Raw genomic sequence first — 71582 nt, forward strand, 5'->3', positions numbered from 1 at the left:
ATAGCATATTTTTTAGTGGGACATGATTTATCCAAATTCTCAAGAATCAGTGACATGCAGATCAGTCTGTATTTCCTGTGGAATAAACGGAATTAACGGCTTTAAAAACGTGCTGTCTGACGTATAGAACTGGCTAACTTTTGTTTTTACCGCCTGGTGAGATTTTTTTTTTTTTTCATCACCTCAAAGAAAATGATCACTGCTTTACTTTTTAATTTTATTTCTAACTCAAGAGTGAGAAATGCAGCTTGAAAATGGCGTCAGACAAAAGTGGCGACTCACAGCAGAAGCGGAAGTTTCTCTCATTCTTTCTTTCTTTCTTTCATTCTTTCTTCTTGGACTTGAATGCAGAGATCAAACAGAAATCCTCGCCTGATGTCCGAACATGTGCGGCTCTTCTAGATCATGACAGTGAGACAGAAGTCCAACATTAATGAGGATGAGCCTCGTGTTCGCGGCTCGTTCAAACCTTTAACCAAAGTTTCACTTTCACTTGTGCTGCGTTCACGTCCTCATCGGAGTCATGGGAGAATTCAGCAGCTCCCACCTGCGGCGCCCCTCCAGCAGATGGCGCCCTAGGCTACCGACTACACCGCCTATGCCCACTCCACTGATTACCAGCGACTGTGAAACACTTTAAAACAGATTATTTCTGAGTTTGTGAGCTGTTTGATCGTGCTCTTTGATTTTCAGAGTTAAAGTCTGTGGTTGTTTACTTTACGGTGTGTGTTTGCTGAACAGCTGAGCTCATCTCCATCTGAACAAACCAACACGAACAAATACATGTTTTAACAAATGACTGGTGATCAATTAAAGCCCTTCTTTCAACTCTTATTGTGTCTTCTCATTCGCTTTGCACTGATTTATAATTCAACTTTCTTATAATAAAATATTAAAAGTTAGCCGAGCATCAAGAGCCGAGCATCAAACGTCTGTGCAGATTATCAGGAGGATAATGAGATTTGATTAATCCGGTTTTATGATGAGAGACGTGACGCAGAGAATCAAAGAGACATTTTTTTTATTATTATTATTCTTTCTCTCTTTGACAAAATGCAACAAATTCTTTACAGCTCTGCATTTTTCACAAAGTGTTATTTAATTAAGTTTTGACTTTTGGCTTTTTGTTTTCAGTTTCATCTCAATTAGTTTAGTTTAGTTATTTTGCCAAAATGTTTTCGTTCAGTTTTCAATAGTTTCAGTGTTAGTTTTAGTCTTTTTTGTAATGTGGGGTATTTGTCAGGGGCAAGATTCTAAAAAAAAAAAATGTCAGAAAAAGGTTTTATTGTGGAATAAAATCTCAACAAAACATCAAACCATTAAAAAACGAACAACCAAATAAACTGACAGATGAAAAGACATTTTCCCTGTAAACTTGATTTATCTGAGTTCATTTTGTAAACACACAACACAGTCTCAGTTCATTTTTTTCTGTAAAGCCTCGTTTTCGTTTTTATTTCAGTTGACAAACATGTTTTTTCATGTCAGGTTTTCGTTAATGATAATAATTGAAGCAAAACAGTCAGAGCACGGCAGCAGAAGGTTCAGGACTTTCTTCCATGGCTGTTTTTTATTTTTATTTTTATTTTATTTTATTTTTTTTTTTTTTTTTCAAACTTAAGGGAGCGAGATTCTGCTGCTGTAATTGAATTAAAATAAATAAAATAATAAAATAAGAGAGCTTGCATGCACCAGTTAGTCCACATTAAAAGAATACTACAATGGTTTGGGCAAAATCCCTTTTTTTGCATTTATTCAGCCTGAGACCAGATGTTGGATACCATGTTCTCCTCTGTATGTCCACTGATTCACTTCCTGTGTGTAGCATTTCCTGTTAGCTTAGCTTAATGACTTGAAGTCTATGGACACAAGACAACAGGCTAACAAGCTAACCATCAGTGTCAGCTCGTGAGCACAACCTTAAAAATAGTTAAACATATAAATCGACAGAACATATTACAGTTTTTTTCATTCGCTTTCTCCAGTCTAATGAAACTGGGATCCACTTTGTCGTCATCTTCACCTCCAAACCACAGCAGAAGTTTTCTTTTGCAAATGTGTTCATGCCTTTTCATTGGATTCACACATTTTTCACGCTCTTTTGCACAACACTTCTCACATGTGTCATTTACATGGCCCTGAGTCCACTGACTTCACTGTGGTAGTCAAAAGCAAAACCTCTGTTCACAGCTGATGGAAATGACCTGCATCACTGTGAAATCACTAGAGCACCTGCATCACTGCCCTTTCCACCAATCACCATTCACCAATCAATCAGTATGCACCTACAAAAAAGGGGACTATAAATTGTATTCTGTATTATTTTTTTTTTCAACTCCTTTGAGTGCAATACTGTATGTGACTTACCGTATTTCAGTTTTTCCATCAATACAGTAAGATTTCACTTCAAAGTCTTTCTGAGTTTGGATGCAGTTCTTTACTGTAAGTTTACATTTGAATGTGTAGCTCACAGGAGAACCTTGTTCAAACTGACAGCTGTATTTTGTATTCTGCTGTCAGCTGTGTTACAGGACAGTAGAGCTGCCTGAAGGAATCTACTCATTTGGGCAGAAGTTGAGTTGTTTGAGGGAAATATTGGCTTTTGCTACTTGCTTTACAATATGTAACGATGTAAATTGTCAAAAATATGACTGCAATACACACAGGAAAAAAGTAAGGTTGAACCTGCTCAGACTGAAAAGGGTGTGTTGCATTTTGGTGTTGAGTATGAAGTGAGTGAGTGAGTGGATTAGTTGTATTGGGCGGTGACAAAATGTGCTTTTGCTGCATGTCTGAAATGTTTTGTCATGGTAAGAGCCTTTTGCAAAAAAAAAAAAATGTGTTGTTTTGGGAAGAGCGCCTCTCATTAGGCCTCTGGATTAACTGTTTTGATACCAGCGTTTCTGAGTTGACAGAGGAGGTAAAGCGATTGAAAAAAACTAACATATATAAACATATAAATAGAGCTATACACAGCTAAAGCTATAAATCGTTTGTGTTAGGTAGCATCGACTAACATGAGCCATTTATAGCCGATAGCTTTTTCAACTCAAGCTATTTACTGGTATTTATAGCTGTCTACAGTTATAGATACTGTGACACACCGCGCTAACCGTTAGCATCATGCTAAAGGCTAACACAGGCTAACCGTTAGCGCTGCTTCTTCTGCGAGACGAAGTGAAAAGTTTGTGACGATAATCCAGACGGCCGGCAATAATTTTCTAGATTTTATGAATTGGAATGAATTATTGGATTGAAAATATGTGACCAACTTGATATTTTTGTTTGTTTGTTTGTTTGTTTGCTTGTTTGTAGCGATAAAAGAACAGCAGGGGCATCATGCGCTTGTTTTGTTGTTGCATAATTTCGTAACAGTTTAATTTCATCAACTCATTTCTTAACGCACAAGTCGATGCAAATAAAATCACACCGATAACACAGAATCTGGATTCTATTTTTAATCCAGTTTTTGGAGCTTTAACTTTAACAAGGCAGTCATTTTTTTATCCATTTTGGGCACCAAAATAACCCAACTTGGATTATTTTAAACCCTGCAGTTTTACGAGTGTTGGACTCTGAAGTCGTTGCTCCTTAAATAAGAGACAAATAACAAAGACAAAATGTTTAGACACATGACAAAAAAGAAAAAGAAAATAATCATTGCACAACACAGTTTTTTAAAGACACTGCACACACAATGTTGTGTTTCTCTCCAAGTGGGGGCGCCACAACTCTGTCCTGCATGCTTCAGGCCTAGTTCAGCCCCTGGATGAGCAGCAAAGAAGAATTTAAATGAAAATATTATAATATATGTGTTTCTGTCGCTGGGTGAACTGGTTTAAGAGGAAGAAGTCACTGGTTGAAGTCTAGGAAACTGGCAAGAGGTGACTCGAGGAACCATCAAAATTTACCATGAATGACAATTAAAGGACCCATTTACAGATCCAATTTATGGACCCATAATTTAAAGACCCATTTTTTCAACAGTTCTCTGTGGACCCAGCTGGTTCAGTAAATGGTTCTTTAGTAATTTTTCAGAATAAAAAGTTGTCTGGGCATTTTATATCAGATGACTGTGGGCAGGTTGAAGACCAACAGAATGTGTTGCTGGCTGTTTCTCGATGTTGGTGTAATTTGTGGTGTAATTTTACCACCACAAAATTACACCAAAAAAAAAAAAAAAAAAAAAATCACTCCCCAAAAAAGAAATAAATGAATAAAACAAAACAAAACAAATGAAATGAAATGAAATGAAATGAATTTTACAAATACAAATAAATAAAGCTAAATTTATTAACAGGGTTAAATAAAGCCCTTTAAAAAATAAAAGCCTGACTGCCCACAGATTTACCTGCTTCACCTCCTCACCTGTCAGCCAATCAGCAACCCTCCAGAATAAGAGCCCCAGGTCACCTTCCGCTTTCCACCAGATTGTTCAGTCAGCTTATTTATTTACTTATGGATTATTTGATAGAAATTGATTGGGAAAATGAAATTCTATCCCACTGAGCATTTTAAATCAGATGATTGTGTGCAGGTTGAAAACCAACATGAACATGTTGGCCGGTTCTCCACGTTCCTTGTTCCTTCACTGGGTTCCAGAGAAGGTATTAAAAATGTTTTTTGATGGTTTATAGATCAAGACATTAATCCATTCACTGAGAAAATAATCTGCACTTTAATCCACAATGAAAAGAATTGTTAGCTGCAGTCCTAAATACATAACTCCAATAAAAATGAAGAACCACATGAAGTGACTGAAGAACCCTATCCCCGAAGTAATGTGGTTCTCCAGCTGGTGAAGAGCCGTTTGAGAACCGTTATGTTTCTGAGAGAACCTCCCTTGCTGCAGAACCAAGACGGCTTTTTTTTTTAACAAACAGAGGTGGTTTGTCCTCCCGTCCCCCTGCTTGGAGTCAGTTAACTGCTTTAATTGTGAAAATCTAAAATAACACACCAAGTGTTGTGCAGCAGATCTAATCCAGTTAAACCTGCACATCCAACAGGGGCCCGTTTGATAATCCTAATCAGATGACGAGTTTCACGGAGACGCCCCTTTCTTCGAAGTTCCAGCCAAGGATTCTGGTTTCTCTATCTAATTTAAGAAATACTCACATTTTTGGGAAATTAAAACTAAATGAAAAATAAAAAATTAAGGGACATTTCAGTTCATTGAGTCAAAATGTAGACACTGTGTCTCTTTGTCCTTCGTTTAGATCTCGTTAGCGGAGTCCTGCTCGTCTCCAGGTCGCGGCGTTTCCTGTGTCAGTGGTGTGTTTCAGATGGGACGAGTGTTTTCCTGCTGCGTTACATCTGATTGGCGCAGTGGTTCTTGGAAAGACTTGAAGGTAATGAACTCAGGGAAACGAGAAGGGATTAACCCGCATGAACTTGCTCACGGTGTGATGTGTGACTGCACTCTGCACCGTCCTGATGATCTGTTCTATGTTGTCTATGTCTATGTTCTATAATTACCCCATGTATATCTCAAATCCACATGATCCACTGTGGAAATCAAACAGCTTCAGAGTTACTGTAAGGTTTATTTATTCACTTTAACAGAGCCAGGCTAATGATTCCCATAGACTCCAAGTCTTTATGCTAAGCTAACAGGAAATGCTACCCATAGGAACTGAACCACTGGATGTACTGAGGTGGAAATGGTCTCCAACTAGTGTTACAAAATTCTGGGAATTTTAAAATTAGAAACCTTCCCATGGGAATTACTGGGAATCTACAGGAATTAATGGGAATTAACGAGAACAAACTAGAAATTTAGCCTGTAAAATGGAACTTAAATGTTGTTGAAAAAAAAATCTTGCAGCGTGATCTGGGTTGAAACAGATTTAATGTAAATCCAGTTGAATTTCTACCCCGCACTGCATTCTTCCATCACATGCACAGATCATTTCTAGATTCCTGCACACTTGACCTGAAAGCATTGAGGGAAAATGCAGAAAAATCCAGAGAGCAGAGGCTTGGTCACAGGGAACGTGTTTATTTTATTCAACATTCATGTTTTTTGTTGCTCAGTGAAAGAATCCATTAAAGTTCTACTCACAAATGAATCCAAGTCAAAACTGACTTCTTTTAAATTTGTGTTCGTTTGCACACGTCTGCTTATGACAAAACAAAATGTTTATATTTATGTTTGTATATGATACAGTTGGTATAAATTACCCCAAATTTCCAGTTAATTCCTGTAAATTCCCATTTTGTAACCCTGTATCCCTCATCTTGTCTCAGTGTGGGGAAGCTGGAAAATGGGGATTTTGATTTTTGGAGTATTCCTGTAAAAAATAAGTTCACAAGCTGCTCTGAAAGCTGCTCTGAAAGGTTTCTGTTGCATCGCTGTCACGCCGGAGTGATGAAGGGGCCAGGAAAGAAGTTTTGAGAAGCAAATAAAAAAGGAATCAAGGCAAACGACACGGCCACTGTAGCTAAAGAACCAACAACAAGCAGAAGAAAAAAGATGGTTTGCAGTTCTCCTCGGAGGAGATAATCGATGAGAAAACAAAGGGATTTAACGCGGCCTCGGGAAAACATCTACATGGCAAAGTCAACAGCTTAACGAAATTAATTAAATCAAACCGGCTAATGAGAACAAAGATGCTCTCAAAGCCGAGACGGACAGAAACTCAGAGCCAAGCTATCGCCCAGATTTGACTCAGATGACTGAGAGGACGGGACGGAGTTTGGGGGGGGGGGTGAAGAGGATGGGGCGCTGGGTGACCCGGGGCCACAGGGGGTCACGGCGGTGGAGCCCATGGACCGGAGCTGCCAACAGACCGGGACACAAACTAAAAATACCGTCAAACACGCAATCAAACACCTACATCTGGAGACAAATCTACCTCATCAAACTGCTGGCTTTTACTTTGAAGGTCAATGAATGACTGTGTTGTTCCTCTGTGATGGAGCCAAATACGGCTTATAGATTTTATTCTGATTCACAGGAGTAAAAAAAACTCGTTTTTCTGCAAAATGCTTTTTTTAAGGAATTGAGAACTTCAAGAAAAAGAAAAACATCAGCATTGCAGTTTTGTGGTTTCTGGGTGGTTCTAGTCCTACTTCCAGCTCTTTATCACATGCCTCTGCTCCTCTTCTTGTTTATCCATCGATCCGTCTGTCCATCCATCCATCCATGAGGACAGTGCCCTCCAGTCCTTGATGGTGTTGCTCATGTTTGTGGCCCAGCGCCAAATTTTCTCTGAATCGCTTTACCTTCTCAGAACAACAAACCACATGATCTGCCCCTCCCATCTGACCGCCAGGCTATTAGATTACCTTAATCTGTTTACACACTATGCGTCGGGCATGCCAGGCGGAGTGCATGGAAAACCCAAGAAGAAGAAGAAGAAGAAGAAGGAGAAGAAGGAGAAGAAGGAGATTCATGTCACGACAGAGTGCAACCCGGAGCTGAGAGAGAAGCCAAACGCTGCAATTAAAGACCAGATGGTGTGAAAAGCGTCTAAAGAAATGCCTTTATAACAAGTTCACTGTGTGTGTGTGTTTGCCCGGCACACCTGTGTGTTGCTGCTGATCCCAATACACACTTTCTTTCGGGTTCTTAGTGACGTTCTATTGAGGAACATTCAGCTCTGTCATTTCATTGTTTGAATACCCTCTGGACGTTGTTGTTTAAGTGAGAATTTGATTTATTTTCCAAATGATTTTCTTGGTTTGCTGCTCAGGACTCCTCTGGGCGTCGGCATGTAGCTCCCAGCCAATCACAGCGCAGCGTGGTGCCAGATCGAAAATCATGGACACATCATATACATTACACAATGACTTCCACAAGTGGCGATGGAATGTAACATAAAATACTCCACAGCCATCCTAGAAAACAAAAACTGCAACCAACAAATCCTCATTCTGCCTTTAAGTGTATAGTTCATAATCTATGTCCAGTTCATGCCTTTCCTGGGAAAAATCCTCTGTTGTATAGGATGTAATTTGAGTTATGTTTCCGGTTTGTTTAAATCAAAAAACAAAAAACTACAGAAACTGCATGGTACTTTACTGATCTGGAGCACAGGATTAAATGTATTTATTGTTGATTCTGCTGTTAACCCTTTGAAACTTGAGAAAATTCACTTGATGTCCTTCAGAGTCACGGGAAAAACATGAATAGCAAATCAGCAAGAAATTAGTGACTTACAAAAAACAAAAAACAAAAAAAACAAACAAAAAAAAAAAAACAGAAAATGCCCTAAAAATTATTGGGGAGAAAATTACAAAAAAAGTATCAGAAAATGTGCCAAAAAAAATTTACCAGAAAATTAGCAAAGAAATTAGTAAAATAAATAAATAAATAAATAAAACAAGAAAACTATGGTCATTTAAAGTACATATTTAAAATTAAATCAAATTACAATCAAAATTGCTTTATAATTACAACAAAATTCACCCAAAAATGCAAAAATACAAATTTTGGTGAGTGGGTGAACTGAAATCTTTCAAAATAAAAGCCTGCCACCTGCCTCTTGGATCTGACAGGGTTAAACTGGATTGGGTGTCTGCGAGGCTCAGACTGGGTGTGTCCCATCATCTTCATCATCGTCAGCTGTTACAAATGTCATCCTCTGAACTTCGCATGGGTGTTTTGTCACAGCTTATGTATTTTTAAATTTAATTTATTCGTTATCCGACATCTGATTGTGCAATGCCACTGGAACATTGGAACATTCTTGTCGTGTCTCTCTGAAAAAGAGATATGACAAGAATGCATCATTAACTACAGGCACAGAAGTCCCAAGCAAAGTATTTCCCCACATCACATAACAACACACTGCGTATTCCCACTTGTCCAGCACATATTTGAGGTACTTCATTTTGTCAGACTTTATACTTTTATTCCACTGTATTTATGCACTCTTTCAATTTTAACTCTTTCTTTCTGATGCATTTTACTGCTGATACTTTCACTTTAATGCCGTTTTCAGAGCAGAACTTTTGCTTTTGGTTGACAACTTTGTTTTCCCATTATGGTATCGCTACTTTTATTCAAGGAAAAGGGAATTTATGTGACTTTTTTCCACTGCTTGGCATGGTGAGTGTGTAAAGACCATGCTTTAACTTTTAAAACCGGGTCCAAGCCCGTGTCAGCCAACACCGAGCATACTGAAAGTGTATGGTAGCCCTATGCCTTCATAAACTCAAAACAAGTTTAGTTTTCATGACTTTATAATTCTCTTAAAAAGTGGGGACGAAATCTTATCATATTAGTTTGTAAGATTTTTGCAGCTCAGCAATGTGGATTAACGTTGTGTCTTTGTTGGGTGTCTATTTGTTGATTTATTTAGAGTGTGTGAGAGTTGTAATATCATATTGGGAGCATTTGATAGGCATTCTCACGCTCAATTATGTGTCATAAGTTGTTGCAGCAATTTTTTGATTGATACCAGTTGTTAGACAGATTTGGTGCAAAATTTAAACATTTTTTGACTACTCAAAAATTAATAAAAATGGTCAAAAATCTGTCCAACATACGTGATGTTCCTCAAGACCTTGAGGAACATCAAAGAAAACCAGACCTCCTCTGCACGGCCTCGCTCTCTAGTTTGTGTGTGTAAAGTTTGATGAGGCTGTGATTCTCCTAGAGGTCACTAGAAGTCATTTTCTACAGCGACGTCCAGTTTGACAAAAGTCTCTGCCTGCAGTGAAATGGCTGCTATGGGGGCCAATATCATCACACAGGAATCAAATGTGGCTCATTGAATCCACAAGAGTCTCAGCTTTCCAGTCAAAGCCAACTGATGCAGCTCCAAGACTGTTTAGGCCCCAGTCTGCACACACACACCATTTTACAACAGGCCACAAGAACACATGTGGACTGCAGGCTTTGTGGCCCAAACTGCATGGGATTAGCAGAAGGTGGGCGTGTCTGCAAAGGGGAGAGCCGTGGCTGCCCAGAGAACCCATTTTCATTCACACATCTGGAGGTCAGAGGTCAAGGGACCCGCTGGAAACAGCCATGTCAGTTTTTTCCTCACCAAAATTGAGCGTAACTTTGAAGCGATATTTGCTGTGACTCCTCAGGTCGTCTAGTTTCATATGATATCATCACTCCGGCTTTACAGCTTCAGCCTGTGAAAGCTATAACGTCGGCTTAACTGTCACTTGACGTGTCCTTGAGCAAGACATGGAGCCTTTTTCCCCACACCACTCAACTCCCCGAGTGCCAACTTCAAATAAAGTCACTCAGCCGGATGTGAAGGGCAAGCCTGCGCTGTCAATCAGAGCTCTGTTCTCAAGTTAAAAAAAAAAAAAAAAAAGGTGTATCTGCAAAAGGTAGTTTTCTCAGGACTGAATGAAAGAATTTCACTTTTGCCATTCATACATGCTGGAATCTTTTCTACATTTAGGCTGCAAGGGCCTGAAACTGAGCCAAATCTTTAAATTTAAGAAAAAAAAAAAAACACCATACATTGCGGTGATGTGTTTTCCTCTACCTCATGCTCTTCATCACATGCCTCCCTGCCCTGCCTGTGTACTCCCATTCATCCGCCCATAAGGACAGTGCCCTCCGGTCCTTGACGGTGCTACTCAAGTTTTTGGGTCAGCGACAAATTTTCTCTGAATTGGAGTTTACCTTCTCAGAATAACAAACCACATGATCTACCGTCCCATCAGTCTATTATGCTATTAGATTACCTTAACGTATTTACACACTATGTATGCGAGGCAGAGTGCATGCAAAACTCAAGAAGAAGAAGAAAAAGAAGTGCAACTTTATAGTAAAAACCAGGTACCAAAAGATAAGTCGAATGTTGTGATAAAAGAGCAGATGGTGTTAAAAGATTTGCTGGTCTTTCTCTTTTATGTTGGGCTCGAATGCAAAGAGACACAAGGTTTAGAGGGTTTATTGGAGGGTTGGAGGATGCTGGTGGAGGTACGGGTGGCCGACTGGTTGGAGAAGGTGCTGGTGAGGAGCGGTGGAGCCGGGCTGAGCAGACGGGGAGGCGAGCCGGCCGGCAGAAGTGTCGTGGAGCTTGATGTTAACAAACAGTTCACAAAATTCACAGTTTGGTGCGATACGACACAGAGTCGGGATGGGAAGATTAACCAGACACGTGCAGGAAAAATGCAAGTGCAGCAGCTGTGACTAGATATGACTTTGGGATGAAATCCACATGCATCAGTTTTTGCATCTTTGCATTGATAAAATCCGATCCATTTAATTATCACATGTTCTGTGTCTGCATTTGGAAACATGACCCATCCAGTAATGTGATATTATGCACTATTTCTCCTATGTTACCTTACATTACGTCGCTGAGCAGCGTGGGTTAGGGCCGTCACAACAAACTCATCACACACACCAGGCAACTGCAAACCCAAAGTTTGGAAACACCACAGATTTTACAAGAGAGACGGACAACTTGACAAATCAAATGCAGTTTTCAAAATGTGCCGTGCCGCTGTTAAGTCCACAGGCAGCACAGCGAACTTTATCACACACCTGAGACGGCGACAAGGTGTGAAGGTGGAGCGTCTGCCAGCGCCCCGCCTCCCCGCCTCATGTTCGCATTCATCTCGGCCCAAGAGTTATGAGAAAAGTATTAGACCTTTTTTTAAATTCTCCCTGGCCAAGACAATAACAGACGCTGTAGCCTCCTTTTTCTGTCATGATGTCCAGCCTTGCAGTGGTACAGAAAATGAGGGTTTCCAAAACTAATCCACACCTGGAAACAAATCCCTGCCCCCTCTGTGTGATAAAGTGAGAAGAGAGATTGATTAATCAAAACATTGAATCACACTGCATCGTGATCGGGGGGTGAATCGTATCGTATCGCAACTGTAGTTGCTGCTCATGTACCTTTAATCTATTGGAAAATTGACAGAGAAAAAACTGGCAGCAAAAAAGTATAAATACCAGAGATATTTCCTTGATTTTTTAAATTATCAAAACATGATTAAGTATGATCTTTTTTTTTTCTTAGTTTGAACAATGGTGGGACTGTACCTGACACATTCTCAGAAAAGTACTGGTTCTCAAAAGGTTCTGCAAAATGCTCTCTGGTTCTTCACCAGCTGGAGAAACAGAGTAAATAATCCGGTTGAGCAATCTGGTGGTGAGTGGAAGGTGACCTGGGGCTCTTATTATGGAGGGTTGGTGATTGGCTGGCAGGTGAGGAGGTGAAGCAGGAGTCGAAGGAGAGGTAGTCTGTGGGCAGTCAGGCTTTAATTTTGAAAGGTCTTTATTTCACGCTGCTAATAAATTTCATTTTATGTTTTCTTACTTGTAATTTTTATTTTATTTTATTTTGTATTATTTGTTTATTCATTCAGTTATTTATTGTTTTGCGGGGTGATTTTTTTTTCCCCACATTTTTGGGGTGGTGGTAATTTTCTTGTTATTAAGTTTTAGATATACCACATATTTACGTAATGTATGTAATAGTTTTTTTTTGTTTTTTTTTTTTTGGTTTTTTTAGCTAATTTTACTGAGCAATTCTTTTTGTTGTCATTTTTCAAATTCTCTGGGATTTTTTTGTTTCTTTTCCACTTTTTCCTTGTTTCTTGCTCATCTTCAGGTCTTTTTTTTTGCTGGTTTTCTTGCTGTGGACCCCCATGTCCACCACATCCCTGACTGAATCAAATTAGATGAAAATAAAGGGTTTGTTTATCTGTGTGCAAGCTGAGATGATCAGGGAGCTGGCCTCAGCCGACATCACTTCTACTAAAACTCCCTCTGGTGCTAATCTGATCGACCAGACATGAAAGCAACGTTCAAAATAAAAGTCCCGCTCAAACTATGGCATTAAAGGTGGAGTCAGTGTGATACTGGAGAGAGATAATTAATATTGAAAATGATCGAATTTGGCAAATATTTCCTCATGGTGCGCTCGCTCTGATTGTGGGAAATGAACAAAGTGGCTTGAATGGGGTCATATGACTCTCCGCCAGCCAATCAGCAACAGGCAATGTTGGTGCCCATGCACAGGATGGGGCAAAGGAGTCGGAAAGAGCGAGACGGACAGTGAAATCTGGCTGTTAATCTCTAATTAAGTTCAAAAGCTCAATTTATTACCGCACCACCAGTGAATGTAATGATAATGGAGAACATGAGAAAAGAGAATTCGGTGATTTCATTTGACTTGACAGCATTAAAAATTACTTGTTCCCACATGAAGTGTCCTTGAGCAAGACATTCACAAGGTTTATGCACCTTAGTAATCAGGTTATTTGCCTTAAAATGCCATGTAGATGAGAAAACCAGTTTCCATAATCAGGGATTAAGAGAATTTGGCGTCAGGCAGCCTGATTTCTCCTGGAGAAACCAGATCACTGCACCATGTAAAGCTTTTCACAATAAACATACACTATGCAGCACCCAGGAGAGTCCAAACTACATGCTAAATCTACAGGGTTGTTGAAGATTGCTTCATAATTTTGTGTTGTGTTAGGTCTTATGAAAATATAAAGAAAAAAATCCCCACCAGAGGTCGGTCGTGTGGTGTGGCTCGGCTGAAGCGTGGCTGTGACACTTCAGGGAATGACATTAAAAGCATGTATACGGGGGGTTTTGAGCAATCAGAGTAAGATAACTCATGCAAACTTGTTACCCAATTTCCTGCTTTAATCTAGTTACTCATAATAATCTGGTTTCTGGTGTGCATGTAAATATAGTGACTGAGGCTCTGAGCTCTTTCCCGACACACTTCCACTTCACCGGCAAGTTCCAGCTCCATAAAAAATGGCTTTGGCAGCAATCAAGGGCCTTAACTTTTAAATTCATACCTGTCCTGTGATGTAGTGTGTGTGTTGTCTGGATTGAGGTGAAAGGAGAGATTTCTATCTCTCCTTTCACTTCCACAGCAAAATAACACTTTTACCACAGAAACCAACATTGACTCAAAGGATTATGACAATATAAAACCAACAAATCCTGTTACCCATTTTTTTCATGTAATTACAATCATTTGTGAAAGTACTGTGGGGTTATTTCTTCCTGGTGCAAAGACGTTTCCTGCTGCCTGTGGGATCTAATTCAAATAGCAAAATACCAAGAATTGATTTTAGTTTCCCCCAAAATGGGTACCAGGTCCTCTTGTTATTTATATTGCATAATCTGCTTTGTTCACATTCTTTTATTAGCTAAAAACGTTATTTAGGAGCTGGTTTGCCATCGAGGTGAATGGAGAGACACAAATACAGTATACAAATACAAAAGTGGCTCATAAGTGAATTAAAGCAGTCACACAAAAGTTACTTGTCCTTGTAACTAATTACTTTAATATGCCTTAATTAGTAAAGTAATTAGTTTTGAGGTAAGTAACTAATAAGTCTGACTAACTACTATAATTAATAGTACTTACTCACCGTAAGTAACTTGCACAACACTGGAACTGAACATATGCTTTGTCATGCCATACTCAACAAGATAATGCTATTCCATCATATCTACCAAACAGTATCCAGCGCGATATTTTTAGCGGGACTAATTGGATAAACTGAGTTATGGCCGGTGCCATGTGCCTATCAGACCTTGTTGTTTTACGTTTTCTTTAATAGGAAACCAGTGGCTGTGGGCCTGACCCCGCACTATGACTAAAGTCATGTCGAGAATGAAGAGCAGAGGTGACTCGCAGACTTTTCAAACAACAAGGCTCGGGAGCTTAATGTCATCCTCCAAGGACCGTCCCAGTGATTTTTGAATGTTTGGTCCATTTACGACAATTCCCCCACATTTTACATCGCAAATACGTTGCAAATCATACGGGAGATCTCACAACATATCATCAAAACTCCTTGACTTTCAGATGTGAATTTTTGGTTTTGTGGATTAGGCATGTGTGAGCCTGCTGGAAATAAACTGAACACCATGAAACATCACAACTTATTTTGTCTCCACCTGGGAGATTTTTGCACAAAACGACTGCCTGCCAAAAACCCACAGCTGCTTCCTCTATTCCCAGCGTTGCACCTCAACACACCCACACACACACACACACACACACACACACACACACACACACACACACACACACACACACACACTTTTTGGCCCCCATATTTCTGAAAGGGTTGCGGCTGCTCTGGCTCCAGCTGTAGAGGAGCGATGATGTGTATCTATCAGTGTAATGGAGCAGTGTGCCACGGGATAGTTATAATCTGCTGGACAGAAACCAAGAAATAAGTTCTGAGCTCCTGTGTAAATGTAAAAATAGCAGCGGAGACTAAAATAGTACAGTGTGGACAGTCTTGTGTATGCATCAAAGAATTGGGCAAACAACTCTACCCTTCACATTTGCCTGAATCACACCATTGTAGAGGGGAATGTGATGAGTCAGGGTTAGCTAACAGGACCAAAATGGCTGATTAAGGAATTCAGGTCATCAAAAGGGTCTATTTCTGATTCAAAGCGAGCCTCTCACATGCTCACCACCCAGCAGGTGCTGGAGTACGTGCGACCTGAAGGACTCATTTCCATGTTCTCATCATGCCCCCAAACACAGGATGTTCCTGTGTTTTTTTATTCTTAGAGGTCCAGTACCTGTATAACCGCTTGTTCAGTTATCGGTCCCCTGCATTTCCTCTAAATGCATCGAAGTGGCACTGGAGCCATTTTCAAAAGGAAAAAGTAGCCATTTTACATTTTTGCAAACCAACAAATATGTTGAAATATCAACATTTCTGCACCAAAACTTGTTGGATATCAACATTCACACTTACAGCCAAGGTGGTGGAGCCTGCATCAACGTCTTGTGACTGTTAACATTCATACAAACACCAGCTAACGTTAACTTGTTATCTACTTTAGTCTCTTTCGTTTGCTTTGTTAGCCACCAAAACTACTTTAGGTCAGGAAAAGGTCAAGGTTAAGGTTAGAAAAAGGTTTGTCACTTCGTTTTTTGTTTTTATAAAGATTATTTTTTGGCATTTCTGCTTTATTTGACAGTGCAGTAGAACGGCAGTGGAGAGAGGGGATGACATGCCACAAAGAGCCTGGGCTCACAATCAAACCGGACTCAGCCTTGTACACGTGGTACACACTCTACCAGGTGAGCTTGACACCGCACTTAAACCCCAATCTAGAGAAACAAAGTCCTGTTGATTGCGCCCTACCTCCTAATGTGGTGTTTTTCACTCTCTTTATGTGACATCATGAAACTTGAAATAATGACATTTCAACATATCATTGGGTTGCAGAAGCGTAAAATGGCAGCATTTTCCTCTGGCGACTGGCCTGCAGAGAGTTGTTTTATCTGCACCCTCTGTCCCAGCTGGGGTTCATAATGACCTGTGGGAGGAGGGAAACTGAAGCACACCAGTCACATTCAGCCTTAGTTATGAAAACGGACTAACGTTTGTATCTTCATCGCAGTCATAAGCTCTTTAGTGCTTCTTAAAAGACCCTTTTCAACCTCATCTCTATATGTTCATCATATTACGGCATGTCTTCATACACCAATACACTTTTCAGTATCTCACAGGGAGGCTTTACCTGATGAAACTGGGGGTGGGGGGTAAAAAACCATCTATTAGTCCATTAATCTGTTTGTCACACAGCAGCATTAATCCAAACAGATGCTAAGGGTTAATAGAACAGAATAGAAGTGCCAACATTTTGTGTCCTTTGGTCAAAAGTGGGCGTGGCAGTGGGCGTGGCATACCACAAAATGTCACAGAACTTCCCAAAAGATCATTATAACGCCACAAACTGTTAAGACAAGTTTTGTCCCGGGTGACAGAACAGCATATTAACTTCTCACATCGATTGAACCACGCCCACCTCATCTTAGGCCACACCCACTTCCATGTTTTTTTTTTTTTTTTGCAGTTTCTCCAAAGGGGGTCATGTCGGGTGTCCTCTGACTCGGCACGTAGCCGTCGACAAGTTAGTCAACACACGGCCACGCCCACTTTTGGCTGTCCTCTTTATTATCCCCTGTGATCCCACCTGGTGATGTAAGCCTGGGCTGAGCGGTGTAGCAAGAAAGAGTCATTTCGGCCTGAAGTCTTCCAGTCGTCTTTACCTGATGAAAATGACATTTAGTTTGCTGGGTCTGTCTCGTCTTTAGCGCATACTATTGCAAAGTAAATCTGCTTTTTTCGCTACGCTGTCTATCTAATTTATTTAGGTACACAGAGAATAATTTGACTTATAGTGAAGGACTTATCTGTATTATACAACACAAATATTTCCTGGCACGTTGCCATCCTGCTATTATCTTAAGATTATAGTGTCCCTAGCAGAGTTCATGTCATGGTCTGATAATAACATTTGTTGGACATGCGGTGGCGGTTTTATTTTTCGCTCTTTGTATGTGAGAGGACATTACGTTAAAATCCATGATGAAAGCTGAAATGTTGTTTTGGTTCATAGATCATTTTCTTTCCACTGGTAAATGTGGCACAACACATCGACCATCCAGATGTTGTTTCTATAAATTTTCAAGTTTTATGAGCCATCGATTTGTCATTCCTGCAGTCCAGAAATGAGAGAAGAGACACCATTTAATACATTTCAGAGAAAAAAGGAATTAGAGAGGAAGCAAAGAAAAAAATAAGAAAGTAAAGAAGCAAGTCTTAACTGGATTTAACAACCTGGGAAACCAGCAACAACCAAAGATTTACCTGAATGTCTATAGCAACCTGAATGATTAAAAAAAAAAATGTTATTTAGCCATTGATGGAGTCCTATAATAGTAATAATTATTTAAATAGCACAGTTTCAAAGTGCTTCACAAAAGCAAAATTAAAGGTTGAATCCAATAAAATTAAAATAAAAGTATTAAAAGCATAAAAGTTAGGATAAAGTAAAGTCTATGATAAGATAATAAAATAATCAAATAGCAAAATAATAAAGCAATATATTATACAATATATTATATCACATATAATACAAGGACAATTCAAACAATAACACATTCATCATGACATAAAGGCTCTTTTTTAACAATCTGAGCTCCCGGTCTGCAGAGTCTGGTGCATAAAGGCTCTTTTTTAACCAATCAGAGCGCCGTCTCCCGTCCCCTTTAACAGCCAGGTGTGCCACACCTTGGTGGGCTGCTGTTCTAATGGAGGATTCTCCAGGTAAGAAGGAAGGAGACGGATCTGCTCGTGCACTGAGTGAAAGCTCACGAGCAGATCATCTACGGAGACAGCAGGACTCCATCTGAGCTCCCTGAGGTGAAGCAGCGTCCCTGTGTGTGGGACAAGCAGTGCGGACGCTCGCCGGCGCCCCCTATGGAGGCCACCATCACTGTCTTGATAATGAGCTTCAGACAGCAGAGAAACCTGCAGCTCTGAGTTGGACACAAGAGACTTTGCTGTTTCCACAACGTGAAAATGACAACTGAGTCGCTTGGAAACTGGAGAAGACACCTGTGTCACGCTTGGTGCCGCTTTGCACCAGGTGGGAGATAGGGTCCGTACGTTTTCCTGCAAAAATACAACACATGGTATTTCCCTCAGCAGGAAAAATTAAATGATCAGCAATGTGGCCAGTGTCTTACAAATATAATAACCTGAAAGAAACCGAGAATCTATGCTTTCATTTCAGGGTGTATGATAGAAATGTAACAGAACACAAAAATCTGGGATGGTATTAATTATCACACAAACCGAACCAAAGACAAACTTACCAGAAGTCTGTCTGCAAAAATAAGCGGTGTATTAATATTAAGGTGTGTTTGAGGAGGACAGTGGCGTGCTGCGGCCCACTTTAACGCCATGTCCTTGTGTTTGCATAATGTACAGTATACATACTGTACATTCCTCCGTCCACAGTAAAGTGGGACAGGAGGGAGGAGGCTGCTGTTATTTCTGATGAGCCTTACGTCGTCTAATCAGGTCAGCTTCAGCACAGCGCTGCTCCTGTCTCCGTCTTCCTCACTTTTTTTTTATGATGACCACGAATTATGATGTGACACAGTTTCCAGAGCTCATGTGTAAACCTGGATCAAATAAGATGATAGAAAATATTATTTTTATTTTCTACAAGCTGTGTGTGTTCTTTATGAAGCAGTGGGTTAATCGATGCAGCTAAAGAAAACACATTGTTTTTGAAAATGTTAACACCTTAGCTGTGTTTTTTTTTTTATTATTATTTATTATTAATAAATTATATTATTATTATAAATTATTTTTCATTTATTTTTTTATACAACTCCCATAATCTTCTTCTCAAGTGTAAATTAATTGAGTTGACATCACACAGCAGGAGAACCACCCTCTGCCTTCATCATCCATTAGGTTACATGCACTGTTGCAATAGTTTGATTTATGCAGCAGCATGCAGCTCTGTAGCTAAACAACAAGATATGTTGTTAAAATTAGTTTTTTAGAAGCCAGTATTTCCCTGAGAAGGCTGTGTTGGTTTTATGTTTTATGTTATTACTCGCAATTTTATTTTATTTTATTTTATTAATGATTTATTTTATTGTATTTTATTTTGTTAATTTATTCATTCATTCATATTTTAAATTTTAGTTATTTATTTTTATTTTTATTTTTATTTTTATTTTTATTTTATTGGCTTATTTGATAGGGAGTAATGAGTATACAAATATAAAAATACCCTCCCTGGGCAGGTAAAAAAAAAAAAAAGCACAAGTACTATAGTGACGATGATGATGATGATGATGATGATGATGATGATGATGATGATGATGATGATGATGATGACTTGTGTCTGTGTGTCTTTTATTGTGGCGGGAGGTGTCCTTATGTTTATTGCTGGTTTAATCTTTTGTTCCCTGTTCATGTTTTGGCAGCTTTCATGTTGCTCATTGAACTGCAGACACGTTTCCTGCAGGGCAATACAGGTTTTATTCATTCATAGCTGTTTCTTTCATTCATTCATTCATTCATTTATTCATTCACTCCCTTTTTTTTTTTTTTAATAAGGAGAATATGTACAGTTAGGCTGCTTGGCAAGTAGCCTAAAAAAGTCTCTGTTTTTCTTTCTGGTCTGCATATTAAAATAAATGTGGAGACTGTTTTGATAGCAGAAATATATTTAGTTAAATTGCATGACATCTCTGGACTTTTCCTGCTTAATTTGACAGAAATATACTGGTGTGTGTGTGTGTGTGTGTGTGTGTGTGTGCATACTGGTGTGTGTGTGTGTGTGTGTGTGGGGGGGGGGGAGGGAACATGAAAGAACTTGTGACTACACACTTTGCACATTTATTTTTCCATTTTTTGTGTCAGTTTGTGGTGTGTGTGTGTGTGTGTGTGTGAGAGAGAGAGAGAGAGAGAGAGAGAGAGAGAGACAGAAAAAAGACTTCTCAAACAGAGAGTGAAATACAGAAGGCAGCACAGAGAGACTGTAATTACTAATGTGTGTGTGTGTGTGTGAGAGAGAGAGACAGAGAGAGAGAGAGACAGAGAGAGAGAGTGTGTGTGTGACTGAATTATTGACCAGTTAACACACCACCAAGCCAGCTGACTGACTCTCATGAACACAAAAGAATCTGTGAATTTTCTTTGAGTGTGTGTGCAAATGTACGTGCATGTGTGTGTGTGTGTGTGTGTGTGTGTGTGTGTGTGTGTGCTCTCTGCTCGTCTCTTTAAACCCTAACCCTGCAGCAGTGTTCAAACCTCTGTGAGCTCCACCTTTTGCAGCGGGGACCTCAGCTGGTATTTGTAGGCTTCCCAAGATAAATCGACCGTCCCACCGCGGTCACACCACCCCCCCGCCCCCCTGGCCCCCCCCCTCACTCGCCCCCCTCTCACCCCCCCCCGACCCCCCCGCCCTGCATGGGTCGGATCCTGCTCTAATTTAATAAAGCAGACAGACTAAAGTGAGGCGGCCAGCTGTGATCTCAGTGTGCAGACGGGCTCCTCCACTGGTACCCAGGCAGCTCGGACAGGTAAGACGTCTCCTGCTGCTCCTGCTGCTCCTCTCTCTCTCTCTCTCTCTCTCTCTCTCTCTCTCTCTCTCTCTCTCTCTCTCTCTCTCTCTGCTTTCATCACACAGGACCAGCGTTCACTCAGGAGGTCCAGTTTTTTGTTTGTTTGCAGTAATTTGTCCTAGTTTGTCAGAGTTGTAGTGGCTGTTTGTTTTTAAGCTGTGCGGCTCTGCCTGGTCTCTAATCTGTGAAGGAAAAAAAATCCCACGGCAAATAATAATAATAATAATAATAATAATAATAATAATAATAATATATCATAATCTGCTAAGGGAGGATTTCAGATGTCATTCGCTTTTGGAGCACAATTTCTTCTTCTGCTTCTTCTTCTTCTCTCCCTCCTCCTCTTCTTCCTTACTACTACTACTACTTCTCGACATATGATTTTTCTTCTTCTTCTTATTCTTCTTTTCTTCTTCTTCTCTTCCTTCTTCTTTCTTCTTCTTCTCCTCTCTATTCTTCTCCTTCGTCTTCGTCTTCTTCTTCTTCTTCTTCTTCTTCTTCTACTTCTTCTTCTTCTTCTTGTCACACAAATTCTTCTTCATCATCATCTTCTTCTTCTTGGCATATAACTCCTTCTCTCCTTCCTCTACTGCAACTGCAACTTCATCATCATCATCTTCTTCTTCTTCTTCTTCTTTTCTTCTTCTCTTCATTTCTCTTGGCACACAACTTCTTCTTGGCACATAACATCTTCATCTGTTCTTCTTCTTCTTCTTGGCATATAATGTGTTTCTTCTTGTTCTTCTTCCTCTTCTTCTGCTTCTTCTTCTCCCCTTCCTTCTTCTTCTTCTCCATCTTCTTCTTCTTGGCATATAACATCATCATCATCATCTTCTTCTTCTTCTTCTTCTTCTTCTTCTTCCTCTGCGTTCCTCCTGTCATGACAAAATGAAACCACAGAGGAAGGTTTTGAATGCAGCTGTCATGTTCTGCTTTACCAATTCAGAAACTAATGAATTGTGAAATCTTTTATATTTTAGAAAAAAAAATTCATTCATCCCGTGTATAAAAGCCTCTCACACACTCTCTGATGTTGGAGGGTAATTAAATTACACATTATTCACTTAATACAAAATCCCCTGCAAATCGGATTTTTGTCTCCATTTCCATTTGTCTCTGGCTTGAACACAGAAATAAGTTTCGTGTTTGTTAAATGTCGGTGAATTTGCCAAGAAACCACATCAGAGGAGCGCAGAGTTAATGCTGGCCTGATTGGCTGAAACACTCGCCTGTAAACATTTTTTTTCCATCTTTTCATGTTTTTGCACGCCGGCAAATCAAAACAGCATTATCTGAGCTTCTCGCTGTGCTTTTTTTTTTTTTTTTTTTTTTTTTTTTTTTTCATTTGGTGACATCTGATGCTGAGTCGTGCTGTTGTGCAGCCTCCCTCGTCCCTTCTGATGGCGTTTTTGAACTCGCCCTCGGCACAGTGGTACATGTTTGGATTTCCAGCCATTGATACACAGCAAACTCTGAATTTTCTGGTGTCTTTATTTCCAGTAAAAAAAAAAAAAAAGGTGTGTCAGCAGCTTGCAGGTGTAATTTTATTTTATGTTGCCGTGGCTTTAATTGAATGGCTGCTGACATAATTATTATGTGTATTGTGTGACTAATCAGAGAGCTCTTTGAGTTCCACTAAACGTCTCCGCCAGGTAATCTATAGCCGTGCTAATGCGGGATTGATGATTGTTTGGAGGGCATTGGCATATGCATTAGTCACCGGCTGAAATTGAAAAACCAAATGAATCACATGGTGCAGGAGCCTCAGATTAGCCCAGGAGAGTGAACACGGATGAGTTGGGGATCCATGGGCCGCGCCTCGTTTCAGTATCCACTTATTTTAAATAGTTTGGAAGCCCTGGATGCTGTTAAAGTAGCTTGATGATATTATTAGATGATGTTATTAGTCATTATCGGCATTTTTCTACAGGAAGAATAGCAGATACTTTGGAAAATCAAAGCCAAAACTGGTTCATGATGTCGGCTTAACTGTTCACATCAGCTAATTAACACTCTTAACATAAAGTCAGCTAATTCACTGTAATTACTGAATCTGTTTGTCAACCTCCACTGGACTGAGGCGCTTTGGTCAAAGTGCAACGCCGCGACAGATTTTGTTTCCTAAAAATCATGATATCACTAAATTCCTCACGATTAGCCGAACATAATCCGGGGTTTCTGTGGAGGTTTAGGGGATTATGTGGAGCTGCTTGCTCAGGTCTTTCAAAAAGGGAGAAAGTGGATGAGAAACTCCCTGCCCTCCCCGAGGGAGTCATGCTTTGTCGGGGATTAAGAAAAAATGCTAAATTTCCCCCTGACACTCAAGGACTTTACAAAAAAATATATAGCATAGTGGGGTTTTAATAACTCACGGGTCATGAAACTCACTCAAGACAGAAGTGATTGTGTATTGACAGGTACAGCAGGCAAATAGAGGGGTATAAAGGACCAATAGAGGGGTACAAATTCTGATAGAGAGGTATAAAGGACCAATAGAGGGGTACAAGGGCTGATAGAGGGGTACAAAGGGCCAAAAAGGTGGTACAGAGGGTGGATAGAGAGCAAATAGAGGGGTACAAAATACCAATAGAGGGTACAAAGGACCAATAGAGGGGTACAAATTCTGATAGAGGGGTATAAAGGGCCAATAGAGGGGCACAAAATACCAATAGAGGGTACAAAGGGCCTGGAGAGGGCGAATAGAGAGACTGGTGCCCAAAGAGACATTTTATTTTACATTTTAATGCCATTTTTGGTTTAAAGTGACATTTTAGTGTAAAATGTCAAGGTAACACGACTAGGCAAATGGACGTGATGATGGAGATGGGGCGGGTTCTTCTCTGAGGTTTCACACTCACCTGGGAATGCAGCCAGGCGCTTTCATTTGCCCTGACGCTGTTTGTTAGAAAGCTTTTGGCCTTCAGTGCCCGGGCATTAGTTAACTCGCTAACTGGATGAAATTACAACTTACCCCTTGGTGTGTCCGGTTAGCTCTCCAAATACAGCTGCCCAAAGCTCGACGTGAATCTTTACACATGCACTTTTCAGTAAGGTGTGTCACTCAGACTCAGACTCATTCAGTGTTGGATTTCTCCAAAAAAGATCTTTATTTTGCCGCTCTTCAACAAGGACAATGGGGAAAAAAAAAAACAAAAAAAAACACTGCAGGCATTTCCCATGTCAACTTCCCATTCATTACCAATGGTGCAGCTCGAGGAGGGGCCTCTCTGTGGCATGAAAGATGTTAACAGATGTAGATTAAACTACCTGAGGAGTCAGTTTTTTCCCTTTCCTTTTGATTTTTCCCCTTTTGAAGAAGCTTCCAGTCGTCTGAACCAGCAGGAGCAGCTTCTGCAGACGTTCAGCAGGATGCTCTTCAACGCTTTTCGAAGATGATAATTAGGTCTGATCTAATGATTCAGGAAATACACACGCCATGCGTTTCAGACCAGCAGGAGTGCATTCGGTATTTGTGAGGATAAAATGTCAGAAGTTGATTGAAACTGTATTTCTGCTCGATGTTTTTTGGGGAGATGCGTGTTTTGCACGTGAAGTGACTGAGCTGGCAGCAGATCAGACAGCAGATAGATGAGATTAGGCAGACGTCTTCATTTCTTTTCTGCGGCTCGCGCTGCCGGGATTAATGTTTACGGCGTTCAGTCTTTGTTCCAGCAGACAGAGACAGACAGCACTAATCCACTGAGGCAAATCTCCTCCCCACCTTCTCTCCCTTCTTCTTCATCTCCTCCTCTCCCTCAACTTACTTAAAGTCCTCCTTTCCTCCTGTTACTCGTCAATCCCTTCCTTTAATTTCATTTTTTTATTTTCTTTTCTACTTCATTATCATCACCATCTTCTTCCTCTTTTACTTATCCCTCCTCCTGTTCTCCTTCATCGTCTTCACCACCTTCTTTCTTCCTGTCTTTCTCCGCGTCCACATTGTCGTCTTTTTCCGTTTCACCTTCTGACCTCTCCTCACGGATGGTGCCGTTGAATTTTTTGGGGGCCGATTCTGCGTGTACAGGATGTCTGAACCCTTTTAAGGCAAATAAACCAGATTTACAGTGTCACATTATGCGTATTAATAAAATGAGAGGCATTTACTCCACGATTTGGGCTATTCCGGGGGCAGTCTCCAACATACCTTTGCCTAATTAGTTGTGTATAGCTCCCAATTAGTTGAGGATGCCTCCTGCCTCTCGGGCCACAAAAGGAGTCTTAGTATCGCTAAGTACAACTTTTGTTAAGCTCAATGGCCTGGAAAACGTTAATGGAGACATGATGTGATTATTTGGCCTTGTGATCTGAAGGTGGTTGGTCACACTGTTAATGGGAAATTAGGTAAACGTTGTTCTTATGATAAACTGGTGACACGAATTGTTCATTCAGCGGCGGCATGTGGTTCACCAGGGTCACCAACAATACGACGGACTTTATCCCAAAGAGCCATATACATTTTCTCATGAGCTCTATCAGATTATATTGGTTTATGAGTGTTGAAATGAGCTTGAGAGCTAACTTGGTTAAAAGTGCACGGCAAGTATGCGCACTTGATGGGGCTGACGCAGTTTTTATCTGTGTAGTTTTAGTACACTTGTCTGTTTACCTCACACACTCATTTATTTTACTCTCATTCGTTTAATTTACCACATAACTGTCCGGAGGGTAAAAAGGGCAAAACAGTGGAGTAGTAGAAGGTAAACACCTCTTTCTCAGGTAATTTAGAGCATACCCTTCAGCCCTTTGAAAAAAAAAAGAAAAAAAAGCAATATATCCACTTTCTCCTCAGTAATCTGTAATCCTACTTAGTCCTTCTTTACAGGAATACTCCAACATTGTGAGCAAAATATGTATTTCACTGTTATACACTAATTATATGACACCTTCCCTGCATCATATTATTGTTGTTTGCCGCCTTTCGTCTTGTCTAGATGACCCTTGTATTGCTTTCTGTTATGGTGCCGTTATAAAGGCACCGCTCCATTGTCTTTTTATGTAAATGATTTAAATTAGCGTTTTTTCTCTTTTGTATCCTTGATGTTTTTCGTGCACACTTATGGTTCAGTAAGTGCACCAGTGTTTTAAAACGCATCATTATTGCTGTGATGAAGACAGTGGTGCTGGCAAAATGCTTGAATTTGGACCTTAAATAATATTTTGCATCAGCGTCACTCTTCAGTTTTGAGGCTTGAGTATTTGAACTTACTGTGACGTGTACTTTAACTGTACCTTTAAGTCACAACAAATCACTTTACTTAAAGTATACTTCAAGTACAATCAAAAGTATCAAAAGTACTATAGATTGGACTTACTGCATGTGTGCCTTTTGCAAGCACAACCAAAGTCAAACAAAATGACAGTGAGCAGACTGCAGACCTCCACTGAGGGTGCAGTTTGAAACACCCCTTTTTGGATAATCAGTGTGAAAAGATGCCATATTTGCATGATTTAGCTTTCATAACCGTGTCAGTGAAACGGGAACACCTAAAAACGTCTTTGTCTTCCCCCTGACAGGACAGTGGGGCGCGAGGGGAGACCTGAGACAAAATGTCAGAGCGCTACGAGTGCAAGGAGTGCCGGCTGTCTCTGTTCGGGCAGAAGTACATCCTGCGGGACGAGAGCCCATACTGCATCTGCTGTTACGAGAAACTCTACTCCAGCACCTGCGAAGTGTGCCACAAACGCATCGGCTGCACCAGCAAGGTATGCTCTCTTTTTTTTTTTTTTTACCTGCGTTCATCTGACTGAAGCTGACAGAGCGTGCAAACCCTTTCCAACAAACCACTGGTTCAAATGCACATGAATAAGCTGCCTAGTTTAACCACATAAGAGCACCTTAGGGTGACCAGGTGTCCACAGATTTGATGCTTTGTGCCCGACTGAGGCCAGAAATGAGTCCAGGCAGCGCTGGTATCACTAGGAGAGAGCTTGTGATTTGTAATTTCATCTCAGCACCCACGAATGAAATTCTGCTCATAAATCAGGATAAATCAATAAGCAAACCAGCCAAACATAACAGAATGAGAGAAAATGAGCAAAAACTATTTACACGAAAATGAGCAGAGAGTTGCCTTTTAACATCTTAGAAATCTATTGATCAAGTAAAAAAGAAAAAAACAATAATCAAATAAAAAAAAGAACTACCTGAAAATTAGCAATAAATAAAATAAAATAAAATAAAAGGAGAAAACTCAATTTAAAATGATTAAAGTGATGTATTTAAAGGTTAGACTTCTGATTTTCTGTGTTTGATTGTGAAACATGCATGCCCACTGTGTTATTTTTTGGCAGAAAATCACAAATATGCCTGGTTTTGCTCCCAAAAATCTGTTCACCTTAACACTTGATGTTAGATTTAGGTCATATCAGATGGGGGGGAAAGCGATATCTCCACCGGCAGCCTCCATTTCTGTCGCTCACCTCGCCACATGGCTGGTTTTATACAGTACAGTTGGGTGTGTTGCATTCACTGCCCGCGGTCGGCTGGTTGTCTGGAAGCGATTTTAACCAAACCAAACCCTGCCTCTGTTCTGCGGCTCTGCAGGATCTGTCGTACAAGGACCGCCACTGGCACGACGAATGCTTCCTGTGCTCCAGGTGCACCCGCTCCCTCGTGGATCGGCCCTTCGCCACCCGGGACGACATGCTCATGTGCGTCGAGTGCTACTCCAACGAGTACTCCGCCAAGTGCCACGAGTGCCTGAAGACCATCATGCCTGGTAGGTGGCCCCCCGACACGCCTTTTTCTATGAAACACAGAGGAAGTGACGGCTTTTATTTGCAAATCTGTCAGGTTTTAAAGGGAAATCTGACGTTATTTCACTTCCCTTCCTAACCGCCTTAATCCATTCGTTTTGCTTTTTTAACCTTTTTTAAACAAAAAAGCGCATACGGCTACCAAATATCCGTGAAAATAGTTTTGTTTATAACTGTTCCAGTCCTGTACCACTCCTCTGTTTGCTGTTGTTTTGTTTTCTTTGCTCAGCACACAAAAATAAGAACTTTCTCCACAGAAGAAGAAAGCTGGCAGGTAATGTTTTCTGGTGGCTTCTTCTTTTCCTCTGTGCCCCTCTATCCTAACCTTTCAGGCACCTGCCAGCCACCGTAGCAAATGAGGACCTGCACAGAGAGCTTATAGACCGCACAAGAAATAGTTCCCAATTAATAACTGTAGTAACTAACATTTAGCATTTGTAGCATCCAGGCAGTATCCAGCACTCAGTAGCAATGTGAGGAAGACAGCACTGCCACCATCCTGCATAACAGCCGGGGGGAAAAGGAAATAATGTCACAAATTTATCAAAATGGGTGAACTATCCCTTTAAGCTTGAGATGAAAAAATGGAGCTCCTCATTGCGTTTGTATGGCGTGGAGGAGCCTTAAAGGGAAGCATACGTCTGGCTCTTCTACAAACTGCACACACACACACACTCACACACACACACACACACACACACACACACACTCACACACACACACACACACACACTGCAGCTAGTGGTTGTTTATCCCATTTATCAAGCTAATTCAATGAGCGGAGAGGGCACTGCCACTTCTTTTCTTTTTTTTTTTTTCAGAAGTAAGGGTAGGGTCAGGTGAAAATAATTATGAGCTGTATCTATAAATGTAGTTTTGTTTTGCCACCCCGCTCCAATAAAGACGTTTCTGTCCCTAATGCGCCTGGAATGACAGAGTTACTCAACTGGGGATCAGCTGAAAAATGTCTTTTTTTTTTTCTCTCTTTTTTTTTTTTTTTTTTTTAAATTTGAGCACACTGCAGAGTCGCAGAGGTAAATCCCAGAATCCTCTCTCTAATCTGGAACACCTCTTCCTCTGTGTGTGTGTGTGTGTGTGTGTGTGTCCCAGGCTCTAGAAAGATGGAGCACCGGGGCAATAGTTGGCATGAGAACTGCTTCATCTGTCAGCGCTGCCAGCAGCCCATCGGCACCAGGAGCTTCGTCCAGAGGGAGAGCAACCAGTACTGCCTGCCCTGCTACGAGAAGCAGTTCGCCCTGCAGTGCGTCCACTGCAAGAAGGTAGACAAAACAAACGCACCACGCAATCAGCAGTCGACTGCTTGTGCACGCTGCCACCAACTTGGCCGGCTCCAAGTCATGTTTTTTTTTTTTTTTTTATGATTGACTTATGACAACATCACCTCCTGTAACCCTGCGATGTTCTTGCAAGCTTTATTTAAAGTTGTTAACGGGGTTACACATCAGGTCTCTGAGGACTGACTCGGTATGCTAATTAAGCCTCTGAACCCCAGGAGGCTTTTATTTTTTAGGTTTGATTTAACCATCTGAAAAACATTCCCTTCATTTTCTCAAAAACATTTTAGAACATAAAGTTAATATTAAAATATTAAGCATATAATAATAATCATAATAATAATCATAATCACAATCATAATGAATAAATAAATAAATAAATATCCTGGACAAGAGAAAAAAAATCAAACAAAGGTAGACACTGATGTACAAATATTAAATACATTCATAAAATTTATGAAAAATATCTAAAAAACGCGAGACTCAATGCTTTCTAACAAAGAAAAGAGATAAAAATGAAAACACATGCATCATAGGCCAAAGTAGTGTTTTTCATATATACATAGATATTGGAAAAAAAAGAGAGAGTTTTTTTTTTTTTAAATGAAACCTGTCAAAATAAAAGTGCATCCATGAGCTCATGGGTTTCAGGGGGGTTGAATCAATCTCACATGAGAAGCAGGTTAAAGTGGATCATTTGAATCTGAGGAGCGGAGACACAAACATCAGCACAGCGTGACCGCCACAGGTGAGAAATGAATAAGTCTCCCAGGTGAAGAGACACTGTCGCACGGAGACAGCAGGATATCAGGAGCGAAGGGGACACGAGACAACAGGGCAACAGGGCATCCTGGCCATAATGTGCATGAAAATGAGCTGCAGTGTGGCTGTCGTCTTCAGGAGACAGATGGTCAGGCAGGCAGGAGCTGCAGGCGTCGGAGAACAAAACGCTGGTAGGTGAGGCAGCAGTGATCCGGCACGCCCGAGGCCAAGCCGGCAACAGTCAGCAAGAACGGCCTGGCGTTTCCGTCGGGCTCTACTGTCATCACACGCCAAGATAGAAATAGAAACTCAGAGCATGTTGACATCAGAAACCATCAGCTTAGTAACCCTCTGAAACCCAAATGAAACTGCCACTATTGCGTTATTAAATTTCACTATTCTATTATTTCTTTGGGGTCTCATAGCAATTTTAAAATATTTTATATATTCTTTCATAATTTATTTTTTCTTGTCTTTGACTTCCTCTTGCTTCTGTTCTGTAGGTCATTATTATTATTATTGTTGTTGTTGTTATTAATTTATTTTATTTTTATTTTTATTTTTTTTAGATTTCAGTGTTAGGATTAGTCTTGTTTTTTATGTTTTTTTTTTTTTTTTTTTTTTTACATTATTTTCTTTTATTTATTTTTAAAGATGAGACTCTATGCTAACAGAAAAATAATTGCATCTTCACAGGCCAACGCTGCGATTTTCAATTATTTTTTAAATGAAACAAATGGCTCTTATGCACAACTGATTGACGAATGCAGGAACAATGTCAGAAATTTGCGAAAAGATGCTACGCTCCAAAACACCAACTGCACTACAACTTTTTATTCATGCAACGTCTTGATACACTGACCTTCCTCAGGCATGTTTTTAATGAAATGAAGGGAATTTTGTGCACTGGTTAATTCTGAGACAACAGTATCATGACTATAAACAAACAAAAAAATCACTGCTGAGAAGATTCTTGCAGCCTCCACATAAAATTTTTCATTGTCAACTAGTCAGATGTGGAGGGAAACCTGTTGCGTTGATTTACAGCACAGAACAGGAAGAAGAGGTTTTTACTTTACAACTAATACAACTTTATTCCTTTTCCACCACTGTACAGTAACTAAATATTTCCAGCCTCACGTTCAACTTTATTTCCCTGGCTCTTCAGAGGAAACTAAGTGATGGAACAGGGTTTAAGGGAAATGTGGTCACCTTTAACGGCATTTACAGAATTTGAATATTACTGTAGCGTTCCCCTACAGTTGCCGAAGCATCATCAGTCAGATGATGCTCCAGATTTATTTCAGCGTAATTGGGAAATATTAACCACTTTGACAAGAGGAAGGTATGGAAACAGGCAGCAATGTGATGTATTTGATTCTGGCAGACCTATAGGGAGGAGACAATGCTTTTCTGTATGATAGTGGAAATCATATGCCTGAAACATGATTCATAATCTAATAAGTGCACGATGTGGAAAGGTAATGTATAAGGGAAGTAAAGTCAGGTTGATATTATTAATAAAGCAATAAAGTTTATGTTTGCCACTAAAGGACTTACAGAACATTCAAAGGGAGCAAACTGTCATGTATCACCAGTTTTAAGATGGGCTTATCTTTGTGCGTGGGAAGAATATCGATATTCCCAAGGCTGTATATTCCCAGGCTCCTGTGTTTTCCAGTTCAATCAATACTCTGTCCACACACATTAACCCTAACCCTGCCCTTCACTGCCTTTATTTTGTTCTTGTATTTTTTTTTCTTCATAAATATGTATTTCATTGATTCATAGTCTTTTATATTGCTCTTATATTGTGACTATTACACCATAATTGTATGTCATCAGGGAGTCTTTGAAAAGGAGAGCTGGCTCTCAGTGGACCTCCCTGATTAAATAAATAAAGGTCTGAATGTAACCTAACCCTAACTTTAACCCAGCGAATACAGAGCTGGGGAACATCTTTTTCAGGCTCCCATTATGTGCTCTATAGAGGTGGGGAACATAGGACCCTGGAAACATAGTACCCTGGAAACATAGGACATTGGGATCAAAGGACCCCAGGAAAATAGGGCCCTGGGAACATAGGACATTGGGATTATGGGACCCTGGGAACATAATGTCCTAGGAACATAGGACCCTGGAAACATAGTACCCTGAAAACATAGGACATTGGGATCAAAAGACCCCAGGAAAATAGGGTCCTGGGAATATAGGACATTTAGATCATTGACTCTAGGAATATAGGGCCCTGGGAACATAGGACTTTGGGATTATAGGACCCTGGGAACATAAGATCCTAGGAACATAGGACCCTGGGATCATATGATCCTGGGAACATAAGATCCTAGGAACATAGGACCCTGGGATCATAGGATCCTGGGAACATAGGACCCTTTGATCATAGGATCCTTTGGAACATAAGACCCTTTGATAATAGGACGCTTTGATCATAGGACCCTTTGATCATGGGGCCCTGGGAACACAGGATCCTGGGAATATAGGAAAGACTCCTGTGTGTGATCTGAGTTGTTCATGTTTACCTTTGCACTAATGAGAGCCTGTCACTGATTGGTCTGTATCTTCTAGCCAATCACCAGTGGAGGAGTGACCTATCGTGACCAGCCCTGGCATAAGGAGTGCTTTGTTTGCACCGGATGCAAACAGCAGCTGTCCGGCCAGCGGTTCACCTCCCGGGACGACTTCGCCTACTGCCTCAACTGCTTCTGCAACCTGTTTGCTAAGAAGTGTGCTTACTGCACCACCCCTATCAGCGGTAAAGCTACACATCCACATGGGTCACACATGAACAGGGAAAATGCCAGTCAAATAAGAAGTACACTTGAATTTAACCGTGTTTGCTTTTGTATTGTCATGTATACAATGGTGTCAGTTTGTGGGAGGCGATTATTTCTAGTGCTACTTTTAAAAAAAAAAAAAAAAATCTGAAAACGAGTAAGCATGCAGCCTGAGGCAGTTGAAAATGTTGAGCCACACAGCCAGAGGGGTTAAGAAATAAAAGTAAATAAAAAATGAGAGAGGATGGGCTGGCAGGGGGACAGACAGCCTCCTGTAAGGCCCATTGACAGTTTCCAGCAGCAGGAAAGAAGATAAAACAAATCCTAGTTGTACAAATTTAGTGTTCACTTGCCAAAATACAGTAAGCACTCAATCAATAAAACCACTTTTGATGTCTGCTGCAGGGAAGCTCTCTGAACAAGGCCGACTCTTTGTTTCCCTCTTTGTTCTGTTTGGAAACGGTGCGGCATTACATGTTCCTGACCACGTTGAGAACTTCACATGTTCTCAAGTTCACAAGTTGGGAACAACTCCAACCAAACCGGTGCAGAGAAATGAAATGTCCCAGACTGCAAAGCTGTCCGACTTGTCTCTTCGCAATAAAAAGAGCAACAACCAGCTTCCTTTCATCAACTAAGTGATGGTTTACTGCAGTGTTTACCCAAATTACAAATACACAAATACAAATACAAGTCTTTTTCAAGCTTAAAATCTGTGTAAATCTGTGAAAAAAAATGTTAATAGCACCAGCTATAAGATGACAGTACCAAGAGAAGGTTGCTAAAATTATAAATTGTGGTGTTTTGGGCGCTATGCAGGCTGTTTAGAGGTATATCTTCACTTCAGGTTAGGTTTCAAGATCACAAGCATCTTTAGATGAGCCTAAGCTCCAAAACCTTAATATCACATCCTTGTCTTTTTACTCTGGGCATTATCAGCTGGTTGACAGGGTTTGATTTGACTGACTGATTTGATTTGTTATGTTTGACACTGTAAAATTTGGAATTTAAAAATGACGTAAAACAAGTGAATGTTAACCTCTTCCGGTCTGTTCAGTCGGTTGATCGTTACAAATGTATGTTGTGCAACTCAGCTTTGTTCAAACCCACTCAATTTTATTTTAAATTCTAGCGGAGATCCTGAGGTTTCCAAAGATCCCAGACATGTGCTGCTGGATTTCAGGGAAATGTGTCTAAAATGATGCACATGACATGCAGATCTTTTCTATTTGATGTGATGCTGCAGCCATAAAACAACAGCATCTTGTTTTTGAATATTTCCTCAGTGTGATGGAGCTTCAGTGTGACACAATATGAATGAGACACTGTCCTGCCCTATGGAAAAAATGTTTTTTCTACCTTTAAATCAACTTAAAAGGACATTTAAATCGAAATCAGAGTTCATGGGGTTAAAAAACATACAGTAACTCATGACTTGGGAAAACATAGACTCGACATAGATGGAAATATATGGACCGCAGCGTTAAATGACACCGGCATTTTCTTTTAACATAAGTGCGGTGCTTGGATCCACTCCCAGGTCATGTGCTTCCTGTTCCATCTTGTGTATTCAATCAATGTCGATTAGAGGATTATCACATTACGGCGATCAGGAGACCATCACAGACAAGCTCGCTTTGTTCCCCCTTTTGTAAACCTCTGCGGCTTTTCTCCGGTGCTTTTTGCTTTCAGGCCTGGGAGGCAGCAAGTATATCTCATTCGAGGAGCGCCAGTGGCACAACGACTGCTTCAACTGCAAAAAATGCTCCGTGTCTCTGGTGGGACGAGGATTCCTGACGGCCCGGGACGACATCCTGTGCCCTGACTGCGGCAGGGACATCTGAGCGCCGGCGAGGCGGCGTGAGAGGTCATCTGACTTGACCGCCATCCATAGAGTCGATTCAGTCAAATACACAAGCTGGCCAAGGCGAATCCCCCAGCTAACATTACTTTTGATGATTTATTATTATTGTGCATTGGTTTGTTTCAGACTAACCTGTTGTTGCTGCTTAAAGACCCCATGAAATGGACTCTTACTTTCTTGATTTGATGTATTTCCAGTTAAAACAGGAAGTTTGGGCGGGATGCGGTGCAGGGAAGGATCATTCAAAAGTGCAAACCAGCACAATATCACTTTGGGAGAGAAATGCACTTTTATTTTGAAGGGATGAAGTGGATGAGAGAGGATGATTAAAGATTTCTGAAGGTTTTTATTGGCTGAGATTTTGATTTATAGCCACTGGTGCAGGATGACGTCACTGTTTAAGATATTTGACAGGAAGTCGAGGTCATGTGAGGTCGTTTCATGGGGACTTTAAGAGATATCTGCATGCGCTGATGAGACTGTGATTTATGTGGCTATAGTTGTAAGGGTTCATTCCAAAATGTCGAATATTCATTTTGGGGGTGGAAAATGTCACTGGATGTTCTTCGCTTTCTTTTTTTTAATCTAAACGCATTTCATTACATGCTCAGAAATGCCCCCCCCCATTTTGAAAATAAAGGGTTTACTTACATGCCAGCAATCATTTTACCACAGAAAGAGTCACATTTTTCAAATGTTGGATATCTCATTTTGGAATGAAACTCTTCATAACATTAACCAATTCTGAGAGGTATTTCTAGAGCATATCAGATTATTTAAATGTATGGTAGTGGCTCTTATTCTTGACAGAGATAATATAATGCAACTAACATGTTTTATTCCTATTACATAATACATGTTTAATCTAATGAAATCCAAATCTGTAAAGTTACGTAACATTATAATAATAAAGATCTTTATTCAAGTGATTTGATTCATTCTCACTGCATGGAGGACACAGTTTTTTTTTGTGGAAAAGAGTGTGCTTGGCTTCAAATGAATGGCATTACTTATATTTTTGTGTTGAGGATGCTCATAGACAGCACATATGCCTAGTTTTCTGTCTCAAATGTCACGCAGAAGGACCACAAACAGCATTGCAAACAAATCTCTCAGTCAAAATGTTGTTTATATCTTTCTACTGCTTAAATCAGAGAAAAATACGACTTAATTTTCAATCGATCCATGCAGAAAAATGTTTCAGTAACATATTACCTTCTACGGAGAGAAACACACAGGGATCTTCTAGAAAATTCCAAAGGACTTCAGTAAACCAGAGGAGCTGGTATTCATGGCATGGAAGAGTGAGCCAAAGATAATTTCTGACACAGCTATAAATGAAAGGAGAAAAGAAAGAGCTCCCACTCTGCACCTACTTTTTGGTCCGCTCTCCATGCATAGGTGTTGGGCTGAAAGCTGGTACTGTTGCTAATATATATATATGCTGTTAAAATGTAAAAGAAAAAACATATATAGTTAATATGGTGCAAATTACATCCAATCAGAGTTGTGGTTTATTCACTTGCTGTTAATTTACATTAATTAAACATGCTAAATATGTTCTATGTTCTGTTCTGTTGTCTACATACACCCTATAGGGCTGTGTGCAGAAGCTCTTATTTTCTGTTGCATAGAATAACATTTATGCAATCTGAAATGGGCAAAATCCCAGTGCAACAGGGCTCTTGTTTTATAGATATCTACTATGTTTTTATAGGACTTAAATGCATCCACTGGCATCATCTGTGAGATTTTTTTCAGGTACATTTAATTTTTAAAAAGTGAAAATTATTGGCACTGTAATGTACTTTCAAATAATTTAAAAAAATGCTGCATTGAAAGCAAATGACAGTTAATGACACCACTTTTATTATTAGGACACCAGTTTTTTTCCTCCCAAACTACCGAGTGATGTGTTTGTCCAACATACACGATCTTTGACTGTGCCTCAGGACTCCCCCACCGGAAGTTAGCCGGACATGCTACAGGAAGTCTGTGCGTCAAGCCTACAATAAGAAGAAGCCCACGGCAGCCAACCCGTTGACCCAGCCCCCTCAAAACAACCACAGAAAGAATAACAGATAATGTAAGATACCCGACCAGTCTGCATGATTTTACTAATCGACATCTTTATTGACCCACACAGTCACGTTTGCGCAGCGCACAGCGGGGTTAGCGACGGAGAGCTAACGCGAAGCTAACGTTAGCTGCACAGGCGGCTAGCTTCATTAGCATCGCTTTGTTTTCTGGTTAAGAGTCTTTATGTCGCCGGGAAACTGGGGGAAAACGTCTTGGTTTGGCTTGTGCATGTGGTGGATGTTATTTTATGGAAGCCAAACGGGACGCACAGTGTTAAACCACAACTTTCCAGCCGTGGGTTGGTCCGCGTCCCCCGCACAGCTGCTGCTCTGTGGGCTGATTACAGGACGGGCTGCGGCTGCTCGGCCGGTGCACCTGAGAGGAATTAGTATTTTATTTAGGATTAATCGGTTTAATAACCTTTACTGACGTGAGAAAAAAAAATCAAAAAAATTATCTCCAGAAACACAGGCAAAATTATTTTTGTTGGTGATGAGCAAATTGGCGAGAAATTAAAAATATTATAAAAATGATCAGAAGATTAGCTAAAAAGGAAAGAGAATAAACAAAAATTACTTTAAAATACAATAAAATGAGCAGGAAATCAGCAAAAAAAAAAAAATCTTTAAAAGTATTTAAAGGTCTAATAATTTATACAGTAATTAATTTAATAACTTAATAATCATATATAACTCATAAGTTTTATATTTAGACTCAAGGAAGAATAGTTGCTACCTTGCTTGCAGCTAATGCAGATCCATTTGTACAATAAACAATAAATGTGTCGGACTTTACATCAGTTCAACAGTGCAGTATCCCAGTATGTATATATATATAAATGTATGGTAAGATATACTAATATACTGTTTACATATGCTCAATATTTAATGTTGTAATATTTTGTGGGATTAATGCATATATTTAGACGTAATCCTACTTTTGCATGATACATAATACTAACATAATACTTTTTTTTTTTTTTTTTTTTTTTTTTACAACTGTGATTAATGCACAAGTGGAATTATTGCACATGTTTATACATACTGTACACATTTTTTTTTTTTAAACAAATATCTAGTGCACATTTTTGGAATTTCTTATTGCCTTTTCTATGTCTTATCATTTAATTTTTCTCTTGAGAATTTTTCCCCGGTTTCCCCCTCAGGGATCAGAGAAGCATTTTTCTGATTCTGATTCTGAAATTTACAAGAAATTTTGCCAAAAACTACCAAAACTGTCTCTTTGAACATGAGTTAAGAACCATTGTTAATATTTTGGTCCTGTGGTAAGTTCTGCATACAGATTATGCACCAAAGAGCAGAGTTAAGCTGAAATGTCAGTGTCTGTAACTGGTTTTTGCTGCTCGCTGCTGCCCTCTGTGGTGGGAACAGGTAATGAGTGAGCCTGCACTGATAGTCAAAATTTTATTGATGATATTGAAGGGTGACCCTTATTGATCCAGAACAGGAAGAAAATAACTTTGTGAATCATGTATATTTTTGTAAACAAGCACATCAGTAAAAAAAACTATCAGAAATTTGAAAGGAGTTTGGTGTGTGATGAAAAGAATATCGTGATGAGGGTGTGACCCAGACAACCTGCTGCCCAAAAATGAATCTCTGTGTCATACTGAGTTCAACACACTGCTGGGTCGTAGTGTGTCGCTGGTACTGAAGCTGTTTTCTGTCTTTACACACATCAGGAATATAAAATGTAACTCAGAGCCTCAATCAGCCACAGTCAGTGAAACTGCGCTGTACAATAAATGTCCAGAAATGTGTCAGCAGAGCTCACACAGTGATTCAGGCACACACTGGCACAAATGATAACAAACACACTCATTCAGAGCAGGACAGAGGCTGTGCTGTACCTCCTGCCTGGCAGTAATAAGTGCTGCGTCACATCTGACCCCCCAGCCTGTTGACCACCAACTCAGTCATAGGTCGTTCCCGAAGAACATGGGTTCAATTTAGAAAATATTTCAGTCTCCAGACCCCCTCCGCAATCAGATTCAGAGATACTTTATTCATCCCTGAAGGCAAATTTGATAATTTTTTCTGCTTTTTGAGCGCTCTGACCATCAGCTGACCATCTTTTTGTGCCTGCAGCTCATAATTTGGCATAAATGAGGATGATAAGCCCACAGACAGCTTGCTTACTGGAAGCTAGGGCTGGGATATGATGCTCATCTCCTGATTCGATACTGTCACGATACTTAGGTGCGATTCGATGTTCTGATTTATTGTGATTTTATTTTTTTGAATCCTCCTCTAGTTTGTGGTTGTAAAGTTTGATGAGGCTGTGATTTTCCCAGAGGTCACTAGAGGTCATTTTATACAGTGACGTCACTCCAGTGAAGTGGCTGCTATGGGGCCGAACATCATCACACATGAATCAAATGTGGCTCATTGAATCCACAAGAGTCTCAGCTTTCCAGTCAAAGCCAACTGATGCAGCTCCAAGACTGTTTAGGCCCCAGTCTGCACAAACACACCATTTTACAACAGGCCACAAGAACACATGTGGACTGCAGGGTTTGTGGCCCAAACTGCATGGGATTAGCAGAAGGTGGGCACCTCCACTCTTTAATACAGTTTAAAGTTGTGTATGGTGTCCACATCTCCAAAATAAAACTGGTGAGAAGACATCCTGGCTGTGCCCTGGTTTGGAGGAGATTTAAGGATCTGTCTCCGCGACTGTGTCTCCAGTAATACAGTGTGTAATTGAACCCACCCGCTTGGCTATATCCTTTCACTTGAACGGTGTAAAACAAGCCCTCGAGCCAATTCATAGTTGTTAGAATTAAAAATGGTACTTTAGAGTATAAATGGTGGAAAAACCTCAGATTTAGGGCCTTATGAAAGCTATTCAGTGTCTTAAATATGAGATATGCCAACAGTACTTTACTTTTTATTTCAGAAATACCAAGTGTGAGCAAATTTATGGAGGGTGTTTTTTAAAATAGCAGATTTTGTCACTTTTTTTTGCAGTCAAACACAGCACAGCTCTCTCGCCTAAAGTTAAAATTGTGCGCTAATGAGTGTTTAATCAGGTTTTGCACCAAAAGATGGAGATGGATGATGTAATTAATCATAAAGCATCAAACTTTGGCTCCAAAATAAAATATCTTCAGTTGCTGTCATAAAGTTTTGTGTAACTGGTCATCTGCTCCACTGGTGATTGTGTTGCATGTCGATTTGGACGCCTTAAATCCCTCTCTGTGTTTTGGAACTGTGCACCAAACAGCTTTCAAACTCTTCCTCTTCATTTCTTCTTCTTTGGACCAGATTGTGTTGAATCTTCAGCTGAGATGAGCGCTGCCGTGCCAAACCACCGGAGGACCAAACCTGGCGGTGAGTTTCATTTTAGACCTCGTCCGCACTTTGTCCACACAAACATTTTCCTTTACGTTTTGGCCTCTCATCCACATGCAAAAGGCGTTTTAGGTCGCTCAAAGGGAGAACTTTTCCACGCCGTCTGACGCTTCTGGTCGGGAAGCGTCTGCGTCTGAGATTTGATCTCCTTGTGTCTGGAAACCTGTAATGAAAATGAAAAATAAAATAAATAAATAAAATAAAATTAAAATATAATATGAATAATAAATAAATGAACAAATAATATAATCAGCAATAAAAAAAATTATAAATAAATGCTAATATTTTATATTTAAAATCATGAGTAGTAAATAGGCAGCAGTAATTAAAAATATTAACAATGGTAAGAAACACTCACTAAAATTACTCTGCAGTTGTTCTCCAGTTGTGGTTTTTGAGATGTTTATTCCTGTACTCTTCAAAATAAAAGTTGTTTGATGAAGTTCTTGCTCAGTTTGCTCTTGTCAGAAATTGAGATGGAACAAAATCACATCGATGGAAAAACAGAAATCAGAAACCTCGCTGCCTGTTTTTGTCGGACAGAGTTTGGGTTTTAGTTATTTTTTTATTTTTAATATAATTCCCGGTGTCCCTGAAGGCATCAAGGCTGGGGCGAGGTCGAACGGCGTGGTCGGGCCGACCTCCCAGATCCCCGGTTTGTCCCCGAGCGCCGACGACAGCGCCCCGGTGGAGCGGCACAGCGGCCGCCGCGTCGGCATCTTCGAGACGGACTCAGACTACGTGAAGCTCGCCAAGCAGGGCGGACAGAAAGGTGCGCTTTTATTTTGAAACAAACGTGTGTGTGTGTGTGTGTGCGTGCGTGTGCGTGTGCGTGTGTGTATCGGCCTCTCACACCCCGAGGTCCCTGTCTGATAGAGAGTTTTAAATAAAGTTTTGTGTTCGTGGCGGGCCTACAGGAACATCCTCGGGGATTACTGCACAAGATCTGAACTGAGAAAGGCCTTCATAGATTATAATCCCTTTGGTTTAGGACATAATCTGAACTTCATCAACCACCACCACCGAAATGGGCATTAAATTCTGCTGTCTTTCTTTCTTTCTTTCTTCCTTTCTTTCTTTCTTTCTTTCTGTCTTTCTTTCTTTCTGTCTTTCTTTCATGTCTGTCTTTGTATTTCTGTCTTTGTTTCTTTGTCTTTTGTCTTATTTTTTCATCATTTTCTTTTCCTTTTCTTTCTTTTTTTGTTTCTCCCTGTCTTGATATTTTTTTCTTTCTTTCTTTCTGGCTTCATATTTGTCCTTCTTTGTCCTCGTTTCTTCTTTTGTCTCTTTTTCTTTCTTCCTTTTTCTTTGTATCTTCCTTTGTTTCAGTCTGTTTCTGTCTTTCTGTCTTCGTTTCTTTGTTTCTTTCTTTCACTGCTTGTTTCTTTTTTGTTTTTGTTTCTTTCATCCTTTTTTTGTGTGTTTGTTTTTGTTTCTTTGTATCTTTCTTTGTTTCTTTCTGTCTCTCTGTCTTGTATTTGATCACTCACTCTTGTCCTCATGCGGTCCAGTCAGACTGTAGTCTCTCTCTGTGGCGGCAGTATCGGCGGTGGCGGCGTTGTCGCGGCGGCGGCGGCTGTGTCTGTGCAGCAGCAGCGGACGCCGGCACGTTTTTTTTTTTTTTTTCTTCTTGTGAGAATGAGAAGCGGCCCGGCTGATTTGTTTGATCTCGACACGAGTGGCTCGACTCTTTGAAATGCAGATCTGGAACAAGTGGCTTATCAGCGCCCGTAATAACCCTGGACATGAAAGAGAGGGGGGCCTCGCTCCAAAACGCCGCGCGGCTCTTTTGGGGAAACTTAACGATCGCTTCCTGTGAAACGCTGCAGTTTTGTAAGTGAATGGATCAAGATGCCTGCTAAGTTCACTCATTTTCAACAGTCACTGCTGATTTCATGCCGGCAAATATTTCTCCAGACACACGAGGATTTTTTTTTTTTTTTCATCTTTGATTCCAGTTGGGGTCTTAAGACAGAAAGATTGAGCGGTACGAAGCGCCGTGCGACCAGGCGGGCTCCGGCGGCTCTTGATGTGGTTTGTTTTTGGACCCGCGTTCGGCTCCTGGCAGCAGCTCGTCGGCCGGCGAGGCTGGACCGGGATCCGGCTCCTGCGGTGGAGTTTTAGATGCTGTCGGATATTTTCTGCTGTTTAACTCCATCTGCCGTCCGCTGAGAAGCCAGCCTGCCGCCCTGTCTGCTCCTCTCTCTCTTCATTTTTGCCGCCCCAGTTTACATCCGCGCCGCCGTGAAGTTTCAGCTCGTACGGTAACATTCGGTCAAAGTATCGAACATTTACAACATTCATTAATGACTTAATTGAGTTATTTGACACAGCATTGAAATTTCAGTCATCGGTGGACCCTTTTTTCATTCATGTATGTCATAAAACTGCCAGAATTTGTTTATTTGTGTTGGTTTCTGTTCGTCAGACGAGCAAAAAAACATCTTCTCCTCTCTCATTCTCCTCAGGACGCGCTTGGAAATTGATAAAGGAATACTTGACAGTTTTTCAACCAGCTTTGTGTCGATCTGTATCGATATCGATCTAACGATGACCAACCTAATATCGCAGATAAAGAGTGAGAATATCGATCCATAACGTCATCTTAGTGCCAGTGTCAGGCAGATAAGGGCAAAAAAAGAAGTCTCCTCTCCTCTCGGGAATAAATCAGCATTGTGGAAATATGAATGAAATCACATGCCACATGCAAAGAGTGCCAGTACGAGATAAAATACTAAGGAAACATGGTGACGCTAGCTAAGATTCAAGAGGTTTATTTGTATAGCAGCAGTGAAATGGGATTGCAGCTACTCCAGAAACTGTGCAAGTAAAACAGAAAATAACTAACTTCAATATAGCACTTAAAGCAGAAGCCGTCTCATTTCAGTCTCCGGCTCCTGAATTGAATCATATGGTATTGTTGCAGACTTGTGTCATAACAGCAAATACTTAATTTATTGTCCAGGGGATTAATATAATGTTGTATCCTGCTGATTTATTCCTGAGAGGGGAGTAAATTTCCCATGCAGTTTGAAGGACAGACGCTTAGACAGAAATGACCACACGGACGTGGCATGGGAATTTCAAAATAAAGGCGTAGCGTTTCCTTAGAAATGATATGGATTGATCTTTTCACTTTGCGTCAGTGATATTGGAGATCCAGATCGATGGATTGTTACACTCCTGGTAATGACAAAACATTCATTACTGGTAAAGTTAGGACTACTTGAGTTGTAAAACTGTTTTTGCAGCATTTCAGGTTTGGGTTCTCCTTCATTTTATTATAACATCGGCATTTTATAATAAAAACCTTGGGACACAAAATGTAATAATCTGATTTTTTTCACATTTTGTGATAATTTAACACATAAAGAGGCTGTTATTGCACAAATCGAGGGTGTGCTTTTTTTTTAGTCCATTATTTCAATTATTTCAGTCCATTATATAATATTGCACTAAAATAGCCAGTTATTACATATTCATCAGAAAAAATATTATATAATTATTGGATTATATAATATATATATTCAAGGTTTTTATTACAGAATGCATGTATTGGTACAAAATGAAGGGAAAAGTTACTACATTTCAGAGAGTAATTAATTACAAAATGTGGCGTCAGCAGGAGTCAGAGAGGAAAGTGTGTGTGTGTGATGAAGGTGTGTTTGTCCTTCACCAGGTTTGTTGAGCCACGACGTCGATGTCGAGGCCAAACCGAAGACACCCTACAATCCGCCTGCGTGGTTCGGCGGCACCGAGAACAGGTACACACACACACACACACGCATCGACACACACACACACACAATAAAATCCTGCATGTTGAAGAAGCTTTGATGTGTGTTTAAATATTAAAAAAAAAAAAACTAACTGGTGTTCCTTAGGCAGCAAAATACTGGAGTAACAAGGTGGGGGAGCCACTTCCAACAGGAAAAAAAGAGCATTTATTAAAGATAAGCACCACGGAGATAAAATTGCGTACGGAGGCTGTTGGACAGGCGGCGAGCGGTGCGTTTGAATTCAGCCGGTCCCACCCCTCCCTCTTCTCTTTCTGCTCCGGAAAGTTTTCCAGGAACGGAGATAAGAAAGCCAGTTTCCTCGCTCGCGCCTGTGGGTGACAATCGGGGGGGTTGGTACCAAGTTTCACGAACCCAAGGGTCATGAAATCCATTCAGCACAGAAGTGATGCTGTGCGCTTTAAGACTAAATAGATGAGTTTTTTTCTCTGTTGCAAAAACTTTATTGTGATTTGCAAAACGATTTCCAGCTGAAAAGTTCCTTTGGAAATCAACATGAGATTATTCCAGGATTGGTTTTAGGCTGTCGTGGCGTCCAGTAGTTTTACCTCCATGAGCAAAATTGTGAAGTTTATGATTAATTATGCAAAATGTAAAGCAGAATCCAGCGCAAGTGTGAGGTTTTGCACCATCGGTAGTGATTTCCCATCATCGTGCAAACGGGAACTTCATGGCGATGCCTTGATGTGTCGGCCCGCATGCTGATGATTTGCAGAGAAAAAGAGGAGAGGAAAAATGTCAGGAAACAAAACAGCGACTGCGGCGTCTAAAAAGCTGCGAGAGACGGCACTCGTTCCTAAGTTTTTAGAGTAGGAAAACTCCCGGAGGATTTCCACGAGGCAGACTCTGAAGCGCTCCTCAGATTCTGTACAGAAACTGGTGAAGGAAACGTAAAGATCACAGTCAACAGATCTACCCGGAGAATAAAGTTTGGCAGGCGTTTCTACTCTTTGACACTCTGTAATTCGTCATTTCAAAAGGACAATTACATGATAAAACCAAAAAAATCAGGTTCCAGTAAAAATACAAAGCAAGAAAATAATTTAACATCAAAAAAATGAGAGGAAATTTGAGAAAATCCAGAATTTTACAGGACAAGAAGTGATTTATATCTTTGTTTTTTGGGCTCAATAAAATAAATCCTTACAGTCTGGTGAGCTTTCAAGCATGTGAAGCATGAGCATGTGTTTTTCTACTCTCTCTGCTTTAACACACCTGATCCTAACTTCACCTTTTCAGTGTGGAGGGCAGAAGAACAGACGATTTCTGAAAAGTTTCTCAAACAACTGAACGAGAGCTGCAGCTGTCGATTAATTCATCGCTTAGTTTGGGCCACAAAATGGTTAAAAAATGTTGATCGCCGTTTGCCGCGTCCTCAAATGTCTCGTTTTGTCCACAACCCAATGATATTTAGTTTTCCGTCATAGAAACCAGACAGTATTGACATTTGAGAAGCAGGAAACAGGGAATTTGGAAATTTCCCTTTTAAAAATGACTCAAAAACAATTAATCAGTCAAAGTCGTAGCTCTAATCTGAACTGTTTCAAGGGCATAAAAAATAATTAATGAAAATAAAACAATAAGTAACAAATTATATTAATAAGGAAAACATATACATAAAAATACATTAAAAAATAAACAAAAATATGAAAAATAAGCCCAACAGACCTAGAACAAAGCAGTTATGGTCAAGACGTTTCCCAGGTGTACGTGATGGAGAAATAAATGAGTTTTAGCAGTGAAGGAGGTTTTAAAAAAACAAACAGAAGAGGCCAGATGTCCCGTCCTGTGTTGTGGCGGTTAACCCTCCCCCTGTGTGTCACGTGGTTTTGTGCTTCCAGCGGCAGCAAGGCGATGTCTCCGGACGGCCAGCAGCGGGCGGCCCGGCAGCCGCTGGCCGCGCCGTTCGGCACCGATAACTGTTCGTCCTGGGAAAGAGAGACCGATAGTTTTTCCCAGGGCAAAGAGAAGGTGAATGGACCCGGCCGGTCACACCATGTCGATTTCCTCCATCACTTCATGATTCAGTTATCCTTTTGCCCATCAGCCTCATTCTTTTCTCTTTTTTTTTTTTTTTGCCTCATCATTATTTGAGTTTGATTCATCGTCATTTTCGTGATGGTGGCAGAAATGGGATTTCGTTTTTGTCCGTGCTTTGATTTTCAGTTCAAACGGCTGTAATTGGTTCAGGGAAACACAATATGAGGCTTTGAGAAGACCGGAAAATCATTAAAAATACATTAATCATAAAATATCCTTTTGTTCTCATATCAAAATAACTTGAAGATCAAATCATTTATATATTTATATATTTATGTTTATGTATTTTACTGAGATGCCTGATTAAGATGAAACTTCTGGCCAGGAAAGCAGATTAATGACGCAGCCCAAGAAAGTCTACAGAAGCAATAATACAGCTGTGTTTTGACATCCTTTTCAAGACTCATTAACTTCATCACATAAGTCGAATTTATGGATAAAATCCTCAAATAAAACGTACAGCTTCACGTATAAATGTAATATTTAGGGCAGGCAGTGCTTACACAAACTGTATACCAGATTAAAATCTTAATAATCTTCACAAAACGTCTGCTTTTAAATGCATTGTCGTGTTTTCGAGCTTGACCAGCAGGCATGAACTGACATTATGTGTGGAGCTGCTAGTTGGGTGAAGCTCGTTTCTTAAAACGTTTTCCATCACATGACTAACTCTCATCTGAAGTTTCACCAAATGTTTTGCTGAGACTGATCGCTGTTTCATACGGCACCAAAATACATTCACTTAGAAAAAAAAATCTTTTTTTTTTTTTTTCTGAATTAACGACATAACAATCTCAGAATTCCAAGAAAAAAAAAATCATGGAAAAAATTCAAGTCTGCTTTTTTGAATCAGTCAGATAATTTTCTCAGAATTATGACATAATTATAATTATCTTCTTATTAAAGCAGAAAAACACTGCATTTCTTTTGGGGTTTTTTTTGTTGCTTGACGTAAAGTCAACATGCTTGTGTCATTTCATTCACTGGTTTTGTTTTGTTTTCCTTCTTTGTGTTTTCATCTCAGCTAATGGAGTTTGCTGTAAGATGTCGAGATGTCACGTTCAAAACTTTTTCAAAACAGTGGCTTGAGACGTTTCAAATGTCCTGCCTCAACGCTGCTGAAAGAAGCTGCCAATTTTCTGTTTAACAGTAAAGTGGACAGTGGATATTTATAGTCATCACCTAGAGAAGTCACCTTGACTTTTTTAAATTTTATGCATTTGAATGAATAATAATTCATAAGTTTTAAATGGAAATGTGTGTCAGAAAAGAAAAAAATAAAAGCTTCCCACATTCAAATTCCCTTATTGAACGCATGCTTGGACAGGAACCACCTGCAGTACCATCACGGACCACCACGGGGCTGTGCACCACAGATTTAAGACAAACTCGCTCCAGAACAGGAGGCGATGCCTCGTGTCGAAACAGTTTGATCCTCGTTTTGAACTTGACATCTCCAGCAAAATGTATTCATGCACGACTTAGAAGCATGGTTCAAAAATGGTGAATTTTCAAAGTTTGAAACTTTCCATTGGAATTAACGGGAAATTTGCAAAATTGCAGGTTAGTGTGTAAAAGGAAACTTAAATGTAGTTGGAAAAAAATACACATTTTGCAGCATAATCTGGATTAAAACGACCAGATTTAATTTCCACCCGGCACTGTGCAGTCCTCCATCATGTTTCTTGAAAGGAAATGCTTTCGTTTTTTAGGAAATATTTTTATTTTATTCACAATTATTTTTTTGTCCAATAAAAGAATTCAAGTTCTACTCATAAAAAATCCAAGTCAAAAGTTAAAATTTGTATTACCTTGCGTTCATGTCTGCTTATGACAAAACAAAATGTTTATATTTATGTTTTTATGTGATACAATTTGTAGAAATTAACCCAAATTTCTTGTTATTTTATGCAAATTCATGTAATTCCCGTGGAAAGTTATATATAAATATATTGGACATTTTCCATCCCCTTGCAACCCCAGAAGTAACAGATTAGCCATGATTTGCAGTAACAGCTGCACTTTAACTTGGCCTGTAGGAGATCCTGTTGGCTCTATGGCATGTTTTCACACTTTACCGCCTTGTTAATTATCGTCTTAACGAGCTCTGAAGGCTCTTTGTGTTGTGCTTGTCCCAAAGTTGGTGCATTTATTATTTGAATTTTTTTGTGCAGTAAATTGATCAGTCAGTCGGTGTTAATGCAGCAGAGCAGCAGAGGTCAGCCGCATTCCCACGCTTCACCTCCATTCATCTCCTCCATCGTCTCGTTTCCATCATGTGGGCGTTGTGGAGCCTCTTGACACTGTAACTTCAGATTAAGGCAAACAAACTTGACCTGACTCACTTTTAAACCTCCTGACCCGCAGATGTCCCCAGACGGTGCTGCCATGAGCCTGGAGGCTCTGACCATAGCCGAGGCCAACAAATACAAGAGAACGTGAGTATGAAACCTCGACGAGGCAGAGCTACGGCCATCCCATTAATGTGTTGAGATTAAATACCTTTGATGAAGGGATTGGGATTGGGATTGGGATTCTTGTGTTCCCTGTTTAAGTGCCTGTTGCTTTCTGTCGTCTCCTCAGGTCTTACGACAAGAAGGCTCCTCCGGTCAGCATGTCCAAGCTGCTGAGTTTCGGCTACGTGGAGGACGAGAAGAAGTCACCCAACGACGACGATGCCTCAAGTACGACCGGGAGAACGTTGGTGGGCTGGTTGCAATATAAAAAAAAAAAAAAAAAATCAATACTTTTGCAGTAAAATGACCTCTGTGGCTCCAAACTATATTATTGAAATCACGATACCCAAATCGCATGAGCTGAGATTTCCTGATAAAGGTAAAATGTGTGGAAAAGGTAAGGTAAAATTGTCTGTTTGTCAGTTTGGTACCGGCCACAGCAAAAATCACAATAGCTTCATCTGTGAAAATGAAAATTATGATATAAAAAAGATAATTCCAAAAATATCAAAACAGTGAATCATATCGCAATATCTCCAGGTCAACCGCAGAAGCTGCTGCTGTATTTCACACGCAGCTTGCTAAAAATGTAACTACACATACATCAAAATACAGAAACTATATTGTCCACAATGTGGTAATTTTGTTTTTGATGTCACCATTAAAGACAAGTCATTACAAATGTAAGAAATACATATGTTGCATAGAAAAAGGAGGTCTGAAGGAGTCCAAGAAGTTCAGTTTAAAAGTAAATGCAATGTGCAGTATTCAAATGTTACGAGAGGAATCCTGCACACTGTGTCACTTGCTATAATACTTCTATTTTGCACCGGGAAATAGATGCAAAATAAATGTTTTGTTGTAACTTGTGATCCACACCACCTGCCTCCTACGCTCCGTCTCATGGAAGAGATGTGCAAAGTTTCCCTTTGGGTTGTGGTTCAGAGTCCAGAAATAAACCATCTTCCAGTGTGCAGGAGACTGGCCTCTCCTGTGCAAAAAAGCTGCAGCAAAATCTCATGAATGTCGACTTTGGTGTGGCTCTCATTTCATTTGGGGCCTTCATAGCACTTTGGAAAAACAGGTTGTTAAAGAGATTTCTTTTATTCGTCGGTAAACTAAATTGTGTCCCTGAGGAGAAAAAGTTTTAGTTCACGATGTGGTGAAACACAAGGTCAGCAGCATAGCCACGCTCCCCCCAAAAAAAGATGCAAGATCCACTTGGCTGCTTTGTACTTGGTCCATGTTTTGTAGTTGAATTCCCCGATTGTAAAGACAACATGCACCCTTTTTTCACCAAGCCAAACCAGCACCAGTGCCTAATCTCGTGCCAGTTCTTGGCGCTTGGACAGCCAAAGAACTGTCTCTCGGCCAGGAAAACTGCTTCCACAGCGGCACCAACTGTTTTCTGGTCGACAACAAAGAACCAAAAAAGACCCGCTTATTTCTAGGGCGCCCTGGTGGCTCACCGGGTAGAGCACGTACCATGTTATACAACATCTAAGCCACGGCAGTCTGGGTTTGAATCCGGCCCAGACCTTTTGCTGCATGCCATCTCCTATCTCTACCCTGTCCTTCTTGTCTCTCTCCACTGTGACTGTCTAATAAAGCAGAAATACCCAAAAAATAATCTTTAAAGAGAAACAAAAGAACACCAACTTATGTCTTTGGGCTTGGGGCTGGATTATCGATCAGTTTTCTAACAGCTGAGTCGAGACCCCGCTAAATACTGTAAAATATCAATATAACAATCCTGAAGCATCAGGCTATCAAACCAGCCAGTTTTAACCCTCGCTTGTTGAAAGATTATACCAGACTCTGACACTTTTTACAGTGTTTTTCCTCACGCGAGCGCAGTGGATGGTCCCTGTTTTTCTGCACCGGGACAGTGGCAGCAAATACGCCTGTCTGTTAAAGATTGATAGCGGAGATGTACAGTGGCATAATGAGCTCTGGCCCATGGAAACGTAGAACGTTCCCAGGTTGAACCAGCTTCGAACCAGCGCTTGGTTGTTGTTGGTGGGTCATGGAGCCGGTTGAAGAGACATGAGCTGGGGAGGTTTGCAGATTCGTTAATTTGTGCACCCTCCTCGTCCCCAGGCTGACTACAGACTGCCAGATGTCATTCATGGTGAGAAATCCCCAGAACATCAGCTTGGACACCAGTCAATGCACTGACAGCGGAGTCTGCTAGGGATGCACGATAATATCGATACATCATCGATATCGGCCCATATCAGCTTTAGAATAAAAAATCAGCATCGTCCTGAAATGGAAATTTGTGCCGATATGACATGTGAAATGGGTCAAATCTACCCCGGTTGTGGCTGTTGGTAGGATCATCTTGGGCAGACAATCATCTAAACCCATTTCAGTTGGATGAATCGTCCAGTTTTGCTTGAAATAAAATGTACAGAGATTGGCAGTTCTGGATCTGGAGCTTGAAAATATCGGCATATCGGATATCGGGGAAAAAAAATCCCATATCGTGCATCCCTTGACTCTACATTTCAGACAATGTCACCACCAGTGGAAGCACCAAAGTTAGGGTGACTTTAGTGCTTCCACACAGAATCCCACACCGTTCGGGTGATTAGATCCACTACTGATGAAATGACGAGGCAATCGATTAGTTGATTGACAGAAAATGAATCTGTTATGATAATCTGTAAATCAACATAGTTTAGCTTCACTTAGATGCTAAGATTGTCTTCCTTTTCTCCATTCATGGTATAAAATTACAACTATTTGGTTTTGTTTTTTGGCGGCTGGTCAGACTAAGGAAGACTTTTGAGGACATCACTTTGGGTTTTGGGTTTTCACTTCTCTTTATTTTTCACACTTTATACACAAAGTGACTTCTTGATTAATCAGGAAATTGACAGATTAAATAGTAAATCAAATACTAGATTAATGAATAAATTAATGAGTGTAATCGTCGGTTGCAGGTGTCATTTCTCAAAACGTCGACGTGTCTGTTGCAGGCGTGACATCGGAACAGACCAGCACCATCGCGACGGAGGACGTGGACGACCTGGAGTGACTCGGACGGCTCCTCGCTGCGAGGGAGGGCGTCGCCGCTGTCGTCCAAACACCGGTCGCAAAAACCCACGAACACGCCATCCCGCCCCCCCACCTCCCTCGGATCCACTCGCGTTTATCGTACATCCACTGACTGTTAGTTTTTGTACTCATGTTTATGCAACGGTACTGTCTTCTCTATTTATTATTTGCTTTCATTTTGAAGGAATCCACACGGGGTTTTAGTAGATCTGTCCACGCTCGCAGTATTATACATATATATATATATACATAAATATTTGTTTTTTTGTAATTGTCGTTCTCGATTTGAAAGACATGTTGTTTGCAGGGCAGGAAACTAATATTTCGGGTCCACAGGCCTCACAGGCGCATCAGATTTTTACTTTTTCTTTGCTAATCTGACTCCAAACTCCAAAAGGACGCCTGCATTCGTCTGGTGGCCGGTGTTAATTTCCCACCCTGGTTGTATGAAGATCGAGGTAGTTGGTTTTTAAGGTGTTTGTGCTCATGAATTGTGATGATTACAGTGATGTGAAATGTTGTTGGTGTTCATCAAGGGCTTCTGCGCTCTGAAGGGATGTTGGCGGTGTGTGTATGCGCCTCTGTGTGTGTGTGTGTGTGTGTGCATCTCGGCTTTGGGGCTGAATACGATCATTCAATGCGACAGGAAGCCTAAAGCAGAGGCTGCATGCCACGGCGCATACCGACTGCCACAGTAGCTTGTTTGGAGAAAAGGGCCAAAACTCACTTTTAGCTCGTTGTGCAACAGAAGACATTTTCTAGACTGAATGTTTCCTGCTGTTTTTAGTGGATTGCATCATCTGAAATAGCCCGTTATGTCCCTGTACTTGTTTGAAAATGCTTCAAAATGAATCCTCTTTTCGATTCCCTGCCTCCCCTGGTGATGTCGTGAGCTTGCAACCCCAGCGCACGCAAGCGCTTGAAAGCGAGTGCGCACTTTGCAAAATTAAACGAGAGTCTGGCAAATTGCAATACCTGTGGCACAGTCCTGTCGATTAAGGAGGGGTGCAAAAGTGGGATGTATAAGCGCTGACGTTTGTTTCCTTTTTACCCCAAGGAAGTTTCGATAAGTGACTTGAAAGTATTCTGATTCAGACTTGATAAAATGCTCCAAACAAAGAGCACTAAGGGCATAAATTCAATACCAGAGCAAATCGACTGAAACCAAAACGGGTTATAAATGGTGTATATTAAATGTAAAAAAAAAAATAAATAAAAAGGCTGGAGGATTGTAGAAATGCAGATCAGCCTGCAAATCTGCTCTGCATGAAATCCGTCAAATCAAAAATCAATGCTTGGAAGTTTGAGGACATTGCGCGCCCATTTCCCTCTAGGTGAAATCCTTTAAATTCTGTGTCGTGCCTGGAAGAAAGTAAACCAAGCATCAAGCAAATTACCCCTTTTTTTTTTTTTTTCCCCCAAAGTTCAGATTAAGCCATCCAAAGCAGTTCAATTTAATGTTGTCACACCATGGTTTTCTCTTTCATTTTAAGAACTTCAAACTCATGCGACAACAGACAAGACATTGTTGGAAATTTTTAGGAAAATGGTCACTGTTGCACACTAACAAGCTGAAAATCAGTTTTTGGTGGACTTGCCCTTTAAGGAAAAGCAGACTTCTTTTTTTTTTTTTAGTTTTTATTTTTTTAAAGTGGGTTCTGAATATGCCAACTAAGCAGTTTCTCCCTGCTCATGCAGTGTTTTTGACTTTGTAGACATCAGTAAGAAAAACGGTAGTGATTTTCTGTCGGTGCACAGCCTGATCGCACTCAGCGCCCCGGCACACCAAGTGCAGCGCCCTCTGCTGGAGGCTCATCCACTGCAAATGAATTCTCACCTTTGGTCTCGTTAACCCCTTCAAAACGTGGTGAAACTACTCAAACCTGCGTGAAAAGAAAGCTGCTTCACTGAGCTCCTGAAAAGTCGACATTTTGGAGATAAGAGATTTTCACAGGACAGCGACACTCCACCTATTGCAATGCATGCTCTGATAATAGAATGACAACCTCGTATCTCAAAATTTTCGTCTTTTCAGCTGCTGTGAAAACCATACTCGTTCTTAGTGTGACCATCGGACGATTTTTACTTCATCCAGTGTGGCCCAGGCCGGGTTTAGAAGCCAAAATTAGAGGGATTTTCACAGAAAAACAGTTTAAAGGTGCACTACGCAAAATTGGAGAGGATGATCAATTGAAACCAGGACCTTTTAGACGTTTTTTTTCTTATTGATTGTTCTCATTGTTTTATTTATATATCTCATTGTCAATCCCTAAACTTTTACTTTTTAGCATTGCTCATTTTACCTCGTTGTTAATTGGTATAGCCAGATATTCTTCTCCCTTAATGTGTATTCTGAGGTTTTAAGTAAATAAAATGATGATGATGCAACTTAAAATAAGCACATAATTCATGAGCGACCTTTTCGAGCCTCAGCATTTTGCATAATGCACCTTTAAACGACAGCATGGACATCATTTAGATTATTAATTGCGAGTTTTTCATTTGACACCGGCGATATCTTGGATTTATTCGGCAGCATTCTGTGATGTTGGGATGGAAACGTTTCATCAGTCAGCTGCAATGAAAAAATTAAGTTGTAATATTATCATCAAGAGCCGCAGACTTTCATGTTTTAGCAGTGGGACCGTGCACAGATCTCTGCAGCAACAGAAACACATCAACACTTCATTTATCATGCGGACTGTGCCGTGCAGCATTTAAAGATCCCACAGCTCAAACAGATTAAGGAGAAATTGTTCCAGGGCGGCTTTCGAGTGTAGTATTACCACCGAAATTTTCACTGCAACTTCAATGCGCTGATGAAATGTTTTTTAACGAGAAAACACCTCAGAAAATAAAGTAAAGAGCAGGAGTCAAGACCTTACTGCAGCCATTTTAGACCTGGATCCTGTTGCACCATCACTTTCTCTCATATTAATCGATTCTGATTTAAATCTCATCGGTTTCTTCACCACAGAGCTGCTTACTTCTTGCAAAAAACACTTGATAAAGGTTGATGGAAACTCCAAAAATGAGCACCAATCTCGTGCTGACTGATTGCTGCTGTAGTTAGACATATTAATAACATAAAAATGTAAATGACAGCCAGCTAAATTCTTTGACTTTCATTTGCGATGCCACCTTGGTTGGGGCTTTGTGTCCTTTTCGTTAGCCGGCTGCAGCTGAAAAAGAGCAAAAATAACTAGTGGAACTTGTCATGGATCAAGTGAAAATCAAATATGCACAAGTCTTATTATGGATAGAGTGTCAGTATGTTGAGAAAGACATGCTTTAGGTGATTTTGGGCTTAATTGAGTTTGTTAAGGGAGCTGGACCCGGGCCGGCAGGCAAGGTGTAAGCAGCTGTAAAGTGAAGCGATCAGTGAGTTTTGTAATTTAATATGATGGAAAATGGTTGGATAAATGAGTCCAGGTCAGAGGTTTTCTAAGTTGAACTCTCTCCTGTGCTGAGGAGGTGGTGTTTGCACCTGTTTGTCAGCAAAATATCTCGATTACACTTCCAAGGAAACTGGATGACAGATCGGCCTCGGGCCACAAGGGGATAATTGTTTTTTCTTTCCATAATTAATAAATTAACGAAGAGTGAGACTCCAAATCCTAAGGGGATTGCCGGGTCAAGAAATTAATTTGACTTAAATCTGAGTGGCAGGAACGATGTGTTTAGGTGCAGCAGCAGAGTGGAGGATTTTACGCTTTCAGGCTCATTCAAGTTCATGTATGACAGTAGAATAAACTTATTCAGCTCTTGTATCACGTTGAATTGACTTGAATATCATTCCCATTTGCAGTGGATGGACTTTGCCTCAAGTGTGACCGCAGCGTTGATGTGTGTGAACTTCTGTTTACATTACACACTCTTAAAGAGGATGTGTCATTTTCAACACGTCTTTATTTTAATGGTACCACATGTTGCCGTCATGTTTTGTGTTTACAAAAAAAATAAATAAAAAATAAAACAAAAAAGTGATGTGCGCCCTGACCCAAACCTGAATCTTGACCGTGTTGAAAGTGTCACGTCGTTTTTCGGAGTGCAGGGAATGGCGAATGTATCACTTTGCTTTACCTTTAACCAAACCGGTCGGTCAGTGTTCACGTGTTTTCACTCGGAAGCTGCGTTCATCAGTCTCTTCTCTCCTCCTGCGGGGAGTTTGTGCAATTTGTGAACCAGACCCGAGAACGAAGGTTGCATTTACCTGCTGCGTTTTGCATCGTCCTCTCCAAAAAGTGTCCCCTCTTGCTTGCCGTAGACAAGCGGTGTTTGTACGAATCGACCCCCCACAGTTGGGTTTCCAGACACAAATTGGACAAAAGAGGCTGAGGAATGTGGATTGTTAAAGTCACTCGATCCCTTTAGTGTTTGTAGTGAGGAGATCCACCCAGCACCAGTGAACGTAAAGACCCTGTTTTTTCTTGATGACTGCACTCACTCCAGTAAATTATCACTGAAATAAATAGGCATGTGCATGGACTTGTTGTGCTCTCTTATTTTCCCACCACATCAACAAATTTCACAGCAAATCTTTGAGTTGGATGATATTTTGCTGCCTTTAATTTTTTTTTTCATTTCATATCATTGTCTGCAAAACAGGTAAATATAGATATTTTGCAACAGACCTTAAAAAAGGAAACTTCCAGTTTTTATGCACACTGAAATGCAGATGACTGGGAGGAATCAGCTCAAGACAGTATTTCCCTCAGTTTTAACATGAAGTAACATGATTTCCCTAATAAACTTATTTGCATTGATTTATTTAATAATTTGTGCAAAGGAACTGATGTAAGAACTGGTTTTCCCAGGACTTCCTCTCTTTACCTCTATGCCTCAAGTGATAATAATGACATGCATTATTATTTTATTATTTTTATATTATTTATTATATTATTTATTTTATTTTATAATTATTTTATTAGTTATTTATTTATAATTGTTTATTTTTTATTTATTTTATTTTATAATATTAGGTATTTTTAAAGTATTTTTATTAGAAATTTAATTTAATTATTTAATTGTATTATTTTCATTTATTTTTATTTTATTTTCATTTGCTTATTTATTTTATTTTGTCTTTTGAGTGTGTTCGTTATCCACCATTAAATGCAAAGATTGAGCAGAGGAGATTATTTGCATAAATAAATTAAAAAAAATAAAAATGGTTTAAAAAAAATCAAAAGAAAAACAAAAAGTGGGGGAAAGTGACAGAAATTACTGTTTTGTGTGATGCTTCAGCTTTTCTACATCCAGCATCCAGGAATTTTGGGCGCTAATTGCATTTTTGTGTCCTAATTTTGAATGACATTTGAAAACAACAACAAAAACAACATGGTGTATGGTAATGAAATGAAATGATCTCTGTCTCATTTTATGGCAGTCATGAACTCTGAGTAAATACTGCTGTAATCTAAGTTGCATTGGGATAATCTGCGTGCTTGTAAACATAAATCTGCTTTACTTGTTGTGTTGTAAGTGTGGGGATAGTTTGCGGTGCAGAATTGGGCTGTAAAGATGACAGTGAAGCCCAATTAAGACTCAGGATGCTCAAGAAAGTGCATAAACTTTTACGATTGAATTCTCCTTCGGGAGCCGCATCACTGTCACCCGACGGTGGGAATGATGGGAGGAAAAAAGAAGAGGAGGAAGAAGCGGAGACCAGAGTGGCTGCGTTATTTCTTTAGAGCCGTTTTGCGCGGCACTAAGCTTGTCCCGGCGCACCGGCAGGACGCGCGCAGAAAAAGCGTGAAACGGTGCCATCAGCTGTTATTATATTCCACCCTGATCGATTCTGGGTATCGGAAAATAATCCATAGCCGCATGGTGACGTCATGCCGCTGATTGGAAGTGGGTGGGTGCCGTGGACGTCGCGGGGGTAGATGGGTGCATTCAAACACGCCGTGTAAAAAAAAAAAGAGAGAGAGAGAGAGGAAAAAAAGAGAAAGGCGGATTGCACGGGAGGTCTGCGGACGTGCATGGGCCGGATCGCGCCTCGGAGGCTGGGCTTCGTCGCGGAATCGTGTCGGCGCCCGGAAAATGTAGCTGCCACGGCCGTGTGCGGGAGGATGGACGCGTAAAGCGGACGGAGCCAGCTGTGGCCTGCTTCTAACAGCAACATCTGGCTGGTGAGTTGCACTGACAGCAGCTGCGGTCGCTTGCACGCCTGTCAGCCAGCAGGGTTTAGGCGCCTTATGTGGCCAGACTTGCCGGTGGGAATGGGGGGTGGAGGAGGGGGTGGACGGGCTGCTCGGTGTCGGTGCAGCCCGCACCCCGGTCCGCTGAGCCGGTGACCTCGTCCTTGGCTCGCTGGACGGTCGCTGATTGATGCGCATCGCTGACAGGCTGCGCGTAATGAGCCGCGGCGATGAGGCTCCGCACGGACTGCTTATATTGTGCCAGCAAAATGGACGTGACACGCTGTTAAATGCCTGCTGCACAAGTCCGCAGGCATTTACCTGCAAATGCAATGCATACCTACATCCCTGATGATGAACCTGAGGGGACCGTGGAGTGAATTATATGAGGATGCTTGACGGATCTCACAGGATAGGCGCCCATGACGGGTTAAAGGGTTAAATCCCAATGGGAGTATTACAGTGATACTGTAGGAGAATAAAACAAATACCATGCAGCTCTGTAAGGTCACTGTAAGCTTCACTATGAGTCCCTACAGGGATATTATAGGAATATTACAGAGCGACCAGACATAAAGATAGAAAAATACTATAAAGCAGCATAAGGTCACCATGAATTCACAATTGAATACCACATAGCAAAAGGAGATAGGAGATAATAGACCTACGTTTGAGCTTATTAGAGCATTTTAAACTCACTAATGAGCATCAAATGAAAAATTAAATAAAATACTATATAAGGTAAGCACAGGTGCATAAAAATACCACAAGGCACAGTGTAAATCCTTATGGGAATATTGTAATGATGTCATAGGAGAGTAAAAAAACATTACAGAGTACTAGTAAGCTTTTCCATGAGGACTATCATAGTGTTTCTATTAAAAAATATCTTAAAGGTCACTATAGATGCACAGTTAATCAATATAGAATGCAATCAATACTGTAATACTATAGGTAGCATTATATTATAGTGGTACTATAAGATAAACAGTAAAAGAACAGAGCCTATTAGATCATAATAAACTCACTAATGAACACTTCAGATTATGGGATTATAGTAATAATAGAGGTAGAACTCCTTATAGGAACATTACAGTGGCACCACAGGAAATTAAAAAACACCACAAAGCAGTGTAAGATTATTATAAAGTGACCACTTATTGCCACACACACACACACGCACACACATGCACACACACTCCGTGAGCCCCTGCAGGAGCAGTACAGTGATTTTCCGTTCGGCATCATTAGGCAGCGAGTCCGTCTCGTGTGTCCACGTCCTGAGCAGCTTGTCGTGGTCCCGCAGGGTCAGAGAGGGCGCCTCAGCAGCCTGCCGCCTCCGGACTCCGGTGTGGAGGAGCGATGGAGGAGGGGGACGGAGAGGGGGAGGGAGGGGTGGCGTCGTCCAGAGAGGGGCCGAGCGCACCCAGCCTGCAGCCGGACCCCAGCAACGCCAACAACAACACCACCACCAACCTGCTGGCTTCTGTCAAGGAGCAGGTACGAAGAGGCGTTCCCCTTTTCCTGTCTCTGTGTTTCCATGCCTCACTCACTCACTCATTCATTCATTCATTCATTCACTCACTCAACTCTCTCCAGCTGGCCACACTGCACGGCCTTCTGGCTCATTTCTGCTGCTCACTTGTCTTTTTTTCGTCTCATCATCAGTATTAAAATCAGCTTTTTTCTTCTTCAAAGAAGGTATAAAATTTGCCAGTGGGATGCGATAATCCCACCTTTGGGGAATACCATGCAGATCTTATCAGGCTTATGTGATTATATTTTCAGTCACATTATCTCACTTCACTGGCAGCGAAAATTTTGCTGATTTCAAGTGTGGCTTCTTTCAAAGAAATCTCCATAAAACGAAGAAAATCTTGGCTCCGAGATGAAAGGAAAATGTCCTCAAACAAGTTTCATTATCTTGGAAAAAAATCAAATGTGTTGAAACCAGCAACATCTGCCAGTATGCACTGCACAAAAAAAAAAAAAAAAATCTCCATCGTAACAAGTCATTCAGTCTCATCTTCAATGTTAAATCTTGTTTTTCTTCAAACAAGGTCAAAAATCTGCCAGGAGGATGAGATAATCACACTTGTCTCCAATACTAATCAACTTGTTTCCAGAATTTCCATGAATCATTTTCTTGATCCTAGTGGCTGATCTGCCTTCTTCTGCCATATTTCAGCACATTTATACTGGGTTATCTATTTCCCTGGGCGTAATGAGTCCACAATGCTGGATTTGTATCTCTCCATTCATTTCTATAGCAAAACAGCTCTCAAAATAACACTTTTAGTTCAGAAATGTTTCTGGAGAAAGTGGATTATGACAACATGACAGACAAGAAGTCCTGGCACTCAATTTTTTTCTTTTTTTTCAGAAATTAACATTTCGTTGTTGTTTTTCTGTTTGAATTGGAAAGTAGATCTGGTAAGTAGCACAAAACACCCGCACAGTAACCTTGTGCCAGGAAGGAATGACCCGATAGTACTTACACAGTAATTGTAATTACATGAAAAAAGGGAACCGGGACTTGTTTTTTACATTGTCATAATCTCTTCTTTTATACTAAGCCAGCACCCAAAATAGCATTTTTAACACAGAAACCAAGGCCAACAAAGAGGATTATGATAATTTAAAAAAACAACAAGTCCTGGTACCCATTTGTATTTCGCTAACTACATTTATTTGTGAAAGTAAGATCAGGTTGTTTCTTACTGGCGCAAGGTTACTATGTGGATGCCACCTGCCGGATCTACTTTCCAACTGAAATAGGAAAATAACAAGAAAAGAGAGGTTTAATTTCAACAAAAAATGGGAACCGGGACTTGTTGTTTTTTTTTTTTTTTTATAATATCCTAATCCTCTTTGTTGGTGTTGGTTTCTGTGCTGAAAGTGTTGTTTTATTTTGGAATCTGTTTTGGTATGGAAGTGAATGCAGCGATACAAATCCAGCGTTCTGGATTACATGGAAGACTGAGATTTTTGTGCAGTGTGCTTAATCTAGTTTGGATTGATCTTTTGAATGAGGTGGCATTGCCCAGCCTTTGAACTTGGAGTGGTCACCCAATAGTTTCTTCATGTTATTCACTATTTCTCTCACTGGCACGTTGATGTTGCCTCCAGATAAAGGTTAATTCCACTTATTTTTAGCCTTGGCGTTGTTTTTCTAGTTGTTTCCATTGTTTAACAAACTTTCAGGAGGTCTGTGGCTCATGAATCAAGGATAAGAAGAGCAAATATGTAAGTTCTCTAAGTGTAAAGTAGGGCTGTGCGATACGGACAAAACCTTCATTCAAGATATGGATAAATTTCATATCTTGATAACGATATACATCACGATACAGTATTTTTTCTGTAAATTTGAAAAATTGTCTATGTAAAATAACCACATTTTGGAGTGACATTGAAGAGACCTGAGGTTTGCTTGCTGTCCATTAGGTCTCATCTTTCGGGAGTTTTGTTCTGTTTGTTTGTTATTGGAGCCCACGTTTAGTAACGGTGCGTTCAAGACAACAAGGAGCTACAAAACGACAGAGAAAAATCTCTATTGGTAGTCATTTTCTGACATATTGCGCAGCCCTATCGTGTAAAACTGCATAGGTCTTATTGCAGGGGAAAGCTGTTGCTGAGGATTGAGACGGTCATTGGTTTGATTGAAGGTCAGGAGATGCTTGAAGAAATCCACCAGTGGGATGAGATAATCCCACTTGTTTCCAGTGCAGTTTCACTTGTTTCAGGATTTTTTTTTTCCTGGGAACAAGTAAAAATGTGTTGAAACAAGACAGAATAAAGCAGAAAAGGGCACTAGGATGAAGAAAATGATGCTTGATTCAAGAAAATTCTGGAGACAAGTTGGTGAGTGTCGCAAATAAGTGGGATTATCTCATCCTACTGGCGTTTTTTTTTTTTTTTTTTTTTTTTTTTTTTACCCTGAACACTGAAGATGAGCCTTGATGACTTGTTAAGCAGGAGTTTATTTTAACCACATGAACTGACAGAGACGTTGAGATGGCGCGTGAGCAGATAACAAAAGATTTCATGTCTGTTTTTCTACCTTCGTTTCTTCTTCTTCTCCTTTCTCCTCTTCTTTTTTGAAAAAAGACTTTGACCGAAGTGATTTGTCTCCCCAAATATCAGTCAAGCCTCCCGTCATCTTGCTTTTGATGCCATTCCTTCGTCCTGCATGCAGAACGCTCAGGGCCCCAAGAAATACAACAGCTGTCTCAGGTAAACGATGGAAGCCTTTACAAAAAAATCAGATTTGAGCCTTCAGGCGCAGGTCACATGGAGGTCGCAGGTTTCAGGATGCGATTTAGTGCCTCGTAGCTACACGGTGCATGTCTGAGATGAAAATATGAGACTCCGTGCAGCTTTTTTCCTTTTTTTTGCTGATTATAAACCATCAGATGTGTGTCAGGTGAGAGGGAGGAAAGCGGAATGGGGACACTTTGGCCTGCAGTGTGAACGCAGCATTCTGCCTCTCCTGCATGTCTGCTGTTATTTTTATGCTTTTGCTGTATTTCCCAGTCCAGTCGACATGGGAGTGTGTCCATTCTTCTACTCTTACTTAAGCCTGGACAGCGGCCACGTAGCAAAGTCCCAGGGTGTGTGACTCTGAGTTTTGGCACCTTGCTATTTTTAGAGTGGTGATGTCAAAGAAAAGAAGAATCTGCTCTCACTCGAGCGAGTCTGCTTTTCTTTTGTAGGCGAAATATATGCAGAGATAAGTCGAACGTGACGTGGATGAAGCTCACTGCACGAAAAAATAAAAAAAAATGCATCTAACAAGTCATTCAGTCTCGTCTTCAGTGTTCAAATCTTGTTTTTCCTTCAAGCAAGGTCAATAATCTGCCAGTGGGGTGAGATAATCCCACTTATTTGCAACACTAATCAGTTTGTTTCCAGAATTTTCTTGAAACAAGTGTCATTTTCTTGATCCTGGTGGCTGATCTGCCTTATTTGGACTTGCTTCAACACATTTATACTTGTTCCCAGAAAAACATACTGAAACAAGTGAAACTGCAATTGAAAACCAGTGGGATTATCTCATCCCACTCAGATTTTTTACTTGTTTGAAGAAAAAACAATATTTGAACACTGAGGATGGGACTGAATGACTTGTTAAGGTTGAGATTTTTTGCAGCATGTGTAGTAGTGATTAGTCTTTTAATCCCTTTAGCTAGTTATCATGTAAAAATCCCAAATGTTGCATGATTGCAACTTCACTAGGATGCTATGATTATCCTCTCCTCATAGATTTATAAAATTAATACCTTGGGGTTTTGAAGAAATGCATTTGAAGGCATCGTTTTGGGCTCTAGACTTTGTTATCAGGGGTATTTTCATCATTTTTTGGCAGTTTTATAATCTGCCTTGTTTCAACATATGTATTCTTGAATAAACAAGTGAAACTGCATTGGAAACAAGTGGGATTATCTCATTCCACTGGCCGATTTTTGACCTTGTTTGAAGAGAAAAAGCAAGATTTTGACACTGAAGATGGGACTGAACGGCTTAAGGTGGAGATATTTTGTTCCAGTAGCAGTGTATCGGAGATAAACCTGAGCCTTTTATTGTCTAGCTGGTCTCCAAATGTGAGAGATCAGACTGTGACCAGACGATATGATGTAGTGACTTCTACCTGCTGCATGTTGCTGCTCAAACGCCGGCGTCAGAGTCGCTGAAGCTTCAAATCGACTGCCTGCAGTGTCTCCACAGAAATGTCAAATTACAGGCGCTAAATGAAGCTCTTCAGTTATTGCTTCCAGTGAGTTCAGGCCTGACGCTTCTCCACTTCGCTCTCATTTAACCAATTGACAGAAAGTGATAGGCAATGAAGGAGAAAATACCGAGGCTGAAGGATCTGACAGCCTCGACACAACGCGCAGTTGCCGTTTTGTGACTCCCCTGCAAACATTTGGGCTCCTCTGAGGCGACGGTGTGCATCAATATTGAGGAAATTGTGCAAATTCAGCACCAAAATAAAAGATACCTGTTGTCGTCCAGAGCTTCTGCCTGTATCCCTTTGAGAAATGAAGACCTGAACACATTTCTACGAGGTCAACAGAGTTTCTAAAGCTGTTTTTTTTTTCGCACCGCATAGTGATATTGAAAATGATCGTGTGTGCATTTCAAGAAACTTGAAAAAATGACAGAAAATAAGCAGATAAGCACTTCCATTCGCTTGTTGGAGGGATATTCAATCAGACAAGTAACAAAGATGTTCAAGGCCGCTCTTTCTCTAACAAAAAATACTTGACAAGCCTTTATTTAAAAAGCTAATTCAGCCGACATGTTTCAGCCCAACGCTTCATCAGAGCAAGACAGCGTGACTTTGTGCGCCTCAATTCTGTTTAGCCATTTAAATAAAGGCTTTCTAACCATCTTTGAAAAGCAGTTGCCTTCGAGGTCATCGGTGGATGTTTAATTACAAAAAAAATCTTACCTGCATAGCTTTGCACAGTTGCAATCATCTGGCCTGCAAGGGTTTGAAAAGTGGAGAAGCTTCAGTCTCTGCAGCAAAATGAGGAATTGTTTAAAATTCTTGTGAAAGGCGTCTGAACGCAGCCTCATGCTCAGAAATCTGATCCAAAATCACTGATCTAACCTTTAAATGTATCGTTTTGATCATTTTCTAGTCATTTTCTTGTTAATTAATCTTGCTAATGAATGTGTTGTTTCTTGCTGAACTCATCGCCCTTATGTTTTTGAAAGAAATCAAGTGAATTTGTAGGGGGAAAAAGTGAAATGAGCAACTCAGCCAAAAAATAATGCAGAACATAAAAAGACATAACTGGAACAGTAGTTAGAAGAAAAAAAAGTGCCAAAGAAAATCACCCCTCAAAAACATGGCAAAAACATTTGCCCCCCCCAAAAAATAATGATAATAACAATTAAATTATTATTAAGTGGTGCTGGACCAGCATCTTATTTCTTGTGTTTAAACGCTCGCTTGTGAAAAAAATATGTATGAAATAAGGCTCCTTACAGGGTAAAATCACAGTGGGGGTCCACAGCTAATGGAAAGTCAACTTGGGGGTCCAAAGCACAAAAAAGCACTTAATTAATAATGGCACGACTGAAGAGATCTCGCATAAACAGAGCAGTGAATATTCTTGTTTATTACATTTTGGCTGCATCATACCTTCTTCGGCCATATTCATTAGCTCCATTTCCTTCAGTGTCTTTCCTCTCGGTTGAGGTTTGAGTCGAACATGTTCCATTTCTCTTTCCTGTCGACACTAATTACACCACACTGTTTAGCATCACGCTCTTTTTTTTTTTTTTTTTTTTTTTTTTTTAGTTGGAGTTAAGCAATTTTAGGAGCTTCAGGAGCCACCAGTTCATATGAAGGTTGGACCCTGCGGAGCCTTAATTGCTCAGTATCGACAAAAAAAAAAAAACACTGTGCATGTTCAGCAAAGCTTTCTGGGATAAATTCAGATTAATTAGCCACTATAACATCGCAAATAAATTCATTAATGATGGCTTCTGAGTTCTGATTTGAAATGTTGCGTGTCCACTTGGGGGGGAAAAACGAGTTAAGCCTTTAATATTTGTGAAATATAGATGATCCGCGGTTGTTAATTTGACACGTCTGGACTTACAGTGCAAGAAATTTCCATATTAACAAGATATTTAGGTTCAATATCCACTGAAAACTCTTGAGGGCTGAGGGGGCATCCCTGCCTTTTTACACAGGATGAGATAATCCCGCTTGTTTCCGATGCAAAATCAACTTGTTTTCCATAATTTTCTTAAATCAAATGTCATTTTCTTGATCCTAGTGGTTGATCTGCCTTATTAACACATTCATACTTGTTACCAGAGAAAAAAAATCCTGAAACAATTGAAACTGCATTGGCAATAAGTGGGATTATCTCATCCCACTGGCAGATTTTTTTTTTTTTTTACCTTGATTGAAGAAAAAACAAGATTTGAACAGTGAGGTGCCGTTTTGTGTAGAAATGCAGACATGTCCCCTCAGCCCTTTGGTGTTTTCAGTGGATGTTGAACCTCCACACCTCGGCCAAACAAAGTGTTGTAGCATCAGTGTGTACTGGAGTAGGAACAGTAAACATGTCAACAGGAGACAGTATTGTGAGGCAGAGCCAACAAGGTGAAAAAAAAAAAATCCCATAGATAATAATCCCACCTGTTTCTGATGCAGTTTCACTTGTTTCAGGAAGTATAAATGTGTTGAAATAAGGCAGAATAAGGCAGATCAGCCACCAGGATCAAGAAAATGACACTTGATTCAAGAAAATTCTGGAAACAGATTAGAAACAAGTGGGATTATCTCATCCCACGGGCAGATTTGTAACCTTGTTGGAAGAAAATCAAGTTTTGAACACCTAATATTACATCGAATGTCTTGTTATTGTGGAAACAAAATCTCAGTGTTAACAAGTCTTTCGGTCTCGTCTTCACTGCTCAAGTGTCAGGTTTTTCATCAAACAAGGTAAAAAAAAAAAAAAAAAGTGCCAGTGGGATTGAGATAATCCCACTTGTTTCAGACATTAATCAACTTGTTTCCAAATTTTCTTGAATCAAGTGTCATTTTCTTGATCCTAGTGGCTGATCTGCCTTATTCTGCCTTGTTTCAACACATTTATACTTGTTCTCAGATAAAAAAAAAAAAAGAAGATAAATACTGTGTTTGTTTGTTTTTACTTGTTTGAAGAAAAACAGGATCTTATCTCTGAAGATGAGACTATAAGACTTGTTAGGATGAAGAGTTTTCTCTTTGCTCGTGGTTTGCTCCCTGTGGCTGATCCAGGCCGGCTGGTTGCCCTGGTCAGCTCCCAGGTGTGGAAAGTGTGTGTCGCCGTGCGAGTGTGAGGCGGTGCGTCACTGGAAAAGAACATGCACGCTCAGCAGAAGCCTTCCCAGGATACAAAGAGTGGAAATAAGAAGAACACAACAAAAACAAGCGGGCCCCATCAGCTCTCCCCGGCGCTGGATTGATTTTTGTTGTGACAAGACTATTAAGGCCGGTGGAGTCGCTGAACGGCGGGTCGCAGTGTGGATGATTGACGGCCTCTCTCTGTGGCTGCATTTTGTTTCCTGGAAGAGGTTCGCCTGGCGAGCTGCAGGGTCACCGGCTGAATCCACGGGTTAAACCGCCTCTTGTCAATCCAGTTACATCACCGGCCGCCCCGCCCTGCCCCCGACCCGCGTGTTTGAGGTACCTAATGCATGAACCGTTGCCATTTTTGACATCTGCCTGGATTTTAATGCGCGCTCTCTCTTGTATTTTTGGAAAAGGAGAGCTTAGGACGCTCTGCCTCGTATCTTTGTGAGTCGATTTTGAGGGCACGGATTGGCCGGGCTCGACCGTCCGTGACAGAATTATAGTGATGGGAGAGGGAAGCCAATATTGCTCAATTTCCAGAGTGGAAATTACAGTTTAAAAAAAGAAAATCCATCATCGATTACTTGTTCACGGCTAGACGTCATCACTCTATGATGCTCAGTGAAATCCGGGACTTTGTGATGAAGTGCGTGGCTTCCTTTTGCTTCAGTTTGTGATTCCCTGCATTTCCCAGAATGTCTTCCGCCTCTTCAACCCTGCCGCTCCCGTCTGCGGGTTTGTCATCGCTGCATCACCGAGCTTTTATCAATCCCACAGAACTGTATTTTAAATGACAGTGGAGATCCTGAGGTTTCTAAAGATCCCAAACGTGCTGCTGAAATCCAGGGAAAGGTGTCTAAAAAGATGCAGAAGACATGGAGATCTTTTCTATTTGATGTGATTCTGCAGCCATAAAATGACATCATGACTTTGAATATTTCACTCAGTATCAGTGTGACGGAGCTTCAGTGGAGCTGCAACTAGCACACTGCAAATAACATTCACTGTAACAAATCATTTAGTTTTAACATCAGTGTTAAAATCTTGTTTTTCTTCCAACAAGGTAAAAAAAAAAAAAAAAATCTGCCAGTGGGATGAGATAATCCCACTTGTTTCCAACGCAAATCACCTTGTTTCCAGTTTTTCTTGAATCAAGTGTCATCTGCCTCATTCTGCCTTGTTTCAACACATTTATACTTGTTCCTAGAAAAAAAAAAATTCTGAAACACGTGGGATTATCTCATCCCACTGGCAGATTTTTTTTTTTTTACCTTGTTTGAAGAAAAAACAAGATTTGAACACTGGAGATGAGATTGAACTAGGTGCTAAAATGGAGATTTTTGCAGCTCAGATACACAATATGGACGTGACACTGTCATACAAAACGATAAAACATGTTTTTTAATAACGTGGAAGCAGCTTAAGGGGAAATTTAAGGGGGAAATCAGAGATAAAAGGGGAAGGCAGCATTCTTAGGAGTCTTTCAGTCAAATGTAGGTGTATGAGCGTGTGTGTGTGTGTGTGTGTTTGTGCTGCTGTGGGTTAGATGTGTAGGCGCAGGGAGCAATAGCAACACCATAATAAGAGCAAGAAGAGCGCCTTGCAATGTATTGTGGGAGAAACTGCTCTCCACCCCCCTCTGCGATGGATTTCTCCCCGTGCGACTGTTGAACGTCGGTGCAAAATGGCGACTGTGGCAAGAAGAAGGCCCTCCTCTTTAATTGTGAGGGACGGACGCCCAAACCTGACATTTACTCGTTGATGTTTTTTTTTCCCCGTCTCCGCTGAAAGTTCCCACGCTGTGCTGGAAATGACTCGCCACGACGAGAAGAGAGGAAAAACGCCACCAAACAAGCGAGAAAAGGGCCCCCGGAAATGTAAGAAGCTGCTTTTTTAAGTGTTAAAGTTGTGGAAGGATTGGATTTTTCCCTCTAAGACGGCGAGGCAGAGCGACAGCAGCGATCTGTGGCGGCAGCAGAACTAGGCCGAACGTTTCACGGATATCACAGATGTAGTCCGGATAAACCGAACCGCCCGGGCTATGATTAGACACGGCACGACTCCAGCGAGAGGGAGCAAGACGCCGCAGAGGTCCGGGGGTTGGTGTCGCCCGATAGGAGAGAGAAACACTTTGTGACGGCGGACAATAATCCTCGCCAGCCTCCCCCCATGCGCCCCCGCCCCGCGAGCTGGTACGAGCCGTCGCCTGGCACAGCTCCGCATCGGGCTGGCAGGGTCAGGCCCGCTCCCAGATGCCCCCGAGGTGACGGCGAGCGCTGCCGCCAACGCGCTTCTGTTGTTCCTGGTGGGCCGCCGTACGCCGCCAGGCCGACACAAGCAGCCCTGTGTTCCCTGTCCCGTCTCCTTACTGTTTTCGGCGCTGATGTAAAGAGCAAGGAGCAGAGCGAGGCCACGGCGAGCCGGTCTGCAGCGGTTTGAGACGCAGCACTGAGGCTGTATTCATGCCCTGGTTGAGTTTTCTTTTTTTTTTTTTTTTTTTATGTATCTTAACAGCTCACTCAGGCTCATCTCCACTGGTGTAATCTTGTTTTTCTTCAAACAAGGTGCAAAATCTGACAGTCGGATCAGATAATCCCACTTTACACAAGTAAAACTGCATTGGAATCACTCCGCTGGTGGATTTTTACCCGACTTGTTTTAAGAAAATATAAATGTTAAGATTGAATATGAAAACAAAAACTACATGTTATAATGGAGTTGTTTTTTTTTTTTTTTTTGGCGTGTGCAGAGGACCCAGTCTTCAAACATCCTGTCATTTTAGATAATCTTCAGTGTGGAAATCTTGTTTTTCATTAAACAAGGTACAAATAATCCCACTTGTTTCCAGTGCAGTTTCAGGAGTTTTTCTCGGGAACAAGTATAAATGTGTCAGAATAAGGCAGATCAGCCACTTGGATCAACAAAATGACACTTGATTTAAGTAAATTCTGGAGACAAGTGGGATTATCCCTCTATCCTAGTGGCAGATTTTTGACCTCATTTGAAGAAAAACAAGATTTGAACACCGAAGATGAGGCTGGATGACTTGGCAAAGTGGAGATTTTTCCACATTGTGTGCAGGCTAAGCACCAGGATTATCAGGCTCCCTCCACAAAAATCTATATAAATACAATATGCATGTGCACCTGCTCTCTCCTTTATAAATGAATGTTTATTAGTCTATAAAATATTGAGACCGTGACGTTTCTGCTCCTTTGTGCTGTGAAAAAGATATGACTGTGGGGTTATTCCAAGTGGGATTATCTCATCAGACTAGCAGGATCGAGAGAAGGACACTTGATTCAAGAAAATTGTTGAAACAAGTTGATCAGCATCAGAAACAGCGAGTGAGTGTAAGAGAGCAAAAATCGACAAAATGAGGCGTACAGGCTCCTCTCTCCTTTAAAATATTTAATCCCATATACATCAGCACAGTAGAACAGCATTTGTCCATGCTTTTCCAAACATTTTACTCTACAAAAATCTGTCACTTTAACATTTAATCTCATTTTCAGTGTTCGTATTTTGTTTTTCTTCAAACAAGCTCAAAAATCTGCCATTCGGATGAGATAATCCCATCTGTTTCCAATGCTAATCAGCCTGTTTCCAGAGTTTTCTTGAATTAAATGTGATTTTCTTGATCCTGATGGGCTGATCTGCCTTAGTCTTTCTTACTTGTTCCCAGAAAAAAAAAGCAAGTGGGATTTTCTCATCCTGCTAGCACATTTTTTTTACTTTTCTTGAAGGAAAAAAAGATTTGAACACTGAACATGAGACGGATGACTTGATAAAATGGATTTTTTTTTTTTTTTTTTTTGCAATGTGGTAGTTACACGTAATAAAACTCTGGCACTTGAGATAGTTTTGAAGCGCGGCTGCAGAGAGGACAAACAATTCTCCAATCACCTCGGAATAATTGCCAGTGAAAACCAACTTATTAATTGTTAAATTATTCATGCTGGAGAATCTGCTGTGTACCCAATCTCCCCCACAGGGATCATCCATGTTTAATCTAATCTGAGCTAAATTAATATGTACAGTCTCCTGTCCGTAATGTGGCGCTTACTCTGCATGTGTGTGTGTGTGTGTGTGTGTGTGTGTGTGTGTGTGAGGCTGCTTCTCAGCGTCGTGACCCTCTTTAAGTCGTCAGCACTGTCACCAACTCTAATTCCCCTACATTCACTCTGCCTCAGAAAATCAGGCCAGGTTTCTTCTTTTCCTCCTCCTCCTCCCTTTTTCTTCTTCTTCTGCTTCTACTTCTTCTTCTTTTTTCCTTCTTCTAATTTTATTTCTGCAGCCAGACACTCCAGCATGCAGACGGGAGTCTCTCACAGGCAAAATAAGCAGCGTGATGAGAACATTAGGCGAGCCGTCGAGCACCATCTGACTAAAGAGTCTGTCGAGGCTCGATAGCATCACATGGCCGCTCTGACCCAAATACAGAGGAGCTTCTGTCAGGAGATGCAAACACACGGGAGTCAAGAGAGTGGACTCGAGTGTCTCTCACACTCCTGAATTAAGTGTTTATGTTCACTGGCCAACCCTGATTTACTCTGTTTTCACATGGATCACACAGCTGCAAAAAATCTCCATCCAAACAAGTCATTTAGCCTCATCTTCAGTGTTAAAGTCTCCTTTTTTCTTGTATTTCCCCTTAAATTTCCCCTTAAGCAGCTTCAGAGTAATCAAAAAACATGTTTTATCATTGCGTATGACAGTGTCATGTCCATATTGTGTGTCTGAGCTGCAAAAATCTCCATTTTAACACCTAGTTCAGTCTCATCTTCAGTGTTCAAATCTTGTTTTTTTCTCCAAAAAGGTCAAAAATCCACCAGTGGGATGAGATAATCCCACTTGTTTCCAGTGCAGTTTCACTTGTTTCATGAATGTTTCTGGGAACAGGTATAAATCTCGTGAAACAAGGCAGAAATAAGGTAAATCAGCCAATAGGATCAAGAACGTGATACTTGATTCAAGAAAATTGTGGAAACTAGTTGATTAGTGCTGGACACAGGTGGGATTATCTCATCCCACTGGTAGATTTTTTACCTTGTTTGAAGAAAAAACAAGACTTGAACACTGAACATGAGATTAAATGACTTCATAAAACTTACTAAGAGGTTTTTTTTGTGCAGTGCATGCAGGCAGATGTTGCTGGTTTCAACAAATTTGACTTTTTTCCAAGATAATGAAACTTGTTTTTTTGTCTTGGAGCAAGATTTTCTGCGTTTTATGGAGATTTCTTTGAGAGAAGCCACACTGGAAATCAGCAAAATTTGCTGCCGGTGAAGTGAGATAATGTGACTGAAAATATAATTACATAAGCCTGATGAGATCTGGCTGGTTTTCCCCAAAGCAGGATTAGCAAGTCAGCCAGATAACTTTACAAAGTTGAAGAGGAAATAAGAAGATGCAGCATCGTCTGCAG

General features: G+C 40.6%; 3 protein-coding genes across 9 annotated transcripts in view; all 3 read left to right on the top strand.

Moving 5' to 3' along the window:
* Positions 1-5216: 5216 nt before the first annotated feature.
* On the top strand, positions 5217-35967 carry LOC115372032 (four and a half LIM domains protein 2-like). Of its 4 annotated transcripts, XR_003929412.1 has the most exons (8): positions 5217-5348; positions 15908-16010; positions 26385-26573; positions 27415-27589; positions 28737-28906; positions 32270-32456; positions 34171-34778; positions 35956-35967. XR_003929412.1 is itself a non-coding variant. In XM_030069732.1 (7 exons), the coding sequence occupies exons 3-7, from the start codon at positions 26418-26420 to the stop codon at positions 34320-34322; spliced, it is 840 nt and encodes a 279-aa protein (XP_029925592.1). In that variant the 5' UTR covers positions 5217-5348; positions 15908-16010; positions 26385-26417; the 3' UTR covers positions 34323-35229. The 4 variants fall into 4 exon arrangements, 3 of the variants coding, with proteins under 3 accessions (XP_029925592.1, XP_029925607.1, XP_029925600.1); XM_030069732.1 differs by lacking the exon at positions 35956-35967 and having other exon boundaries at positions 34171-35229; XM_030069747.1 differs by lacking the exons at positions 15908-16010; positions 35956-35967 and having other exon boundaries at positions 5221-5348; positions 34171-35229.
* A 367-nt stretch (positions 35968-36334) lies between these two features.
* Positions 36335-55639, top strand: c2h7orf57 (chromosome 2 C7orf57 homolog). 4 transcript variants are annotated; one of them, XM_030069787.1, is made up of 9 exons: positions 36335-36428; positions 39709-39774; positions 40394-40567; positions 43475-43559; positions 45434-45563; positions 48000-48070; positions 48216-48316; positions 50189-50219; positions 51073-55639. In XM_030069787.1, exons 2-8 carry the CDS (start codon positions 39732-39734, stop codon positions 50191-50193), a joined length of 609 nt encoding a protein of 202 aa, XP_029925647.1. In that variant the 5' UTR covers positions 36335-36428; positions 39709-39731; the 3' UTR covers positions 50194-50219; positions 51073-55639. The 4 variants fall into 4 exon arrangements, with proteins under 4 accessions (XP_029925647.1, XP_029925630.1, XP_029925639.1 ...); XM_030069770.1 differs by lacking the exon at positions 50189-50219; XM_030069779.1 differs by lacking the exon at positions 50189-50219 and having other exon boundaries at positions 48216-48336; positions 51073-51128.
* Positions 55640-68552: 12913 nt separating this feature from the next.
* Positions 68553-71582, top strand: part of LOC115372234 (plakophilin-4-like) — a 52223-nt gene continuing 49193 nt past the window's right edge. The window contains exon 1 of the mRNA XM_030069941.1: positions 68553-68624. The gene's annotated coding sequence lies outside the window, so the exon portion shown is untranslated. The remainder of the gene's footprint in view (positions 68625-71582) is intronic.

This window comes from Myripristis murdjan, chromosome 2 (genome assembly GCF_902150065.1).
Source record: "Myripristis murdjan chromosome 2, fMyrMur1.1, whole genome shotgun sequence".
In the NCBI taxonomy this organism is placed as follows: Eukaryota; Metazoa; Chordata; class Actinopteri; order Holocentriformes; family Holocentridae; genus Myripristis; species Myripristis murdjan.

What these genes read in the sequence shown, in the direction of transcription:
- c2h7orf57 (XM_030069761.1), top strand. Translation starts at nt 39,732, where the DNA reads ATGAGCGCTGCCGTGCCAAACCACCGGAGGACCAAACCTGGCG. An exon ending in CAAGCAGGGCGGACAGAAAG is followed by an intron (nt 40,568 to 43,474) that starts GTGCGCTTTTAT and finishes GTCCTTCACCAG; the next exon opens with GTTTGTTGAGCCACGACGTC. An exon ending in TTCGGCGGCACCGAGAACAG is followed by an intron (nt 43,560 to 45,433) that starts GTACACACACAC and finishes TTGTGCTTCCAG; the next exon opens with CGGCAGCAAGGCGATGTCTC.
- LOC115372032 (XM_030069732.1), top strand. Translation starts at nt 26,418, where the DNA reads ATGTCAGAGCGCTACGAGTGCAAGGAGTGCCGGCTGTCTCTGTTCGGG. An exon ending in GCATCGGCTGCACCAGCAAG is followed by an intron (nt 26,574 to 27,414) that starts GTATGCTCTCTT and finishes GCGGCTCTGCAG; the next exon opens with GATCTGTCGTACAAGGACCG. An exon ending in CTGCACCACCCCTATCAGCG is followed by an intron (nt 32,457 to 34,170) that starts GTAAAGCTACAC and finishes TTTTGCTTTCAG; the next exon opens with GCCTGGGAGGCAGCAAGTAT.